The 71887-nt window shown below is 44.0% G+C and overlaps 4 protein-coding genes across 5 annotated transcripts in view; all 4 read right to left on the bottom strand.

The window, feature by feature from the left end:
• LOC120023763 (zinc finger protein 271-like) overlaps window positions 1-4012 on the bottom strand; it is a 9030-nt gene extending 5018 nt beyond the window's left edge. For both annotated transcript variants that reach the window (XM_038967859.1, XM_038967861.1), the window contains exon 1: window positions 3988-4012. The gene's annotated coding sequence lies outside the window, so the exon portion shown is untranslated. The remainder of the gene's footprint in view (window positions 1-3987) is intronic.
• An 8910-nt stretch (window positions 4013-12922) lies between these two features.
• On the bottom strand, window positions 12923-16226 carry LOC120023485 (gastrula zinc finger protein XlCGF7.1-like). The gene is made up of 4 exons (XM_038967511.1): window positions 16083-16226; window positions 15412-15643; window positions 14548-14670; window positions 12923-14177 (listed from the first exon to the last, which is right to left on the bottom strand). Exons 2-4 carry the CDS (start codon window positions 15509-15511, stop codon window positions 13402-13404), a joined length of 999 nt encoding a protein of 332 aa, XP_038823439.1. The 5' UTR covers window positions 15512-15643; window positions 16083-16226; the 3' UTR covers window positions 12923-13401.
• A 17544-nt stretch (window positions 16227-33770) lies between these two features.
• Window positions 33771-43727, bottom strand: LOC120022986 (protein FAM186A-like). Its single transcript, XM_038966937.1, has 5 exons — window positions 43465-43727; window positions 42985-43187; window positions 39620-39676; window positions 37713-38117; window positions 33771-34930 (listed from the first exon to the last, which is right to left on the bottom strand). Exons 2-5 carry the CDS (start codon window positions 43184-43186, stop codon window positions 33771-33773), a joined length of 1824 nt encoding a protein of 607 aa, XP_038822865.1. The 5' UTR covers window position 43187; window positions 43465-43727.
• A 20527-nt stretch (window positions 43728-64254) lies between these two features.
• On the bottom strand, window positions 64255-69641 carry LOC120023787 (gastrula zinc finger protein XlCGF71.1-like). Its single transcript, XM_038967889.1, has 3 exons — window positions 69451-69641; window positions 67543-67599; window positions 64255-65453 (listed from the first exon to the last, which is right to left on the bottom strand). The coding sequence occupies exons 1-3, from the start codon at window positions 69551-69553 to the stop codon at window positions 64873-64875; spliced, it is 741 nt and encodes a 246-aa protein (XP_038823817.1). The 5' UTR covers window positions 69554-69641; the 3' UTR covers window positions 64255-64872.
• Window positions 69642-71887: the final 2246 nt, after the last annotated feature.

The following is a 71887-nucleotide window of genomic DNA, read 5'->3' as shown; positions in this document are numbered from 1 at the left end:
CCAACAACGCATTACACCTCACACAATTCTGCCCCAAAACAATGAGAACGTTCCAGTGGCATATGCACTATTTCAAAATTTTTAAAAAGGCACTCGAACATCTGAGCTATCTTTTTTGCAGGTAATTGGCAACAGTCGGATAAGATGAGGAAAAAGAAGAAGGAACCCGCACACCGTTCTTGATCGTATCACTGATCTTTAATAAGCTTTACGTATCGGCCTCACGGCCTTCGTCAGAGCTTTACGTGTCGGCCTCACGGCCTTCGTCAGAGCTTTACGTGTCGGCCTCACGGCCTTCGTCAGAGCTTTACGTGTCGGCCTCACGGCCTTCGTCAGAGCTTTACGTGTCGGCCTCACGGCCTTCGTCAGAGCTTTACGTGTCGGCCTCACGGCCTTCGTCAGAGCTTTACGTGTCGGCCTCACGGCCTTCGTCAGAGCTTTACGTGTCGGCCTCACGGCCTTCGTCAGAGCTTTACGTGTCGGCCTCACGGCCTTCGTCAGAGCTTTACGTGTCGGCCTCACGGCCTTCGTCAGAGCTTTACGTGTCGGCCTCACGGCCTTCGTCAGAGCTTTACGTGTCGGCCTCACGGCCTTCGTCAGAGCTTTACGTGTCGGCCTCACGGCCTTCGTCAGAGCTTTACGTGTCGGCCTCACAGCCTTCGTCAGAGCTTTAGGTGCCGGCCTCACGGCCTTCGTCAGAGCTTTACGTATCGGCCTCACGGCTTTCGTCAGAGCTTTACGTATCGGCCTCACGGCCTTCCTCAGAGCTTTGGGGTTGGAGTTGAGGGAAAACAAATAAGTGCTACCAAATATAACAATATGCATTTCATAAATATTTGAATAAAGTGTGTACATAAAATGTATTAAACACGTCTGTAAAACCACAATGAGGACATCGACCTAGCAAGCAAGTTTTCCTAAATCATTGGGTACAGTGTAAGAAAAACGTCAGAGTCATCTGAAATGGGGGCATAATTCATGTTCACATTTACAACATAACATACATAGTCATTTCATCGTGAAGACCTTTAGGAAATAATGTCTGGAGGGTGAAAATACAAAAACATTTATTTTGCTCAGAGTATTATTTATATCACATCCCCTGTCTGATATCTTAACTTTCTCTATTCCACAAAATCTAAAAAAGGTAGAAATGTCATGTTTTAGGTCATTAAAATGAACTGCGACTGGATAATCCTTTGTCGTTTCTCCTAATTAAACTTTTACGTTCAAAGATTCTCTGTTTGAGAGAACGAGAGGTTTTACCTACATAGCACAGCCCACATGGACATTTAATCATGTAGATAACATGGGGGTGGGGGGGGCACGTAATAATGTCACTCATTTGGAACTGTTTTCCAGTATGTGGGTGGCAGAAATATTCACACTTGATCATATTGTTGCACTGTGCGCAACCTCTGCATCTAAAGCTACCATTCGGAAGAGGGCGTAAAAGAGCTTAGCTGATTTTCTTTTGTGGCTGGCAGTTGGCATGGACCAATTTATCGCGTAAATTGCGAACTCTCCTGTATACAATAAGTGGTGGATTCTTACATTCAGCTGGCAAAGCTGGGTCCGATGAGAAAACATGCCAGTGTTTCTTGACAGCATCTCCCACTTTTCGAGAGTTCAAAGTATAAGTGATGGTGAACATTGTTCTTTAGCTCTAGTGGGTGTTTTTGTAGCAGTTCATCTCGTGTTTTCCCCAATGACAAATTAAGAGTTTCATCCACACATTATGGAGAGTAGCCTCTTCTTAGAAACCTATTGTTCATCTCCGCTGCTTTTTCTAGATATGTCACTCCACAGAGGACTGACTATACGCCGCAGTCTGAAAAACGGGCTTCTTGGAAGTCCTCTTTTTAATGGCTCAGGGTGGAAGCTGTCCCCTTGTAATACAGTACTTCTGTTCGTTTCTATACAGAGTTGTAAACAGGGTTCCATTTGATTTCTCAATCCACATGTGGAGGTAATGTACACGTTTAGTGTCACATTCAACAGTGAATTTGAGATTGGGGTCAATGTCATTGAGTAGTGCCATAAAGTCTGACAGCTCTTCTCCCGCCCTCCCCCCCATATGCGAAACATGCTGGTATATAGACTCTCGACGTCTAATGTGACCAAAATAAGCACTATTTAGCAGTGCCCACTGCCAAAGTCAGGAGTGCAAAATATTGATCTTGTCCGTGCCCAGCGCGCCTCTCCAGGGTGCTTTCGGAGAGACGCCGCGCTCCACGACCACTCAAGTAATCTAATATAAAATAATGTAGCCTATAGTAGAAAGAGTAGGAAGCCTGTGGTCTTTCTATAGGCTACAGACTGGAGACCATATACATGACAATGTTATGTGACACTGTTTTTCTACATCATGCACGTGTCGCTGATCAAATAGCCTAAATGGTGCCGTATCAAATAAAAATATGCTTCAATTTGAATATGACTTAGCATGTTAACAAACACCATATACTAAATAAAAGGTCAGGTCAAAATGAAACAGACAATATGGAATGAAATTAGGCTATTGACCGGGAGTTTCACTCCTTGGGCTAAATTATAATAAATCTGTGATTTTAAATTGTAGGCCTATTCGTAGTTTTTTTTACGAGCTAGTCATAGCAAAAACATTAAATACTGTGCTTTTCCTGCTGTGTAAACACAATGATTCTCATTGCAAATTGCAAATGAGCTCAAAATAACTCCCAATAAACTTGGGTAGCTGACATGCTGATCAGATAGCCACAATTATTAGTCTTAAACTTTGGTCAGGAATCAGGACTGGGCTAATAATGCCAACACAGCTGCCTGTTTTAGAAACGGTATGGCATGGATAGGCCTTCACAAAACTACATTGCGGCCGACACTATTATATTTGCGGAGACAGGAGGGCGGCAATTTTTGGTGCTTGCCTAGGGGCGGCAGAATGGCGAGGACCGGTGTTGTGCCGAGAATCCCCCCCCCCCCCCCCCCCCCCACCCTCTTTCTAATTTTCTTAATTTTTGTGGCTAGAGTCAAATACTTTCTATAGAACAAACTTCACGTCAGGATAGGCAACCGAAAATAATAAATGTGTGTTATATTAAAGATAACAATGTTGGCAAGCAATAAACATTTCAGAATGGCTGAATTGTTATCCTTACAATTACTAAACATACTAGTCGAATAAGAAATGGGAGAGATTACGAATTTTGGCAAAGAGATTTATTTATAGACTAATACAAAATCAGTAGCCGATTTCAGTACGGGCGACATGGGCATCTTGTCCGGGGGGGGACGCCGGGCGGCCGGTTCGCCCAGGGCGCCGTACAAGCTACAGCCACATGCACTTGAAACAAATAGCCAAACCGAAAAATGCTTTATGCTACTAAGATCAGTGAAATGTAGGCTAAACTGGGGGGGGTTCGGCACAACACCGGGCCCGACTGCAGGGTTGTGTCAACCAACACCACATCAATTCAGTCGCCGCATCAAACACTAGGCCATTTAACTAAATGCAACACACCTGGTCTCCCAGGCCTAAAGCATATAGGTTACCAAGTGAACGGACAAACAAGAGGCCCCTGTGGCATTCAGGACCAGTGTTCCCTGCTCTGTTTTGAGCCACATACTAACGTTAGCGTGCCAGTGTATACATCGAGGTAACACGACCAAAACGATGAAGTATCTATGATTATTTCACTCACCAGCTTGACGATTTGAGAAGGTGTGAAACTACCATACAGAGATGTTAAGTATTTGCTATCATGTTTTCGGCCTCAATTGCCCGTATAGCCAGCTAGCTGTTAGCAATACTAGCTAGGTAGGTGAGATATCTAACCTGCTAGAGTCGAACAATGAACATGTTTTGAACACGTGCAAGCGGTCTATATTGGTAGGTTACTTTCAGGACTGTAAATATAATGGACTTGTCCTTGCAAGGCAACATTTAGCAATGTATTTAAAAAGTGAACAAATTAAGCTATGAATCAAAGTCGGACCTTTTTTACTTACCTTTTCCCATCAGCGTCTCCTCAGCAACACTAAAAGAAAAATACTTCCGGGTCACGGAATTTTGGAAGTTTGCAAAATAAAAGTCCCTCATGTAATAGAAAACTGTCATTAACCTGTATTTATTAATCGTCTAAACATTAACAGTAACTCATATTTGTTCATATTTAAGTGGCATTTGCATTACATTTTGATTTTTAAAATATGTCCAAGGTCAAGATGCCTGGACACTATATGGTACAAATATATAGCAGTGTACAGGAAAAACAATTCTTTGTGCAGGCGTAAAAATGGTGTAGGGTCTGTAGAATCTATATATGGTGTAATTACATGGGGCGTTGAATCATGGAGTGTTGCTGGCCTTATACTGTGGTCAAACAGCTTAAAATGGGTTGCCTGGATACTATATGGTACATATAGCACTATACAGGAAACACTATATAGATTGTGTCCATAAAGCCAGGGTTCTGTCTACTTACTCGTGTTCCTAGAATACAAAGCAGGTGAGTTTGAACACAAAGCTAGGTCATGAGAAGCGTTATGTTGATATTTGAAGACACACACATATCAGCACCATGCCCAGAAACACTTTCTACTCCACCCACTCCATTGGTTCCAACGCAAAACACTACAGGCCTATAAATTACATATTGGCTTGCTGTTTGCTAGTATTGCTATTATCCTCAGAAGTTTTACATCCAGATTGTTAGACCCCGATGGCTTGTCATTGTTGATAGACAATTTTCTCACCTCTTCCACACTGACATTACGGAATTCAAAAGTACAATTCTTGTCTTTAATAATTTGGTCCGATATACTTGGATGTGTAGTGTCAGCTTTTGTTTCTGGCATGTCATCCCTAAGTTTCTTTATCTTGCCAATGAAAAGGTAATTAAAGTAGTTGGCAATATCAGTGGGTTTTGTGATAAATGAGCCATCTAATTCAGCTCGATGGCTTTTTTCCCCCAAAATTTCATTTAAGTTGTCCCAAAGCTTTTTACTATCATTCTTTATATAATTTATTTGTTTTAGTGTAGTCATTTCTTCTTTTTATTTAGTTAAGTCACATGATTTTTTATTTTTTTTTGTACATTTGCCAATCAGTTGTGCTACCAGACTTATTTGCCATAGCTTTTGCCTCGTCCCTCTCAACCATACCATTTTTCCAATTCCTCAATCTACGGGGATTTAACAGTTTTTAGTAATTTTCTTAATGGGTGTATGCAAATTAGTAACTGGAATATCAATGTCATTAATGTGTCAAGTGCAGTGTCTGGTTGATCTAATTGCACACCACAGACCAGCAAATATTGATATTTACATCATCACATCAGTAGCTGTAACAAGGAAGTAAAACCATTGAACATTGTTATGTAATATGACTTCATCTTTTCTGTTCAAAGACCAACATCTTCCACTGTGATGTTGACTCTGCTCCAGCAGCACAGTTACCCTCTTAAGAGTTGGCCAAGATGCCATCTCTGGAGCCTGCTGTACACTTTGGGCTCTACTGTTACAACAAGGACCCAGTAGGCTGTCTCAGTTTGGAGGGACAGCGGCAGGCTAAGCAGGTCCTCGATCTCCTAAAATAAACACACACACAAAAGGAAATCAATATGCCCCACCAATGGGTTTCCCACTAGAGTTTACAAGGTTGAATCATTTCTCATTCCCAACATCTCCTCCTCAGTCCATTTACAAGTGGATGTTCTAGGCTTCTGAAGTTGTGCTCACCTTTCTAATCTCCTGTCAGTTTATGACAGTTTAAAGTCTTTATGACAGATTACTCACCCCTCTCACTCTGCTGTGGTATGAGTCACTGTGGAGTTGACTTTGCCTCCAGCCTGTTGCTGCAAAACCAAGCCCCTCCCTCCTCATTCTGTATTCCTTAGATGTCTTCCTTCGGTCGGTGTAACCGAGACATTCCCTGGTCAGTTGGTTCCAGTAAATCAACATTTTCACAATATTTGTATTTTACCCAATGAGCGTTGACTCTTTCACTTCAGATCCATTTATTCCACAACGTTCAAACAGGTAAAGTAAATTGTCCTCAGGTAAAGTCCATAAACTCAGTTCGATGTCATCCAACAACGTTTCCCTATCTCGATTTCATGTTTCCTACTCATGTTGTAAATATGTGCCAGTGCTCACATGAAGATCGATCCAAGTGGTGCTTCCAGCATTGAAGGAGAGGAGCAGGTTGAGGTCCTTGCTGTCTTCAATGTAAGCCTACTCTATGAACTTAGAAGGTAGACGGTACACTCAAACACACCAGCAGCATATAAGCACGAGGTAACAGTCTCTTTACCACTTCAATGGAGGACACAGTAACTTTTGGGTTAAAGGTATATTCTAATATGCATACCATCAAATGCATGTGGTAAAACAATGCACGGAATAGAAATGCATCTCCCATGACTACAACATTTGAACAATAGGCATATGTTACAATTTGAAGCTACATAATTTTGTTAACAAAACAAACATTTCTTTACATTTATACAAATATCTATAATTAAGCAAGTCCCATGTCATTTTGATCACAAGAAATGCTAACGTTACCTAGGTTCTCTGGCTATCTAACTAGCTAGAGTGCATCAAATTAATATCGAATTAATACATTTCAAGCAAAGTTTTGCACAAGACTTTAGATCGCTAGGTAAATAACTCACCATTTAAACATTTTGAGCATGTATAAAGCTTTACCAGTAGTGCAAATGCCCCCATTTTTGTGTTCATGGTTGGACCCAAAGATGGTGGACGGCATCAGTGTCTCATCAGCAACAATATAGTACTTCCGGTCACAGAAATTAGGAAAAGTCCACAATAAAAGCCAGGAGTCAGTATTCACGTCATGAAGTAGTCCTCTAAATCCCGCCCACCAATTTAAAATGAGATAAATGGTAAAGCCTTTACTAGTGTTGTCTTATCCAATTGTTACATACCCCAAAAAATATAGACATCAAATTCTTCAACCTGATAAAATCCTTTAGATACAAATACTTCATTTTATATGAGAGGACAAATATACAAAAGGTGCAGCTCTATCTGGAGAAACTTACTTATTGGATTTTACTTTCATAAGAAATGTATTGACTTAGTCATTGTCGTACTTTATAATGCATTATCACGTTTGATTCAGGTTATTATTAGTTATTATACATTCACAGTCATTTAGCTCTTATCAAGAGCGACTTCTTACAGCAGCGAGTGCATACATTTTGGTACTGATCCAACGTGGGAATCGAACCCACAACTCTGGCGTTGCAAGCACCGTGGTCTACCAACTGAGCCACACTGTGTTTATGAAAGTGTTACAGGTTTGACCAAACTTCAGAGTTCCATATAGCAAATATCTATTAACACGTATGTATTATTTTACACACATTACAAAAATAACTCACATACCCCTCAAAAAAAAAAATCTTTGAAGTTTTTCTATTTGGGGTTTATCACCTTAAACAATCGATGGAGATTACCACAAGCACCACTGGTGAGGTTTTAAATTGCCCAGAGAAAATAAACTCTACCCACAATCAGGGCAAAAGTATGTGTTCGCAGGTGATATTTTAAGTTAGTCAGGCTTCTCGCCTGTGTGCACTCCCTGGTGACTAATTCATTCAGATAATAAGAAAATTAGCTATAAATAATACGATTTAAAAAAATATATATGTACATAGTATATACACTGTTTACATATGTGCATAGTGAGTGGGACAACCAAATAAAGTACAGTAGCAGCATAGAATTATAGAGTAAGAATGATGAGTATGTACAGGAGTTATGTAAATAGGCTAAGTATATGAATCCTCAGTAGTGCAGTAGGGTCCATCAGTAGTGCAGTAGGGTCCATCAGTAGTGCAGTAGGGTGCATTAGTAGTGCAGTAAGGTGCATTAGTAGTGCAGTAAGGTGCATTAGTAGTGCAGTAAGGTGCATTAGTAGTGCAGTAAGGTGCATTAGTAGTGCAGTAAGGTGCGGCAGTAGTGCAGTAGGGTCCATCAGTAGTGCAGTAAGGTGCATCAGTAGTGCAGTAAGTAGACATAACTATTGTATTGGTCTGGTAGACTAAAGAATTCCAGTGTGTAAAGAATATCAAAAAATGGTAAGTGTGTGGTAGCATTTTGCTACACCTGCAATAATATCTGCTCAACACATATGTAAACAACCAGCTGATGAGAACTCTCTTGGTAGATAGTGTGGTCTACAGCTTATCATGAGGTACTCTACCTCAGGCGAGCAATAACTCGAGACTTCTTTAATATTAGACATCTGCTAAACACATATGTAAACATGTGTACTGCACTACTGATGAACGACGACACGGATAATATAGAGCTGGCGGGATTTTCCATGTATCAGCAGGACAGAGAAGCTACGTCTGGTAAGACGTGTGTCTATTTGTCAATGATAACGCTCACTACATCAGGAGTGCAGTACACATGTTTACATACGTGTTTAGCAGATGTCTAATATTAAAGAAGTCTCGAGTTATTGCTCGCCTGAGGTAGAGTACCTCATGATAAGCTGTTGACCACACTATCTACCAAGAGAGTTCTCATCAGCTGGTTGACCAAAAATGCTCATCCAGAAGGGCGCTCCTGGTGGCCGGGACTTTAATGCAGGCAAACTTAAATCCGTTTCACCTCATTTCTACCAGCATGTCACATGTGTAACCAGAGGGGGGAAAAAAACTCTAGACCACCTTTACTCTACACACAGAGATGCGTACAAAGCTCTCCCCCGCCCTCCATTTGGCAAATCAGACCATAATTCTATCCTCCCGATTCCTGCTTACAAGCAAAAACTAAAGCAGGAAGTACCAGTGACTCGCACAATATGGAAGTGGTCAGATGACACGGATGCTACACTACAGGACTGTTTTGCTAGCACAGACTGGAATATGTTCCGGGATTCATCCAATGTTATTGAGGAGTATACCACCTCAGTCACCGGCTTCATTAATAAGTGCATTGACGACGTCGTCCCCACAGTGACTGTATGTACATATCCAAACCAGAAGCCATGGATTACAGGCAACATCCGCATCGAGCTAAAGGCTAGAGCTGCTACTTTCACGGAGCGGGACACTAATCCGGACTCTTATAAGAAATCCCCTAATGCTTTCAGATGAACCATCAAACAGACAAAGCGTCAAAACAGAATTAAGATTGAATCCTACTACCCCGGCTTTGATGGTCGTCGGATATAGCAGGGTTTAAAAACTATTATGGACTACATAGGGAAACACAGCCGCGAGCTGCCCAGTGACGCGAGCCTACCAGACAAGCTAAATGCCTTCTATGCTCGATTCGAGGCAAGCAACACTGAAGCAAGCATGACAGCCCCAGCTGTTTAGGACGACTGTGTGATAACGCTCTCGGTAGCCGATGTGAGCAAGACCTTAAAACAGGTCAACATTCACAAAGTCGTGGGGCCAGACAGATTACCAGGACGTGTACTCAAAGCATGCGCAGACCAACTGGCAAGTGTCTTCACTGACATGTTCAACCTCTCCCTGACCGAGTCTAATACCTACATGTTTCAAGCAGACCACCATAGTCCCTGTGCCCAAGGAAGCAAAGGTAACCTGCCTAAATGATTACCGCCCGTAGCACTCACGTCGGTAGCTATGAAGTGCTTTGAAAGGCTGGTCATGTTCTCACATCAACAGCATCATCCCGGATACCCTAGACTCACTCCAATTCACATACCGCCCCAACAGATCCACAGATGACACAATCTCAATCGCACTCCACACTGCCCTTACCCACCTGGACAAAAGGAACACCTATGTGAGAATGCTGTTCATTGCCTACAGCTCAGTGTTCAACACCATAGTGCCCACAAAGCTCATCACTAAGCTAAGGACCCTGGGACAAAACACATCCCTCTACAACTGGATCCTGGACTTCCTGGCGGGCTGCCCCCAGGTGGTAAGGGTAGGCAACAACACATCTACCAGGCTGATCCTAAACACTAGGGCCCCTCAGGGGTGCATGCTTAGTCCCCTCCTGTACTCCCTGTTCACCCATAACTGCGTGGCCAAACATGACTCCAACACCAAGTTTGCTGACGACACAACAGTGGTAGACCTGATTACCGACAACAATGAGACAGTCTATAGGGAGGAGGTCAGAGACTGGTGCAACAACCTCTCCCTCAATGTGAGCAAGACAAAGGAGCTGATTGTTGACCACAGGAAAAGGCAGGCCGAACAAGCTCCCATTAACATTGACGGGGCTGTAGTGGAGCGGGTCAAGAGCTTCAAGTTCCTTGGTGTCAATATCACAGACTAACTATCATTGTCCAGACACACCAATATAGTCGTGAAGAGGGCACGACAACACCTTTCCCCCTCGGGAGACTGAAAAGATTTGGCATGTGTCTCCTGATCCTCAAAAGGTTCTACATCTGCACCATCGAGAGCATCCTGACCGGTTTCATCACCACCTGCTATGACAACTGCCCGGCATCTGACCGTAAGGCGCTACAGAGGGTAATGTGTAAAGCCCAGTACACCACTGGGGCCAAGCTTCCTGCCATCCAGGACCTATATACTAGGCAGTGTCAGAGGAAAGACCCATAAATTGTCAAAGACTCCAGTCACCCAAGTCATAGACTGTTCTCTCTGCTAACGTACGGCAAGCGGTACCGTTGGGTAATGCCTACTATGTGACGTGCAATTACTCAATTAGCCTTTGCCCTTCTAAACAACACCATTTTTAAAAAACTTTGGCAAAGGGTAAAGTCTACAAAAATTAGTCCACTCTGTTCATAACATGTTCTAGTTTTGGGAACAGAAAACTGTATTGAGATCAAATGTTTAATCGATTAGTCAATTATCAGAATGTCGGACAAAATCCATCTCATTCCATCTTCTCCCACTGCTGGCCACTGAGCTTCCTTGCACTACCACATTTGGTAGCGAGTGGAAACGCCAACTGGATGCTTCACATTTATATATACGGTGAAATATCTGTCTCGTTATTCCATCTGTAGTGCAGTAGTCGGCTGGTGGTTCAATCATTCTTCTGATTTCTAGCTGCACCAATCAAAGCAGTGTGGGTGGTGAAAACCATTCAGCTTGGGGCGGCAGAGGAGCGGGGTTCCAAAATGCAATCATATCATACACAATTTTGCTATTTATGTATTTTTTTGTATATAGACTAGTCTAAAAATAAGTGCAACTTGACAAAGTATCTAATAGACTGTGATCAGTTGCTGGTAAAAAAAAGTGGAAGTTTGCTACTTTAATTGTCTCCATTGCTCAGACAGCCAGGTGTTGTCTACAGCGAAAATCTGTAGCCAGAGACTGGAGAGAAAGCGAGACACCCCACTCGCAGATTTTTTCTGGTTCAATTAAAGTCAATGACCAGTAGACCAGACCCAGCTGCTACTGCATTTGGGTCTATGGGAGACTCAATATGGACAAAAATTTGACAAAATGATAGGTTTTAAGTTGCACTCCTGGAAAATTGACAGGTTATTTTCAGCTATAAAACTGGTACTAATAAAATGAAATGCTTTGCAAGGCAGAACACATAAGCATAGTTTGGGGCGGCAGGTAACCTAGCCTTTGAGAGCGTTGGACAAGTAACCAAAAGGTCGTTGGTTCGAATCCCCTAGGGGACAAATCGGTCCATGTGCTCTTGAGCAAGGCACTTAACCCTAATTGTTCTAGATAAGAGCATCTGCTAAATGACTCAAATTAGAAAAATTTGCAACTTCGTATTCATTCTCTCCAGCACATCAACATATGGGTAAAAGATAAGCGTTTCCAATGACATCATCAGTGTGCATCATGTGCTTAACCAATTATGAGTAGGCATTGTCTAATTGAATGATGTCATTGGAAACACTTATCTTCTATCTTTTTTATGACAAAACATAAAACTGTTGGTGTGTGTAGCTTTAAGTGAATGTGCATACAATGTTGCTGTGGCATATGCAGTGGAGGGCAAAAGAAAAAGCCATAACAAATCATATTTTGTGTAATATTTTGTTTAGACTTAATAACTTGAAATAAGACTTAATAACTTGAAAAGACCCAACCGCTCTGGATAAAACCTGCTCTTACCATGATCAAATCGTCCAATCCTTGCATCCTCTTCATCAGAATCACCTTCACAGTGGTACCGAAATAGGACTTCCATAATGTTCTCTTGTAACACAGCATCTTCTTTCAACATTCTCAAGTCGGAGGTTTACCGACTGAGCAAAACTGTCCTTTTGATCAGCACTCCTGTAATTGTCCAATACATCAATGTTCCTCAGCATGACAGCTGAATCAATGACGTGTTTTTTTTTTTCTTCATGATGGGCTGAGGTTTAAGGTTCTATCCCTGGATCCTGCTGTACACCTGAGGATCTGCTGGCTATAGCTAGTTTACAAGGTATGGACTTCTAGAAAGAATACATCCTAAACAGTGGTCAGAGTTCAACCTCCTGTTCCTCCTTTGCGTGCCACACCCTCTCCCATTTATACTGTATGTATGAGCAGATTTCAAACAAATGGCATCAGTAAGTGTTGTGGTGCTTATAAACACGAAAGGGAAGGTTTTGGTAGATGAAAAAATATATATTAGATGGGAGCACTCGCAGATGAGTTCACAGCTCTTTCATACGGACTCTTTATTTATTTTATTTGGCAAGTCAGTTAAGAACAAATTCTTATTTTCAATGACGGCCTAGGAACAGTGGGTTAACGGCCTTGTTCAGGGGCAGAACGACAGATTTTTACCTTGTCAGCTCGGGGATTTGATCTTGCAACCTTTCGGATACTAGTCCAACGCTCTAACCACTAGGCTACGCCTCTGAAATATCTATTTACATAAACAAACGGGTCATTGATTTACTACTAGCTTCAGTGCAACTTTAATAAGAGTATTTTTCTGTTGTTGAAATGTATCCTAAATCAAAGAGGGAAAAACATCTGAATTCAGGGTAAAGACTTTATTATCAGTATAACTCATAGCCAATACAGTTAGGCCTACATAACAAAAATATATAATTTAACAAACTTTAAAGAGTTCCATATAGCATCTAATAGCTTTTAATTCAAATATGTATCAATCCTTTAATGCATTATTTGACTATTTCCCTTTTACACACCTTTAGCAACATTACAGAGTTAACCCCTAGATGTTTCTCTCTACTTTCCTTTTGATTCAATGTCCTTAAGTCAGGTTAAGCCATTGGAGATCACCACAAGCATTTTAGAATGTCCCCCACTTCTTCTATGAATACCATTATGGGGGTAACTAATCTCTGCAGGTCCTAGCATTACTGATATGGCTTCTCTCCTGTGTGCCCACTGATCCACTTAAGGAATTAATTGAATATGTGCATCAGTCATATGTAAAAGCTTCCCTACTGGTGATGTCTGACTTAAGTTAGTATGTTAAGAACAAGGGTCTCTACAGTGAGATCAATGGTAAGGCTTCTCTCCTGTGTGTTCGCTGGTGTGATTTCAAGTTACTTTGTTGAGAGAAAAAGTCCCCACATTCAGAGCAGCAGAAAGGTTTCTCTCCCGTGTGCACCCTCTGGTGAACCTTTAGCTGGTTTGATGAGGTGAAGCGCTTCTCACAGTCATGACAGGAGTATGGCTTCTCTCCTGTATGTATTCTCTGGTGATGTTTGAAGCTACCTACATAAGAGAAACTCTCCCCACATTCAGAACAATTATAAGGCTTTTCTCCAGTGTGCACTCTCTTATGAACAGTTAGATGGCTTGGTGAGGTGAAACCCTTCCCACAGTCAGAGCAGGAGTAAGGCTTTTCTCCTGTGTGAATCAGCTGATGACGTTGCAAGTCTCGCAGATAGGAGAAACTTTTGCTGCAGGTAGAGCAGTGGTGAGGCTTCTCTCCAGTGTGTGTTCGTTGGTGACCTTTCAAGCCACTCAGTTGAGAGAAACTCATCCCACAGTCAGAGCAGTGGTAAGGCTTCTCTCCTGTGTGCACTCGTTGATGAACTGTTAGATGATGTGATGCAGGAAAGCGCTTCCCACAGACAGAGCAGGCGTAAGGCTTCTCTCCAGAATGTTTTCGAAGGTGTCTTTCAAGATATGATGGGAATGGGAAGCTCTCCTCACAGTGAGGGCAGTGGTGAGACCCTTTAGCTTTGCTCCCTTCCTGATGTTTCTTCCCTGATGCAGGAAATGTCTCGACTTGGTCAGAGGAGTTAGAGGTCTCTCCTGGGTGAATGACAACATAAAAACAGGTGAGCAGGTGCAGCACACTTTATTTCATTTTTATTTAACCTTTATTTAACCTGGCAAGTCAGTTAAGAACAAATTCTTATTTACAATGACAGTCTACCCCGGCCAAACCCGGACGACGCTGGGCCGGTGTCTCTAGCACTGAGATGCAGTACCTTAGACCGCTGCGCCATTCGGGAGCCTACATCCATAATCATTGGATCAAATTAAAAATGTGTCCAATAAAGCAGTAGTGAAAATGGGTATAGAGAACTAACCTTCTAGTGTATGGCGAGTACTATTGAAGTGGGGCTAAGTAGGTTTCTCTGGTTGAAACTAGAATGCTACATTTCCTTTCACTTCTTACCGTGATCAGATTCCCCAATGTCGTCTTCCTCCTCTTCTTCTTCTTCTTCTTTTATGATGACATTCAGGCCCAGTGTTTGACTGCTGTTTGACGGCCCCACCGATGCCGTCTCTGGACTCGCTCCTGTGTGAATGAGCACATAATAAATTATGTCAAAACGGTGTAACTACATCATCTTGCATTGACTCGAGGGAATAAAAACAAATACTAAAACCATGTAACAAAGTGGTTGGCGGACATCTAAATAACCAAAGTATGTACTTTAAATCTGCCTCGCTCCATCAACAACAGCCTAAAAATAGTGTCCTAAAAATACTGAAATTAATCTGACTCTTGACTAAAAGGAAAGTATGAAAGCCAGCTGGCCTTGAGGACCAGAACACCACTGGGAAAGGGGGATATCTAGTCAGTTGTCCAACTGAATGTTTTCAACTGAAACATGTCTTCCGCATTTAACCCAACCCCTCTATCAGAGGTGTGGGGGAGCTGCCATAATCGACATCCACGTCTTCGGCACCCAGGGAACAGTGGGTTCATCGCTTTGTTCAGTGGCAGAACGACAGATTTTTACCTTGTCAGCTCGGGGATTCGATCCAGCAACCTTCCGGTTACAGGCCCAACGCTCTAACCACTAGGCTACCTGCTGGTTACTGGCCCAACGCTCTAACCACTAGGCTACCTGCTGGTTACTGGCCCAACGCTCTAACCACTAGGCTACCTGCTGGTTACTGGCGCAACGCTCTAACCACTAGGCTACCTGCTGGTTACTGGCCCAACGCTCTAACCACTAGGCTACCTGCTGGTTACTGGCCCAACGCTCTAACCACTAGGTCCAACCGCTGTTGATAAAACCTGCTCTCTTACCTGGGTAATCATCACATTCCCAAATCTTCACTTCCTCCTCTTCATCTTTCGTGATGATATTCAGCAGGAGTGTTTGACTGCTGTCTTCCACTGATGCCATTTCTCCTGCGGTGCCCAGGGATGTTGTCAGTCAGGACCCAGTCAGTATAGTCTTTGACTCAGTGTGGAGAAGCGGTAGAAAGCTCCAGGATGGTTATCCTCACTGTTCCAAAATGAAGTCCAAACTAACAACCTGGAAAATAAGTCTGTATGAGATGCACGACAGTTATGTAATTTGATGGCTTGCTTGCTATATAGCTAGTTAGCACACAACACATCCCATATTTTCTGATTTATTCAATGTTGCAACGCAAACTTAGTTCCCTGTCCCGGGCCTTGGTTGGCTAAGCAACGAAATAAAATCTACATGCGCAAGGTAGCTGGCTAACGTTAGCTATTTTGGTTTTGGGTTTTAGCCAACATATTTCGCTAGCTAGCTAGGTTAGCAGCTACATAATATTTGGTTTAGCTAGCTAACGTTACATATTTCCCTATGTTGCTTACTTGCGGGGGAAAAAACGTTATGTGGCGACATTGTTTGTTAGCTTTAGCTAATAGTTGAGTCTCAAACGTTAGCGAGGCCTTCCCTGGCCATTTGCCCTGCAACAGATCCGCAAGCGGCGGGTTCTTACCTGAGGCCTTGTTTCGCAAAAATAGAATCAGAAAATATTTTTTGTTGACTGGTTGAAGTTATTGTTAATTGTTTAAATTATATTTATGACCTAACAGCTCCTCTAAAATAAGAACCAGAACAAACGCAATTGCAACTTCCTCGTTTTCTATCTCGAAATAGTAGGCGTTCTGCCAAACTACACTTAATGTAGACACACGCCACCTGTTGTCCGGGAGTGTATTTTTCTTCTTCGGCGATGTTAAATGGTGGTTGGCATCCAATAAATGTTGCATTACCACCTACAACTAGATTGAGCTATACATCCATTGCAGCGGGAAGTAGGGGTGCTGCACTGGGCCTTTAATAGTCTTGTATTAGAGGACCTGCAGTGCGTTGAAGAAAAATCAAAACACACCCAACCCCAAACTACTTTCGCAACAATGTATAAATCCCTTATGAAAACGTAAATAAACAAATACCCTACCATCTAAACCTACACTCATTAAAAACCCACCACCCTATTCCACTATTTAAACCTATCTAGTCCTACCTCAGGCCAAGGCCTGGAAGGACGGGACACCACCACTCAACACAACCTGTAACTCTTCTGACATCAAATCTCGTGCACCCAAATACTTCTCAGCAGCTGCCACAAGAACCTCTATTTTCTGTGACCTGCGGTACGGTTTATAACCATTGCTATGAACGCTAAAAAGTAAATCTTACTGTAGCATATATCACTCGTTGGCCTATCGCTCTGTACTGGCACAGATCTACTACTCACATGAACCCTCTCAGGATCTCTCCCCCTTGACCCATCTTCCTTTACTTTTTTCACTGCCTCAGCATACAACACCGTCTGCACTATTCTAACCCTGGCAACCTCAACCTGCCGTTCTCGCACCAGACATTTCTGATCCCCGGCCCCATGGGCACCCCTACAATGAACACATACCGCTTCATTCTCCAATACTATACATTCCATTGTCTCATGTCCTTCTGCACACTTCTCACACCTCACTCCTACACACTGGTGCCACATGCCCATAATCTTGACACCTGTAACAACATAATGGATTCGGCACAAAAGCTCATAGGGGATAACTGAAATATCCTAAGTTCACTTTGTCGGGCAAAGACTCAACATCAAAACTCAAAAGAACAGACAATTAATTACTTCTGTTTTACCACTCATGCCACCCTGTCTGCATCGCACCAAACAAAGAGCATCACAAACACTGGGAATCTTCTCCTTCAGTTGGTCCACTGTCACATTTACCGCTACCCCAGTAATCAACGGCATCTCTTTTCCCCATTTGTTTGGCGTGGAGCGCCTTCTCCCTCTGACCGGCAGAAGCACAACCTATTATCACAAGATCACTTCGGGTTACCTTCACCGATCCCACAGCACCAAACTCCATTTTCACCCACTCTGAAACCACATATGGATCAGCCAAAAGGCATGAGGTCAATTTTCTCAAAACAATGTGGACTTATATTTATCCTGACCATCGGTGCCTCAGGCTCCGAGAACGTCACCACACCTGCTAACGTCGATAATTCACCCTCACTCACTTCCATTTTGCCTCCAGACCTTGATATGGCTGCGTATGGCTCACTCTGCTTACACTTTCCACCATTCTTCCACCATTCTTCCTCGACAAACCATCTCCCGCCATCTTCTACTGATTTCAAGCTCACCCTCTTCGACCTCCTCTGCCACTCTTTTTCCCTCCATTCCTCATCCGTATTCTAAATATAAGTCTCCTTATGATACTATTGCACTTTTCCTAACATCTCGTTCTTGCCCCATCTCAAGGAACTGCATTTTCCTTCCCCTACCACGAGTCAAAGTTCAGCGTGCGGGAGTGTGAATCACATGCATACTATAAAGAATTACTCAGATTTTAAGTAATTTTATTTGTAACATGAATGTGATATTACACTCTTCTCATTCGAAAGTGAGGTCCGTGTGGAAAGAAGATTTTGCACACACACACACACACACACACACACACACACACACACACACACACACACACACACACACACACACACACACACACACACACACACAATGACCCAGCAGCTAGTTTAGCCAGAGCCTTATTGACCACCAAGTTCTAAATGATGAAGTAATGTAGACATCATGTAGGGACTTGTTGTCCAAGGGCCAATAGATGGCAGTCATTGTTCTGTAAATCGACTCACTCTTGATGAATGTTGATTTAAAGATTGGTCTACAATTGCACGGTGAACGACCTTATTCCTGATGGATATAATCGAGGCGTCCTGTGAATTGTGCCCGATTGACTTGAATGGTTTGCTTTTCTTCTGTTAAACTAAGACATACATCCAGGTCAGCTATGATTACCATCTGTGTGGTGATTGTATTTGGTTCAGAGACTCTGTTGGGTGTAGGTGGGTCGTTCCACAAAAAGAGTGCCTTTGGTATTTTAAGTAGAAATTGTGCACCAATATTGAGTTTTAAAAGTCTGTTATATTAAATGAAGTGCTCTGTAATATAGACCACATGGAGAATTCAAATCAATCAAGACTTGCTAAAGTGCCAAAATTCAGCATTTTGACATGTACATCCGTTAATATACATTACCGGTCAAAAGTTTAGACACACCTACTCATTCCAGGGTTTTTCTTTATTTCTTTACTATTTTCTACATTGTAGAATAATAGTTTAGACATCAAAGCTATGAAATAACACATATGTAACCATGCAGTAACCAAAAACAGTGTATAACAAATCTAAATATTTTAGATTCTTCAAAGTAGCCACACTTTGCCTTGATGACAGCTTTGCACACTCTTGGCATTCTCTCAACCAGCTTCATGAGGTAGTCACCTGGAATGCTTTTCCAACAGTCTTGAAGGAGCTCACACATATGTTGAGCACTTGTTGGCTGCTTTTCCTTCACTCTGCTGTCCAACTCATTCCAAACCATCTCAATTGGCTTGAGGTAGGGTGATTGTAGAGGCCAGGTCATCTGATGCAGCACTCCATCACTCTCCTTCTTGGTCAAAAATCAATTTCACAGGCTGGAGGTGTGTTTTGGGTCATTGTCCTGTTGAAAAACAAATGATAGTCCCACTAAGCTCAAACCAGATTGGTTTGCTTGTGTATATATATATATATATATATATATATATATATATATATATATATATATATATATATATATATAAATACCTACATACTGGGCTTATAGAAGCAGGTACCCACGTGCCATCTCCTCATTGGTTATACCCACGTGGGTGATAGAAAGACAAACTGTTTTGCCGGTAGTCGTGGTAATACAATGAAAGTTTAGATGCGATCACCATATAATTTAAACGATGACTGGAAACGATTCGGTTGGCCGTTTTATGTGTGGATTAATTGTCGGAGTAGAGATCCTTGTGCATTTCAGGTAAAATAACAACTCAATGTTTATATCCCAGGACAAATTAGCTAGCAACAGCAAGCTAGCTAAATGGGACAAATTAACGTTAGCTAGCAAGTGCAAGCTAACTAGCTAAATTACCATACATGTTTAATGTTTTTTGACCTATCCCCAAATTAATGTCATTGGTTCAGAGTTTGTTTTGATATTTTAACCTGCATGTCATGATCATGTTTGGTGTGGGGTGCAAAATAAATTTATGCACGATAGCGCACGATGGCGCACGCGTGCAGCCGGTTTGGGCAAGGTGTTATATTTTAGCCATTGGCAACGACGCTTGTTGACACTCACGAGCAGTGTGGGTGCAATAATTGAGTAACATAGATTTCTAAATGTATTTTGCGACGCGAGCGGTGTGGTCAGCCTATTAGAGGGATATCGCGACGGAAGAAGTCTGTTGTAGCCCGCTCGTGCTGTTACGTCGGCAGACGAGTCGTCATGGATCAGCAGGGCTCCGTGTGGTAAAATAGTCCAGGCCAATTGGCAAAATAGGTATAGTGGCCAAAGAATTTGTCCGATGGGCCTCTTCCGCTAATAGTCCGATATGCTCTAGCCGGCTAGCAGAGGGGCATTCAGGGGACGTCGCGACGGCTAGCCTGCCTAAGTATGCTGCAGAGCTGTCTACAAAATACATTTGATTAGTTCTTCAAAGTAGATAAGGCTCACTAACTCTATCCCGCTCTCTCGTCGTTGTGTTGTGCGGTTTATGTCAAAGTTGGTCCGTGCAATACGGGGTCCTTGGGACGTCCCGCCCCCCATTGAAGTTGTCATTTTAAATCGTAATGTTAAGGTTAGGCAAGGGTTATGCTTATGGTTTGAGGGTAGGGACGTCTCAGTGATCCCGTTAGCACTGTCAGGAGACACGTCATACTCATCGTCTACATCTCTAATGCCGCGTTCAAAACAACTGGGAATTGCGAACTGGGAAATTGCCGGCGTCCGAGAGTTCAAAACAACTGGGAACTCGGAAAAAGACGAGCTCCGACTGGGAACCGTTATTTGATTTGAACCGTTATCCAAATCGGGAATCTGGACCTCTTTCTATAGCTCCGACCTGAAGATCACTTACGTTATGATTTGACCTAGTATTTTTTGTTTTGAACGAGGAATAAAGCACAGATACTGGGCAATTCTGGGAAACATTAAAGTTGTACCTTTGCATGCTGGAATCGCCCTTATTAATCAATGTTGTTACGCTAATTTAGTACCATGACCCGGGCCTTGGCTGGCTAAACTACGAAATAAATGGCAAGGTAGCGAATGTTAGTTCGACGGGTGTTTAGCTACAAAAAAATATATATTGAAAATATCACCACATACTATTTTTGTTTTGCTCACAAGTAAGCAAAATATGGAAATGTGTAGCTAGCTAAACTAAGTAAAAAAAAAGTCTAGTCCCGATGTTATCCCTTGCCTGGATAGCATCGCCAAATCGGGACTAGACTTTTTTTACTTAGTTTAGCTAGCTACACATTTCCATATTTTGCTTACTTGTGAGCAAAACAAAAATAGTATGTGGTGATATTTTCAATATATATTTTTTTGTTAACGTTAGCTCGCTATCTAGGCCTTGCCTGGCCATTTGGACTGCAGCACTCTTCGAGAGGGGGTTCTTATCCGAGGCCTTGCTGCGCTAAAACGGAACCAGAAATGCTTTTTGTAGACTGGGTGAAGTTATTTGTTCATTGTTTAATGGGTACAGTGTCATTTATGACTTGGCATCTCTTTTAAAATAAATATCCATAACAAACGTGATGGCAACTTCCGCATTGTTTTTTTCGACAACACTCCTGTTGTGCAGGAGTGTGAATCACGTGGGATGATTGAATTACTCAGGTTGCAATCATTTTATTTAACATTGGATTCTTCATTCCTGTGAGGTCCGCTAACAGAACAAGATTTTGCACATACAAAGAGCCTGCAGTATTTTCTACACAATGAGTACTTTTAGTAGTTCCTTAGGACAGGTCTCACCTCTTATCTTTGAACTATTATTTATTTATTTATTAGTGACAGACACCGTTATTCAAATATCTATGATTAACTCTACTGCCTAAATCTTATAGCCCAAAAAAACACCATCTAATAATATAAAGAAAGTCGTAGCAGTTTTAGTTAAAAGCCCATCTTTTATTTAAGCAGACTTTAACACCTCTACACTACCAGGGGTCGGGAGGGAGAACCCGGAGGGGGCGGATAGGTCAGGTAGGTTCTACCCGTCCTGTCTAACGCCTCCTGCGGCCTCCTCTCCTGCGACGACGTCGGGACACCCTGGGGCGGCGGCGTCTGCGGACAGGTCGTCTGGAGGAACTGCGTCTTCTGGGCATTGTGATTGATGGATAAGACTTGTAGACGGGCCGTGTTCCCTTTTATAGGGCTCGAGTGACGTCATTATGGGATAAATGATGATGCAATAATGATGCAATAGCCAACTTCTACCGAAACAGTACAACGGAACAATTTGATTAGTGTAGTATTAGCTAGCTACATAGTTGTCTTTGCTGTCTTTGTATCTAAGATAATTGTGTAGTTTAGAGTAATTATCTAGCCAGTTATCGAGGTTACCTAGCCAGCTCCACTTTCAAACAAAGTCAGCTAGCCAGCTATTTTCGCCGTCCTAACGTTGTCAACACTGCTAGCTAGCCAACTTCTACCGAAACATTACAACGGAACGATTTGATTAGTGTAGTGTTAGCTAGCTACATAGTTGTCTTTGCTGTCTTTGTATCTAAGATAATTGTGTAGTTTAAAGTAATTATCTAGCCAGTTATCGAGGTTACCTAGCCAGTTATCGAGGCTACCTAGCCAGCAACACGTTCAAACTAAGTCAACAACGCAGCCACTGCTAGCTAGCCTACTTCACCAGCCAGCAGTACTGTATCATTTTAATCATTTTAGTCAATAAGATTTTTGCAACGTAAGCTTAACTTTCTGAACATTCGAGACGTGTAGTCCACTTGTCATTCCAATCTCTTTTGCATTAGCGTAGCCTCTTCTGTAGCCTGTCAACTATGTGTCTGTCTATCCCTGTTCTCTCCTCTCTGCACAGACCATACAAACGCTTCACACCGCGTGGCCGCTGCCACTCTAACCTGGTGGTCCCAGCGCGCACGACCCACGTGGAGTTCCAGGTCTCCGGCAGCCTCTGGAACTGCCGATCTGCGGCCAACAAGGCAGAGTTCATCCCAGCCTATGCTTCCCTCCAGTCCCTCGACTTCTTGGCACTGACGGAAACATGGATTACCACAGATAACACTGCTACTCCTACTGCTCTCTCCTCGTCTGCCCACGTGTTCTCGCACACCCCGAGAGCTTCTGGTCAGCGGGGTGGTGGCACTGGGATCCTCATCTCTCCCAAGTGGACATTCTCTCTTTCTCCCCTGACCCATCTGTCTATCGCCTCCTTTGAATTCCATGCTGTCACAGTTACCAGCCCTTTCAAGCTTAACATCCTTATCATTTATCGCCCTCCAGGTTCCCTTGGAGAGTTCATCAATGAGCTTGACGCCTTGATAAGTTCCTTTCCTGAGGATGGCTCACCTCTCACAGTTCTGGGTGACTTTAACCTCCCCACGTCTACCTTTGACTCATTCCTCTCTGCCTCCTTCTTTCCACTCCTCTCCTCTTTTGACCTCACCCTCTCACCTTCCCCCCCTACTCACAAGGCAGGCAATACGCTTGACCTCATCTTTACTAGATGCTGTTCTTCCACTAATCTCATTGCAACTCCCCTCCAAGTCTCCGACCACTACCTTGTATCCTTTTCCCTCTCGCTCTCATCCAACACTTCCCACTCTGCCCCTACTCGGATGGTATCGCGCCGTCCCAACCTTCGCTCTCTCTCCCCCGCTACTCTCTCCTCTTCCATCCTATCATCTCTTCCCTCTGCTCAAACCTTCTCCAACCTATCTCCTGATTCTGCCTCCTCAACCCTCCTCTCCTCCCTTTCTGCATCCTTTGACTCTCTATGTCCCCTATCCTCCAGGCCGGCTCGGTCCTCCCCTCCTGCTCCGTGGCTCGACGACTCATTGCGAACTCACAGAACAGGGCTCCGGGCAGCCGAGCGGAAATGGAGGAGAACTCGCCTCCCTGCGGACCTGGCATCCTTTCACTCCCTCCTCTCTACATTTTCCTCTTCTGTCTCTGCTGCTAAAGCCACTTTCTACCACTCCAAATTCCAAGCATCTGCCTCTAACCCTAGGAAGCTCTTTGCCACCTTCTCCTCCCTCCTGAATCCTCCTCCCCCTCCCCCCCCCCCTCCTCCCTCTCTGCGGATGACTTCGTCAACCATTTTGAAAAGAAGGTCGACGACATCCGATCCTCGTTTGCTAAGTCAAACGACACCGCTGGTTCTGCTCACACTGCCCTACCCTGTGCTTTGACCTCTTTCTCCCCTCTCTCTCCAGATGAAATCTCGCGTCTTGTGACGGCCGGCCGCCCAACAACCTGCCCGCTTGACCCTATACCCTCCTCTCTTCTCCAGACCATTTCCGGAGACCTTCTCCCTTACCTCACCTCGCTCATCAACTCATCCTTGACCGCTGGCTACGTCCCTTCCGTCTTCAAGAGAGCGAGAGTTGCTCCCCTTCTGAAAAAACCTACACTCGATCCCTCCGATGTCAACAACTACAGACCAGTATCCCTTCTTTCTTTTCTCTCCAAAACTCTTGAACGTGCCGTCCTTGGCCAGCTCTCCTGCTATCTCTCTCAGAATGACCTTCTTCATCCAAATCAGTCAGGTTTCAAGACTAGTCATTCAACTGAGACTGCTCTTCTCTGTGTCACGGAGGCGCTCCGCACTGCTAAAGCTAACTCTCTCTCCTCTGCTCTCATCCTTCTAGACCTATCGGCTGCCTTTGATACTGTGAACCATCAGATCCTCCTCTCCACCCTCTCCGAGTTGGGCATCTCCGGCGCGGCCCACGCTTGGATTGCGTCCTACCTGACAGGTCGCTCCTACCAGGTGGCGTGGCGAGAATCTGTCTCCGCACCACGTGCTCTCACCACTGGTGTCCCCCAGGGCTCTGTTCTAGGCCCTCTCCTATTCTCGCTATACACCAAGTCACTTGGCTCTGTCATATCCTCACATGGTCTCTCCTATCATTGCTATGCAGACGACACACAATTAATCTTCTCCTTTCCCCCTTCTGATAACCAGGTGGCGAATCGCATCTCTGCATGTCTGGCAGACATATCAGTGTGGATGACGGATCACCACCTCAAGCTGAACCTCGGCAAGACGGAGCTGCTCTTCCTCCCGGGGAAGGACTGCCCGTTCCATGATCTCGCCATCACGGTTGACAACTCCATTGTGTCCTCCTCCCAGAGCGCTAAGAACCTTGGCGTGATCCTGGACAACACCCTGTCGTTCTCAACTAACATCAAGGCGGTGGCCCGTTCCTGTAGGTTCATGCTCTACAACATTCGCAGAGTACGACCCTGCCTCACACAGGAAGCGGCGCAGGTCCTAATCCAGGCACTTGTCATCTCCCGTCTGGATTACTGCAACTCGCTGTTGGCTGGGCTCCCTGCCTGTGCCATTAAACCCCTACAACTCATCCAGAACGCCGCAGCCCGTCTGGTGTTCAACCTTCCCATGTTCTCTCACGTCACCCCGCTCCTCCGCTCTCTCCACTGGCTTCCAGTTGAAGCTCGCATCCGCTACAAGACCATGGTGCTTGCCTACGGAGCTGTGAGGGGAACGGCACCTCCGTACCTTCAGGCTCTGATCAGGCCCTACACCCAAACAAGGGCACTGCGTTCATCCACCTCTGGCCTGCTCGCCTCCCTACCTCTGAGGAAGTACAGTTCCCGCTCAGCCCAGTCAAAACTGTTCGCTGCTCTGGCACCCCAATGGTGGAACAAACTCCCTCACGACGCCAGGTCAGCGGAGTCAATCACCACCTTCCGGAGACACCTGAAACCCCACCTCTTTAAGGAATACCTAGGATAGGACAAAGTAATCCTTCTAACCCCCCCCCCCCCCCTTAAAAGATTTAGATGCACTATTGTAAAGTGGTTGTTCCACTGGATATCATAAGGTGAATGCACCAATTTGTAAGTCGCTCTGGATAAGAGCGTCTGCTAAATGACTTAAATGTAATGTAAATGTAACTATCTGTCTGGCGTTGCTCTCTGGACATTTCAACGTCAACCTCAAGTTCAGGTCCTTCTTTGTAAATGATAATAGAAAAACAAGTCAATATTTGCACCTAATATATTGTACAGTAGGGTTTGCAATACGCATAAGATAAGCATTGCTACTCTTGGGACACTTTATGAATACAGGCCCTGGTACTAAACGGAAATGGAGCTGTGGGTGTGTAACGGATGTGAAATGGCTAGCTAGTTAGCGGGTACGCGCTACTAGCGTTTCAATCAGTTACGTCACTTGCTCTGAAACCTACAAGTAGTGTTGCACCTTGCTCTGCAAGGGCCGTGGCTTTTGTGGAGCGATGGGTAACGACGATTCGTGGGTGACTGTTGTTGGTGTGTGCAGAGGGTCCCTGGTTCGCGCCCGTGTCGGGGCGAGGGGACCGTTTAAAGTTATACTGTTACAGGTGCTCGTTTTCTAGAAATCAGACATTCAACCAGATATTTATTTGTACCTGGTGCATGTTTGGAGGGATGCAGCTCATTCAAATAGACATGTAGCTTGTACATAGAACAGAGTGTCGTCTCATATTCTTCATGACGAGACATTTATATCTGCAATGTCTAGAATGTTGTAGCATCCTGAACCCACATGCACGCACCCTCCAGCCATAAGGAGAAAGGATAACCAGCAGGGGTGAATCTCATAAGTCTTACCACAGGAAATCAAGGACAGATACTAGATACAGTGGGGTACGGAATAGATGACACATCAGATGAGCAAAAAATCCTAAAATTATACAAATACTGAGCGATATTGTTTAGTTCAAACATTTTGAAAATTATATTATTTTATATTATTCTAATACAATTGATCAGAGAAAGATGGTTTAACAAGTAATAATTCATTTTTTTGAAAAGACAGCGGTCAAATTATTGGCACCCCTGTTTTCAATACCCCTTGCGAGGATAACGACACTGAGCCTTTTGGTATAATGTTTTATGAGATTGAAGAGCACATTGGGAGGGATCTTAGACCATCCCCTCAATACAGAATTTTCCCAGATCCTTAACATCTTTCGTCTGTGCTCATGGACTGCCCTCTTCATTTCAATGGGATTTAAGTGTACAAACTTTCACTCTTATCCCATTTGAGTGAAATCCCCTCCCACAGATTTTTTCCCGTGTGAACTCCCTGTTGAATGGTTAGACTATTTTTGTGACTCACTTCCCACAGTCATAAGGGCTCAGTCCTTCCCACAGTCAGAACATTCATAAGTGTTCAGTCCTCTGTGTGTGTGTTTTTTCTGTTGACGTTTTAGGCTGTACAGTTTAGATAAACACTTCCCACAGTCAGAGCAGGAGTAAGGATTTTCCCCTGTGTGCACTCTTATGACCGGTTAGCTGACTAGATGTAGCAAAGCACTTTACACAGTCAGAGCAGGAGTAAGGTTTCTCTCCGAGTGTGTTCGCTGGTGTAATTTTAGGCTGTTCAGTCAACTCTTTCCACAGTCAGAGCAGGACTAAGGATTCTCCCGTGTGCACTCTTTTATGAAGTGTTAGCTTATGTAACAGTATAACTTTAAACCGTCCCCTCGCCCCGACACGGGCGCGAACCAGGGACCCTCTGCATACATCAACAACTGTCGCCCACGAAGCGTCGTTACCCATCGCTCCACAAAAGCCGCGGCCCTTGCAGAGCAAGGGGCAACACTACTTAAGTCTCAGAGCAAGTGACGTAACTGATTGAAATGCTACTAGCGCGTACCCGCTAACTAGCTAGCCATTTCACATCCGTTACACTCACCCCCCTTTCAACCTTCTCCTTTTTCCGCAGCAACCAGGGATCCGGGTCAACAGCATCAATGTAACAGTATAACTTTACGGCCATCCCTTCGCCCCGACCCGGGCGCGAACCAGGGACCTTCTGCACACATCAACAACAGTCACCCACGAAGCGTCGTTACCCATCGCTCCACAAAAGCCGCGGCCCTTGCAGAGCAAGGGGCAACACTACTTAAGTCTCAGAGCAAGTGACGTAACTGATTGAAATGCTACTAGCGCGTACCCGCTAACTAGCTAGCCATTTCACATCCGTTACACTTACGCGATGAAGCACTTTACGCAGTCAGAGCAGGAGTACGATTTCTCCCCTGTGTGCACTCTTATGCACTGTTAGGTTACTAGATTTAGCGAAGCACTTTTCTACAGTCAGAGCAGGAGAATGATTTATCTCACTGGTGTAACATTAGGAAGTTCAGTCTTGAGAAACTCTTGCCACAGTCAGAGCAGGAATACGATCTCTTCTGTGTGAACTCCGAGAGATTAGTTGACTTGATGTTCGGAAGCACTTGCCATAGTCGGAGCAGGAGTAAGATTTCTTCACCGTGTGCACTCCCTGGTGAGTGGTTAAATGAGTTGACGTTCTGAAGCGCTTCCCACTGTCAGGGCAGGAGTAAGGCTTCTCTCCTGTATGTTTCTGCAGGTGTCTTTTAAGATATGATGGGAATGGGAAACTCTTCTCATAGTGAGGACAGTGGTAAGACCTCTTATCTTTGAACTGTCGGGTGTTACTCTCCGGACATTTCAACGTCAACCTCAAGTTCAGCGGAGTCAGGTCCTTCTGTGTAAATGATAATAGGAAAAACAAGTCAATATTTGCAACAAGCTAGTTATTTGCCTGATTAATACAAAAAGTTATTGCACCTAATATATTACACAGTAGGGTTTACAACACTGCTCAGTCATAACAGGCATCTCTTGCTATGAAAATCTACAGCATAATGAGGCAGTAAACCCTCTACAGAATGAAAGTCTAGCTTCTATTAAGTCTGTATTTTTCACAGTAACTTTCTCAGAAATAATCCTGCAGCAACATGTTGAATAGACATTTCAACTTGTTGCTCCTTTGAGGGGTTGGTTCTGTTTCAGAGTTAAATGTCCGATACATTTCAGGCAACATTTCACTAGAGAGTTACAAGGGTTACGATAATAATAATAATACTAATAATAAACAATTTAGTTGCCGCTTTTTATCCAAAGCGACTTACAATCATGCATAAATGTTTTGTATGGGTGGCCCCAGCGTCTAACCGGTTTATCATAATGCAAAAAACAAGGTTGTAGGCTATTACTCCATTAATTGTTATTTTAAAAAGCATACCCTAGTAGTCTAGGCAACCTGGAAGTGGTTTTAAAAAGCATACCCTAGTAGTCTAGGCAACCTGGAAGTGGTTTTAAAAAGCATACCCTAGTAGTCTAGGCAACCTGGAAGTGGTTTTAAAAATGTGCTTGTTAAAAGGCTTCAGCCTCCCAAGCACCTCACGTATTACCTGCTTTACTTAACAAAAGGCACATCTCAATAAGTGGTTCAGGTGTCCTCATGACACGGCTCAAGTGGTGCTTATAAAAAACACTATTCTGTTTTTTGACCGTTAAAGCCAGACATTTTTCTGGTTAATACAGAGCATTCAGAAAGTATTCATACCCCTTAACTTATTCCACATTTTGTTGTGTTACAGCTTGAATTCTAAATTGATTAAATACATGTTTCTCTCACTGGCCCATCTACACACAATAACCCATAATAACAAGGTGAAAACATGTAAGATATTTTTGCATATTTATTGAAATACATAAATATCTAATTTACTTAAGTATTCACACCCCCGAGTCAACACGTTCACCCCCGAGTCAACACGTTCACCCCCGAGTCAACACGTTCACCCCCGAGTCAACACGTTCACCCCCGAGTCAACACGTTCACACCCGAGTCAACACGTTCACACCCGAGTCACCTTTGGCAGCGATTACAGCTGAGTCTTTCTGGGTAAGTCTCTAAGAGCTTTGCACACCTAGATTGTACATTATTATTTTAAACATTCTTCAATCTCTGTCAAGTTAGTTGTTGGTCATTGCTAGACAGCCATTCAAGTCTTGCCATAGATTTTATATTTTACAATTTTCTTTAGGAAGTAAAAAGGTAAAAGTTTTGTACTTTTTCCCTGATACCTAAATGTACTCGTTACATTTTAAATGCTTAGAAGGACAGGAAAATAGTCCAATGGACGCATTTATCAAGGGAACATCCCTGGTCATCCTTACTGCCTCTGATCTGTCAGACTCACTAAATACACATGCTTCATTTGTAAATGTCTGAGTGTGCCACAGGCTATCTGTAATAAAATAAAAATAGTGCCGTCTGGTTTGCTTAATATAAGCATTTTGAAATGATTTATACTTTTACTTTTGATACTTAAGTGGGGCGGCAGGTATCCTAGTGGTTAGAGCGTTGGGCCAGTAACCGAAAGGTTGCTGGATCGAATCCCCGAGGTGACAAGGTAAAAATCTGTCGTTCTACCCCTGAACAAGGCAGTTAACCCACTGTTCCCTGGTAGGCCGTCACTGTAAATAGGAATTTGTTCTTAACTGACTTGCCTAGTTAAATAAAGATTTAATTATGTATATTTTTACAAATGGAAAAATTTAAACGTCTTGAGTCAAATATTCAACCCCTTTGTTATGGCAAGTAAGTTGCATGGACTCACTACGCGTTTAATATTTTTTGAATGACTACCTAATTCATCTCTGTACCCCACACATACAGATAATTGTAAGGTCCCTCAGTCGAGCAATGAATTTCAAACACAGATTCAACCACAAAGACCAGGGAGGTTTTCCAAAGAAGGACACCTATTGGTAGATGGGTAAACATTTAAAAAGCAGACATTGAATATGCCTTTGAGCATATGCCTTTAATTACACCATGGATGGTGTATCAATACACCCAGTCACTACCAGTGGTGGAAAAAGTACCCAATTGTCATAATTGAGTAAAAGGAAAGATACCTTAAATAGAAAACAACTCAAGTAAATGTAGCCCAGTAAAAGTCTAAAAGTATTTGGTTTTAAATATACATAAAATGTATTGAACATTTATTAATTAGGCCAAGTTTCTCATAAGACAGAATGCATCAGTGTTTCTGTTCTGAGATCATATTGCTGGTGTCCTTTACAAAGGAGGGGTGCTGTTCTGAGACCATACTGCTGGTGTCCTTTAGGAGGGGAGCTGTTCTGAGATCATACTGCTGGTGTACTTTACAAAGGAGGGGGGCTGTTCTGAGATCATACTGCTGGTGTCCTTTAGGAGAGGAGCTGTTCTGAGACCATACTGCTGGTGTCCTTTACAAAGGAGGGGAGCTGTTCTGAGACCATACTGCTGGTGTCCTTTAGGAGGGGAGCTGTTCTGAGACCATACTGCTGGTGTCCTTTAGGAGGGGAGCTGTTCTGAGATTATACTGCTGGTGTCCTTTACAAAGGAGGGGAGCTGTTCTGAGATCATACTGCTGGTGTCCTTTACAAAGGAGGGGAGCTGTTCTGAGACCATACTGCTGGTGTCCTTTACAAAGGAGGGGTGCTGTTCTGAGACCATACTGCTGGTGTCCTTTAGGAGGGGAGCTGTTCTGAGACCATACTGCTGGTGTCCTTTAGGAGGGGAGCTGTTCTGAGATCATACTGCTGGTGTCCTTTAGGAGAGGAGCTGTTCTGAGACCATACTGCTGGTGTCCTTTAGGAGGGGAGCTGTTCTGAGATCATACTGCTGGTGTCCTTTAGGAGGAGAGCTGTTCTGAGACCATACTGCTGGTGTCCTTTAGGAGGAGAGCTGTTCTGAGGTCATACTGCTGGTGTCCTTTACAAAGGAGGGGAGCTGTTCTGAGATCATACTGCTGGTGTCCTTTACAAAGGAGGGGAGCTGTTCTGAGATCATACTGCTGGTGTCCTTTAGGAGGGGAGCTGTTCTGAGATCATACTGCTGGTGTCCTTTACAAAGGAGGGGAGCTGTTCTGAGATCATACTGCTGGTGTCCTTTACGAAGGAGGGGAGCTGTTCTGAGATCATACAGCTGGTGTCCTTTAGGAAGGAGGGGAGCTGTTCTGAGATCATACTGCTGGTGTCCTTTAGGAGGGGAGCTGTTCTGAGACCATACTGCTGGTGTCCTTTAGGAGGGGAGCTGTTCTGAGACCATACTGCTGGTGTCCTTTAGGAGGGGAGCTGTTCTGAGACCATACTGCTGGTGTCCTTTAGGAGGGGAGCTGTTCTGAGACCATACTGCTGGTGTCCTTTACAAAGGAGGGGAGCTGTTCTGAGATCATACTGCTGGTGTCCTTTACAAAGGAGGGGAGCTGTTCTGCGAATGGTATAATAAGAAAAGTCAACAAAAGTTGATAAAGTGGCTGTTACGGCACCAATGTCCGCTACAATAGGGCGCCCTGGAGGTTTTGTAACATTCTCGTGTAATTTCGGCAAAGTATAGAAAATGGCAATTTTAGGGTGTTGAATATCCAAAAAGTCGTATTCTTTTTTTGGTGATCTGACCAGAACTTAAATACCCACCTAGGACAGTAAAGATAGCGTTCTGAAATTGGGAAATGGGGTCACCTTATGAGTTTCTAATTAATGAAAATAATAACGGAAATATTACATTTTATATAACTATTCATACCCTTTACTCAGTACTTTGTTGAAGCACCTTTGGCAGCGATTACAGCCTTGAATCTTTTTGGGTATGACGCTACAAGCTTGGCACACCTGTATTTGGGGAGGTCCTCCATTATTCTCTGCAGATCCCCTCAAGCTCTGTCAGGTTGGGTGTGGGGTGTCGCTGCACAGCTATTTTCAGGTCTTTCCATAGATGTTTGATCAGGTTCATGTCCGGACACTGGCTGGCTGGAATCTTGGTTTCTTCAGACCAGAGAATCTAGTTTCTCATGGTCTGAGAGTCCTTTAGGTGCCGTTTGGCAAACTCCAAGCGGGCTGTCATGTGCCTTTTACTGAGGATTGGCTTCCATCTGGCCACTACCATAAAGGCCTGATTAGTGGAGTGTTACAGAGATGGGAGAACCTTCAAGAAGGACAACCATCTCCACGGAGGAACTCTGGAGCTCTGTCAGTGACCATCGGGTTCTTGGTCACCTCCCTGACCAAGGCCCTTCTACCCCGATTTCTCAGTTTGGGCAGGCGGCCAGCTCTAGGAAGAGTCTTGGTGGTTGCAAACGTCTTCCATTTAAGAATGACGGAGGCAGTGCTCTTGGGGACCTTCAATGCTGCATAAATGTGTTGGTACCCTTCCCCAGATCTGTTCCGACACAATCCTGTCTCAGAGCTCTAAGGACAATTCCTTCGACCGCATGTCTTGGTTTTTGCTCTGACATCCACTGTGGGACCTTGTAAAGACCGGTGTGTGCCTTTCCAAATCATGTCCAATCAATTGAATTTACCACAGGTGGACTTGATCCTTGATGTTTCTAGAAATTGATGAGTCTCATAGCAAAGGATCTGAAGACTTATGAAGTTATTACAGATTCATTTTTTATAAATTAGCAACAATCTGTTTTCGCTTTGTCATTATAGGGTATTGTGTGTAGATTGAGGGGAAAACAATATTTAATCCATTTTAGAATAAGGCTGTAACATAACATGTAGGAAGAGTCCAGGGATCTGAATATTGTGTGTATAAAAAAAAATGACACGGCCTGTTTTTTTAATTTTTGCACAATTTTTCTGTTGTCAATCATTTATATTGAGCATTTAGCTGACCAGTGGGCAACGGCCAGACCCCCTACCAAGCTGGAACAGCCCGCTTTTCTGGTTGGATGAGCTGGCGCAAATTCACATTCAAAGTCAGAGTGAGACCCGCTCTGACTGTTCGGCTCAGGCGCAAAGTGTTAGGCCACCCAAGCTCACAAACTGAGACCACCAATGCAATCTTCGCTCTCTCCCACTACTCTTCTATCCCATCCTCTTCCTTCTGTTAAATCCTCCCTTCTGTCTGCCTTTTCAACCCTACTCTCCTCCCTTCCTTTGACTCCAACTGTCCCCTTTCCTCCCGGGCAGCCCGATCCTCCTCTCCCGCTCCATGGCTGAGTGACTCACTACGTGCTAACACAACAGGGTTGCTAACACAACAGGGTTGCTAACACAACAGGGTTGCTAACACAACAGTTATACAGAACTGGAAGAAAACTAAACTTCCGGAGGACCTATCATCCTTCCACTCCCTCTCCGTAGCAAGTACGCAAGACTACATGTGAGTAATGTGTAGTAAGTGTGAAGAGGCTGTAAGAAAAGATAAACACTTGTATTTTATTACATTTTGTTTATTGATGTTTTTTATTCTTAGCAGTGGGTGCAGGCCAAGGCCGGACTGTCTCCTGAACTCGCCGTTTAACAGATCCAGAGGTTGGAGGGATGAGAGAGTGGGCAGAAACGGTTAAGGTGGGGGAGGTTGGGGCAGGGCTGGTTAAGGTGGGGGAGGTTGGGGCAGGGCTGGTTTGTGATGGCTGGGTGGAATGGGTTGTGATTACCGGTAATGGGAAAGGGGAAAATAAGAAGTCAAAGTGTGGTGCAGTAGGTGATATTAATGTGAGGGGACTGGACACGGAGGCTGATGGTGTTCCCAGAGGAAGGGTGGGGGAGGCACTGCCTGTTCTTGAACTCACAGGCGTCTGGTGTTCTAGGGCGACTGACCCGGAGACAGAGAGCTGCCGAAGCACCTCCCCTTCCCCCAGGCGATCCTTCTCCAGCTGGAGGCGCTCCCTCTCCACCTGCAGGCGCTCTGTCTCCACCCTCAAGCGCTCTCCATCCAGCTGGAGCCGATTCTTCTCCACATCCAGGTGTGCCTTCTGTGTTTCATGTGCTTTTTCTAGTAAATCATAAAGAGCTTGGTGGATGTGTTGGGCGGTCTGTGTAACATGGATTTGTTGTGTTTGTGTGTCCAGGATTTGTTGGAGCAGATTGGCTTGGGGGCCCTGTGGTGTCCAGCCAGACGTGATGGGTTGGGGTATAGAGCCAGAGTGGATGGAGTGAGCTGGTGCAGGACAGGAGGTGATGGGTTGGGGAGAAAAGCCAGAGTGGATGGAGTGAGATGGTGCAGGACAGGAGGTGATGGGTTGGGGTGCAGTGCCAGAGAGTGCATCTGCATTGCTTGTTATTTGGGGTTTTAGGCTGGGTATCTGTAAAGCACTTTGTGACATCTGCTGATGTAAAAAGGGCTTTATAAAATAAATTTGATTCATTGATTGAGAGTGGATTGAGTGAGCTGGTGCAGGACGGGAGGTGATGGGTTGGGGTGCGGTGCCAGAGTGAGATGGTGCAGGATGGGAGATGATGGGCTGGGGTGGCACTGTTGGTGCTGGCCAAGGTGTTGATGGTGAGGTGGAGGGTAGCTCCTCCATGGTGACAGAGGGTAAAGCTGACTCCACAGTTCCCTCTGCTGCTGGTGGGGGACCAGAGCTGGACATTTCTCCCAGAGAGAGACCTGGACAAGAGGATTATGTCAAAATTATTTCAGATATTTTATTAATCACTTCTTGTTGAAATTACTCCCTTTAAAATGTCATGTTTTCTGTTGGTAAACCATTATGGCATTATGCTTTTTAATTCAAATAAAGAATACACAAATTATTCCTGGAGTGTGTTCTGTTCTTTCCATTCATCAGGTACTCATTTAACACTGGTGCTGATTTAATACAGTCTGTATGGAATTTAATAAAGTTTGTGTGGCTCAGTGAAATGTAAACTTTGCCTTGCCTCATAGGCTACTCATGAGAGACCACACCCACACGTCTAAAGGGATAAAAACTGTTTCTGCCAGTCTTCGGTTTAAACACTCCTTCAAGGCTTGGTTAATGTTGCGATAGCCTCCTAGCCTTCGGTTTAAACACTCCTTCAAGGCTTGGTTAATGTTGAGATAGCCTCCTAGCCTTCGGTTTAAACACTCCTTCAAGGCTTGGTTAATGTTGAGATAGCCTCCTAGCCTTCGGTTTAAACACTCCTTCAAGGCTTGGTTAATGTTGAGATAGCCTCCTAGCCTTCGGTTTAAACACTCCTTCAAGGCTTGGTTAATGTTGCGATAGCCTCCTAGCCTTCGGTTTAAACACTCCTTCAAGGCTTGGTTAATGTTGAGATAGCCTCCTAGCCTTCGGTTTAAACACTCCTTCAAGGCTTGGTTAATGTTGAGATAGCCTCCTAGCCTTCGGTTTAAACACTCCTTCAAGGCTTGGTTAATGTTGAGATAGCCTCCTAGCCTTCGGTTTAAACACTCCTTCAAGGCTTGGTTAATGTTGAGATAGCCTCCTAGCCTTCGGTTTAACCAAGCCTTGAAGGAGTGTTTAAACCGAAGGCTAGGAGGCTATCGCAACATTAACCAAGCCTTGAAGGAGTGTTTAATGTTGCGATAGCCTCCTAGCCAAGTGTAAAGTCACTGAGCTAGTGGACTGATTCATTAGATGTGTAGATTAGCTTTTTGTTGTATAAATGTAAATATGTGGACATTGTGTGTGCTTCAGTGTACGGCACAGAGCCCATGACTCTCGTTTTGCCCTGCAGCCACTGGCCTGCCATTAGAGGTCCACAATGGAAAGAAGTCTGACTTCCTGTGTGTATAATCCTGTATAATGTGTGTATAATCCAATAATAATTGGCTGCCTGGGTGTGGCTTCTCCATGCATTTCAAAATGGTCAAATAAAATGAGCAATAACTATACTTGCATTTATGGATGAATCTGTTTGAATGCAACAAAAATATCACAACATCCTGGTTTGTTCTGAAATGTAATACACAAAAATGTCTGTTGGGGGAAGGATGTTGGGTAGATATCAATATGTACGTAAAAACATTATTGAAAAAATGATTCATTTAAGTGGGGATGTGGCTGACATTTTGGGCTTGCCCAGGCCTCCTCTAGGCCTCCTCTAAGACACTATCATCTTCAGTCTGTAGATGCTACCAAGCAGGAAATTATGTCATTTGAAGCTGTACTGCATGCTCTGTATGAGTAATATTTAGATTAATAACAATTGTTTGAGTAATATTGAACATTGTAAACATGATAAATTCAACAAAAAAAAAACTCAGATTTGGCACATTTGTGGATACACACTCATCAATTTTAAGGGGGGTTGTTTTTTTGTAGACACTGGCCTACACGGCAGGTAGCCTAGTGGTTAGGGCGTTGGACTAATAATGGCAAGACTAAATAAGATCAGGAGTAAAAATACGCTTAACAATTCACATGGACTCACTGTGTGCAATGGTGTTTAACAATGTTTTATGACTACCTCATATCTGTACCCCACACATACAATTATCTCTAAGGGAACCTATTAGTAGAGGAGTTAAAACTTTTTTTTTTTAAAGAACAGACATTGAATATCCCTTTGAGCATGGTAAAGTTATTACACTTTGGATGGTGTATCAATTCACCCAGTCACAACAAAGATACAAAGTGTCCTTCCTAACTCAGTTGCCGGAGAGGAAGGAAACTGATCAGGGAATTACCCATGAGGCTAATGGTGACTTTAAAAAGCATTTATGAGCATTTCCAACAGTGAGCAGCAGGTAAGCTAGCGGTTAAGAGCTTAGGGGCAGTAACTGAAAGGTCGCTGTTTCGAATAGGTGAAAAATCAGTTGATGTGCCCTTGAGCAAGGCACTTGGCACTAATTGCTCCAGTGAGCCTCTCTGGATAAGAACGTTTGCTAAATGACAAAAGTTTTATGTGAAAATTGAATACAAATGATCTCCCTTTGCTGGTGAATTGCTGTATGTGCAATAATACCATGAGTTACATTGTCTAATTATGCCAGTTTCTCTGTATTGAATGGGTCGCAGACTTAAACTAGCAGAGTTCCCTCTCTGGAACTTTGATGCATCTTGTGCAGTAGGCCTACATTCTGTCAAACAATTTATGTACAGCAAATCAACATTAAACCCCAATCATAAGCAGTGTTTTTGGAAATATACATTTTTATATTTCTCAATAATTCATGTAATTGATCTGAATATACACTTGCTTTGTAGCACATATGATAGGGCCAGTCTACAAGAAGGCCTGGTTAAGGCCAAAACATCAAACAAACTTCTATTCATTATTTTAGATTACTTAAATGTCAAATTTAAACCAAACAATAGATAGTGAAATATACAATATTGAATTATGAAATATATCGTATATAGTCCCAATGTATAATATATTATTACTATGATGTAATTATAATAATTTAATATAACATTAGATGTAATTACAAGATTAGCACTCACCAAATCCCAAATCAACAGGCCCTACACCAGCTTCGGTCTCTGCCATTCGGGAGAAAAGTTGCTGCTCCAGGTCGGTCAGCGCAGGCACGGTGTTGGCCCCCCCACCAGTCTGGGTGGACAATGTCCGGATAGAAAAAACCTTTTGCTTGACTTGGCTCCTTATGAGATTGAACTTCTTCCTGACATCGTCACCACATCTCGCCACAGCCGAGGTCAAGGTCCCAGCGATGGTGTTCCAGGTTGCCGTCTTTGACCCCCGGGGGCGAATGTGGGCCTGGGCACCGAAGAGGTCCTCCCAGTGCCCAAGTACCCCGGAAATAATGAGATCCTCATCTCCAGGGGTGAATCGATGCCTCTTTTTTTCAGTTTCCTTCTCCATTCCTTTCGGTTTTCTTTTTCCTTTATCTACATGTGATATGGATAGAAATCAGCATCAGGTTGTAGTATATGATTCATTCCTAGGAAACAGCCTAAACTTTGTATTAACTTACTAGTGTTCTCCCTTGTTGGTCACATTAACACAGTTGCAACTGTGTTGTATTTAAACCATGAGGCCTAACGGGGTGTGGTATATGTATTTAACCTTTATTGAATTAGACAAGGCAGTTAAGAACAAATTCTTATTTACAATGACGGCCTACCAAAACGCAAAAAAGCCTCTGGCCATTATAAACCGATAGTTTGGGTCCTGAATGCTAATTAATAAATTAAGTTAATGCACCTAATCTATTGCACAGTAGGGTTTACAACACTGCTCAGTCATAACTGGCATCTCTTGCTATGAAAGTATACGTCAAAATGAGCCAGTAAACCCTCTCCAGAATGATAAATTCTGACTAAATAGAAGCTAGACTTTCACAGTAACTTCCTCAGAAATAATCCTGCTGCAACATGTTGAATAGACATTTCAACTTGTTGCTCCTTTGAGGGGTTAGTTCTGTTTCAGAGTTAAATGTCCGATACATTTCAGACAACATTTCACTGGAGTTTTTTGGGCTCCCGAGTGGCGCAGCGGTCTAAGGCACTGGACCTCAGTGCTAGAGGTGTCACTACAGACCATGGTTCGAATCCAGGATGTATCCGCACAATTGGCCCAGCGTCGTCCGGGTTAGGCCGTCGTTGTAAATAAGAATTTGTTCTCGACTGACTTGCCTAGATACATAAAACATGTTCATCCAATGGTTCCATTGATTCTTGTGGAATCTAACAAGTGCATTTCAATTTATCATGGACCTACATAACACAAGGTTGTACGCTACTACTCAATTATGTTTTTTGTGCTGGGATTTCCACACTCAACAGTTGACACCTTGTAGAGTCCACGCTCCGATGAGTTAAAGCTGTTCTCAGGGCAAAACGCAATATTAGTTAGGTGTTCCTAATGTTTTGTACACTCAGTGTATCTCTTGGACTGAGACCAGCATGCAGGTTAATGCCATTAGCCAGATGGGTGTACATGCATCATAAAATCATGTGTTCTTTTTCATAACATTGCTAGAATCAAGGTATTGTTTGTCATTGAGTGTTGTTCAGCCCCCTGAAACAAGGCAGGCTGGAGCTAACATTCTCAAATTAAATTGTGTTGTTCAGCCCCCTGAAACAAGGCAGGCTGGCGCTAACATTCTCAAATTAAATTGTGTTGTTCAGCCCCCTGAAACAAGGCAGGCTGGCGCTAACATTCTCAAATTAAATTGTGTTGTTCAGCCCCCTGAAACAAGGCAGGCTGGCGCTAAAATTCTCAAATTAAATTGTGTTGTTCAGCCCCCTGAAACAAGGCAGGCTGGAGATAACATTCTCAAATTAAATTGCTAAGTGATGTCGGGTATCTACGTCGGTTTGAATTCTGTCCAGATTCTGAACTGTGGCTTAAAAATGTTTCTATGTGTCAGAAGATAGAAAACACATACCTTTGAGTAGTGAGACTTTGTGTTCTTCCGTTTTTTCTTTGAGCTCTCCAGCCGGCCCTAAGTTGAAGACAAATATAACATGTTGATGGCAAATCAGGTGAGTAGGTTACCCTTTTCATGACTCCAATTACATTACAGTGGAGCCATTCCACGTCCCATTCTGCCCAGTGGGGGAAATGGCCCGACTCTCCAACGCTGCCCTGTGTTAACCAAATGCTCTGTCTAAACACTAAATAATCCTCACTTGCGATGTACGGGTTTGGAAACATTTGGAGCTTAACAATTTTTCTCAAATTACAAAATATATACTTACAGTACGCAGTCTAGCAAAACTGCAGCTGGCTTTATTATGAGAAATACATACGATCCAGACGGATATGTGGAATGGAAAGGGTAGTAGCAAAGGGTGTGTGATAACAGCCAGATACAATTTTACTAAACCATGCATAGTATGTATCTTTTCTATTTCAAAAGGTTATTTATATGACAGTTACGTTAAAAGGTTTCCAAAAGCGTATTGCTATAGGATTAAAACAGGAGAATTAGCCTAATCAATTTACCTTAAAGACTAGGTGTGCTGATTTCCCAGCTAGCGTATAACGTTCTGAGAACCATATTTCTTAGAGCTTGGTGAGTTGTTTTTCATACAACCTCCCCAAAATGTTCTGGGAATGCTGCAGGATACCCATGTAGCACATAACGTTGTGAGAACCATATGTTTCTTAGGTGGGAATTTCAGTACTTCAGCATAACGTTTCCTACAGTTTTCCTCATGGTTGTATTTAAAGCAAATGTGTCAAATTCATTCCACAGAGGGCCAAGTATCAGCAGGTTCACTCCTGCCTTGTACTCGATTGACGAATTAAGGTCAGCAATCAGTAAGGAACTCTCCTCACCTGGTTGTCTAAGTCTTAATTGAAAAGAAAAAAACAAAAACCAGCAGACACTAGGTCCTCTGAGGAATGAGTTTAACAGACCTGATTTAAAGTAACATTCTCAAATTGTTCAGAGAACGTTAAGAGACTACATTCTTCTGTGGGAATTTCAGTACTTATGCAGGTTTCCTCATCATTCTGTTGAAATTCATGTTCTTAGAACATTAAAAAAACGTTCCATAAAAACCACAAGAAAACAGTAACGTTCAAAGAACATTCTAAGAAGGCTATTTAAAAAAAAAAACATTACGTTCTCGGCATCAAAACTAATTATTCTGAGTTTAACGGCAGATGGCATCCAATGTTGCATTACAGCCCCCAACTGGACTATAATATAAATCCATTATACTTTGTGATACATAATGGGAAAAAAAAGAAAAAAAATACACAAAAAAACACCCTGCCAACTAACCCTACACCCTACATTAAAAACCCACTAGCCCATTCTACTACTTTGACCCCATCTGCTCTTGCACCATGCCAATGGCCTCGGAGGACGGGACACCACCACTTAACACACCCTGGAAATCGACTGAAGTCAAATAGCCAAATACTTCTCCGCAGCTGCCACCACATCCATTTTCTGTGATTTACATTCCATTTCTGTGGTACAGTTGATAACTATTGCTCTGAACGCTAAGAAGCCAACCTTTCTGAAGCATATATCACTAATTGGCCTATCCCTCTGTGCTGGCACAGATCTACTACTCACAGGGATCCTCTCAGGATCCTTGACCCATCCTCCTCTACTTTCTTCAGGTGTAAATGTTACACCTGAAACAGGGCAATGGATTCAGCACAAAAGCTCTAAAGGATAACTGATATATATCCTAACATGACTTTGTCAGGTAGAGACTCTGACTCAGAGACTGACAGTCTCCTGTTTCACCACCGGGATCTGCGTCGCACCAAACGGCGGGCGTCACAAACACCAGGAATTTAAACTTCAATTGCGCCACCTCCACACTTAAAACTAACCCAGAAAATCACTACTTTCAATGGTGCCTCGTTCCTGAGAGCAAAGCAAGAAACAGATCTTGACCCAAGTTGCATGACACGGACCGCCTGCTCCCTCTGGTCAGAAGAAACAAACATCACAAGTCCACTACAGGTTACCTTCACTGCATCCAACTCCTTTCCCACCCACCCTGAAACCACAAATGGTTCTGCCAAAAGGCAAGGATGCACTTTCTCCCCAAAAAGTCCCTCCTACTGGACAAGACTCTTCTTTATCATGTCTATTGATGCCAGGCTCGGTTTCCAAGCTCTTCACAACACCTCATTAACTTCCATTTCACCTCCAGAGCTCGGTCTGGTGTACGGCTCACTCTGTTTGCACTTGACACCAATCCTCTTTGACACCCCATCTCCACCTTCCTCAAATTCAACCTCTGCTATCCTCATTCTCTTCGACCTCTTATTCCTCCATCCTTCCATTCCTCCATCCCTCTTCAGAAATCCACCTTTGCGTCCCTGTCCCAATAGTCCTCTTCTCCCGACTTGACTTGCGTCCTAGTGGCATTCAGACGTAACGCCATCTCATAACCTCCAGGGGGGCAACATTTTGGGAACATGAGCAGTGACCACACACTGAAAAAAAACAACCCCCAGACTCAACTCTTCTCGGAAAACCATCAGCTCTCCGCTTCTTTCGTCTCTCTGACCGCGGGACTTCATTCAACACACTTTCCGAATCTCCCATCAACAAAACTCTATCCTATCTTGTTAAGTGTGTTCAGGTGGGTTTGCCGCACCCACTAATTGGACACACCTGATATTAATGAGTGATTATTTACTTTGAAATGGAGTCTGTTTGAATAGACTAAAATGAACAGAGCAGTGGACTAATTCCAGGAATAGAGAGCAGAAGATCATAGGTTAGAATCGCATTGATGCGGTGCCACAATAAAAAAAAAGTGTGTTTGCATGATTAATACCTAAGCAAATGAATATCCATGTGTCCTATCTGTGTTTGGAGTTCACAACAGGTAACCCAAACTAAGCTAGCAGTGATAAGTCTTATTGAAATAAGTTCTCAGAACGTCATTTAATTACCTTTAAATAACATTCTGAGAATGGAAATTATAGGTTAATAAAACATGCCATAAAAACATTCTGGGAACCATAGTAAAACGTTCTCAGAACATCCCTGCAATCTAGAAAAGGTGGAATGTTCACTTCCATTCTCAGAACGTTAAAAAAAAAACGTTCCGTTTTACCAGTCAGGAAACGTTTGGCTTTGTTCCCAGAACCAATGGGAAACCAAAAACGTACGTTTCCACAACTTCCAAGGAACCAAATGTGCTAGCTGGTTTAAGAGCAGGTCCCTGCTGTTCATATAATCTTATTCATTATGATCTTAAAGGCAAAACTGATCCTACAAATGGTCCTACTAGCAGACTGTGAAAACAGGCGGTGCTCTGCTTTTACCATGAAACACAAATGTTTCAATCTCTTCCTCCTTTACTTCATCTTTAATGTTGACATTCAGCCCCAGTGTTTGACTGCAGTCTTCCTGCTTCACTGATGCCATCTCTGGAGCCTGCCGTTCACTCTGTGCTCCACTCTTACAATCAGGACCCTCAGATTTAGGTGCGGTAAAGGAGAGTGGCAGGCTGGGTTTGATCACCATCCTAAAATAAAAGATCAGACACGCATCCCAAGTAAAAATATGAAATGACTACTATGTAATACAAATAGCTGCTATTAACTGGTATGTTGGATTTGAGAGGACATTTCTCTGGTAATCTCTGATTATAAACATAAGATCAGGAAAAAAGTGTGAACACTGAAAATATTCGTATGCCTTCTATTTTAGGCATACTGTACATAACCCATACAACATGTAAATTGATCAATACATGATTTTCTTTACAGCCGTGCAATGGGCTGTGGATAGCCTGCACTCACCATGATATGAGCAAGCCTTAGCGACTGACGTCAAGAAAGCCTCCTGTGTTGCTAGCTAACGTTAACTAGCTACAGTAGCTAGTCGACAGAGACGCTGTATACTAAATTAGCTCATATGCGTTCAATCAACACAGAATCATAAAATTGCATTTAGCTCGTTATTCGTAAGCGAAATAAAAGGTTTCTGAAGTATCGAAACGTCAAAAAAAACTGCGCATGAAGATCCAAAACAAAGAAACGCGGCAAAACTTCCTCATATGTCTTCTTTGGTCTTCATTAGTGACGTTTGGTGACCAACTGCAAGTGTTTACTGCCACCTAACGTCCGGGAGTGTAATGTGGGTAAATTACCAGTTCCAAATCATACCAACAGGGCAATATTGATTTACACCTTATTACAACAAATCACATTTTATGTCACATACGCCGAACAGGTAGCCCTTACCGTGAAATGCTTACTTACAATCCCTTAACCAACAATGCAGTTTAAAGAAAAATAAGAGTTATGAAAAATATTTACTAAATAAACCAAAGTAAAAAAATAAGAGCAACAATAACGAGGCTGTATACAGGGGGTACCGGTACCGAGTCAATGTGCGGGGGTACAGGGTAGTCGAGGCAATTGCGGTAACATGTACATGTAGGTAGGGGTTACGTGACTATCCATAAATAATAGATAAGCCATTTGATTAGCTGTTTAGCAGTCTTATGGCTTGGGGGTAGAATCTGTTAAGAAGCCTTTTGGACCAAGTCTTGGTGCTCTGGTACCACTTGCCTTACAGTAACAGAGAGAATAGTCTATGACTAGGGAGGCTGGAGTATTTGGACATTTTTAGGGCCTTGCTCTGACACTGCCTGGTATAGAGGTCCTGGATGGCAGGAAGCTTGGCCCCAGTGATGTACTGTGCCCTTACGCACTACCCTCTGTAGCGCCTATCAGTCGCCATACCAGGCAGTGATTGCTGTCTTGGAGGACCTACAGCACCCGATGTCACAGGAAGGCCAAAAAGATCATCAAGGACAACAACCACCCGAACCACAGCCTGTTCACCCCGCTATCATCCAGAAGGCGAGGTCAGAACAGGTGCATCAAAGCTGGGACCGAGAGACTGAAAAACAGCTTCTATCACGAGCCAGCTACCACCCGGTTACTCAACCCTGCACCTTAGAGGCTGCTGCCCTATATACATAGACATGGAACACTGGTCACTTTAATGTTTACATATTTTGAATTACTCATCTCATATGTATATACTGTATTCTATTCTACTGTATTTTAGTTTATGCCGCTCTCTCGTCCAACCACCCACCGCTATTTTGTAAACAAATGATAGCTTTAATACCCGTTAAATGGAAGGGTATTACTTGATAGCTACAGATGGTAGAAATCATGCAGATGTATATGGGGAATTAGCATGGGATTTAATTTGTATTTTATTTAACTAGGCAAGTCAGTTAAATGTTTTATTTATTTATTTACAATGATGGCCTACACCGGCCAAACCCGGACGACGCTGGGCCAATTGTGTGCCGCCCTATGGGACTCCCAATCACGTCCGGTTGTGATACAGTCTGGATTTGAACCAGGGTTTCTGAAGTGACGCCTCTAGCACGGAGATGCAGTGTCTTAGACCACTGCCCAGATGTTTTTGCTCCATTGTTCACATTTTTATAGGTGGCCCACTGAGAATATGCTCGAAGTGTGGCTTTAGAGCAGCCTTAGATAAAAGTCAAAATAGAGTTGAATTGAAAAGTTATAAGAGCCAGTGTCTTTAATACCAGTCTCCAATTATATAGTTACTAGTTTGTTCATACAACCATCTGGGAAGAAGTTCTGATAGTAATGCTTTTCGTTTACAGAAGACAAATATTAACCAAAGCAAAAGGTACAGAACATGTTCTTAAGCTCAGTTCATGTCAAACATTGAAAACTATCAAATGTGCACCATTTCCCTAATTAGTTCACTCAACACTTTTTCTATGAATTGTGCCTGTATTGTGTTGCCTGGCTACACAAACTCCTTGCTCCGACCAAACGCTACGCCACGCTCATGGACGTTAGTTTCTTCTCTGCAATGAGTCTTGGTCAGACCTAGGAGTACCTCCTGACGATTTCTAGGCCGTCTGATACTGATCGGTTAGAGATGAGCCAATCACTGATGACGTTGTTTTGTCCAACACCCCTCATTTTGACGTCACCACAAACAACTTAAATGATGTCAGTCTCAGACTGAAGTACGTAGCGAACGACAGAGCAGCAGAATAATTCAGTCATCAGACAATGTGTTGTGTGTATCGGTGCACACTCCCTCACTCCTATCCCATTTGAACAGGGTTTAGGGGGCAAGAGGGAAGAAGGGTCCAGCAAAAGCAGAGGAACATTTGACCTGGCCTGAGTAAGAAAACAAGATAATACTTGCTGTATTTTTTGACATTGTCTCCTGCCTTTTCGACCCCACCCCTCTTTTCTATCCTATCCTCTTCCTAATGCTAAATCCTTCTCTCCTCACTTTCCACATCCTTTGATTTCAACTGTCCCCTTTCTTCCCAGGCGGCCCGATCCTCCTCTCCTGCTCGTTGGCTGAGTGACTCACTACGTGCTTTATTTATTTATTATTTCACCTTTATTTAACCAGGTAGGCCAGTTGAGAATAAGTTCTCATTTACAATTGCGATCTGGCCAAGATAGAGCAAATCAGTGCGACACAAACAGAGTTACACATGGGATAAACAAACATACAGTCAATAATACAATAGAAAAAGTCTATATACAGTGTGTGCAAATTAAGTAAGATTAGGGAGGTAAGGCAATAAATAGGCGATAGTGGCGAAATAATTACAATTTAGCAATTAAACACTGGAGTGATAGATGTGCAGAAGATGAATGTGCAAGTAGAGATACTGGGGTTCAAAGGAGCAAAAAAAACTATATGGGGATGAGGTAGTTGGGTGGGCTATTTACAGATGGGCTATGTACAGGTGCAATGACAGCTGATGCTTAAAGTTAGTGAGGTAGATATAAGACTCCAGCTTCAGTGATTTTTGCAATTCGTTCCAGTTATTGGCAGCAGAGAACTGGAAGGAAAGGAGGCCAAATGAGGTGTTGGCTTTGGGGGTGACCAGTGAAATATACCTGCTGGAGCGTGTGCTACGGGTGGGTGCTGCTATGGTGACCAGTGAGCTGAGATAAGGCGGGGCTTTACTTAGCAAAGACTTATAGATGACCTGTAGAGCCAGAGTGGATGGAGTGAGCTGGTGCAGGACAGGAGGTGATGGGTTGGGGAGAAGAGCCAGAGTGGATGGAGTGAGATGGTGCAGGACAGGAGGTGATGGGTTGGGTAGAAGAACCAGAGTGGATGGAGTGAGATGGTGCAGGATGGGAGGTGATGGGTTGGGGTGGCACTGTTGGTGCTGGCCAAGGTGTTGATGGTGAGGTGGAGGGTAGCTCCTCCATGGTGACAGAGGGTAAAGTTGACTCCACAGTTCCCTCTGCTGCTGGTGGGGGACCAGAGCTGGAGATTTCTCCCTGAGAGAGACCTGGACAAGAGGATTAGGTCAATATTATTTCAAATTATTTATATTATTTATCACTTCTTGTTGAAATTACTTCCTTTAAAATGTCATGTTCTGTTGTTATGGCATTATGCCTTTTCATTCAAATAAAGAACACACACAGGCTACTCATTAGAGACCATACACACGTCTGCAGCGATAGGCAGCTAACAATGACTATACTTGCATTTATGGACAGATCTGTTTGACTAACAAAAAAATATCACAACATCCTGGTTTGTTCTGAAATGTAATACACAAACAATGTCTGTTGGGGGAAGGATGTTTGGTATATTGGATTTTGTATGTAAAAACATTGTTCAATTATTAATAAAAGTGTGGATGTGGCTGACATTTTGGGCTTACCCAGGCCTCCTCTACAATCTTCGGTCTGTAGATGCTACCAAGCAGGAAATGATGTAATTTGAAGCTTTACTGCATGCTCTGTAATATGAGTAATATTTAGATTTCAAAAACAACTGTTTGATGAATAACATTGTAAACATGATGATCAAGATGGTTAAGAAGCTAAAATGTAAAGTTGTATTTTTCTACAGAAAGAGATGGTGCCTTTCTCGAAGCAGTAGGAAGCAGATTATTCAGTCAACCTTTTAATCTGCTCTTTATTATGGTGATATTATTTATCAGGGTGCTGCTGCTGCTACTCTTGGACGCCATCTCCCATAGTGCCCTTCGTTTTGTTACACGTGACAGTTTTGATACTCATTCCTGCATCCTGTATCAAAAGGTTGGCTGGGATTGGCTAAAGACCCATAGATCTCTACAAATCAAATATTATTGGTCACATGCGCCGAATACAACAGGTGTAGACCTTACCCTGAAATGCTTACTTACAAGCCCTTAACCAACAGTTCAAGAAGAGTTAAGAAAATATTTATTAAATAGTAAAACATTTAATAATGAGGCTATATACAGGGGGTACCGGCACCGAGCCAATGTGCGGTGGTAGAGGTTAGTCCAGGTAATTTGTCAACGTAGGTAGGGGTACAGTGACTATGCATAGATAGTAAACAGCAAGTAGCAGCAGTGTAAAATCAAATGTAAATAGTCCGGGTGGCCATTGGATTAATTGTTCAGCAGTCTTATGGCTTGGTGGTAGAAGCTGTTAAGTAGCCTTTTGGAACTAGACTTGGCGCTCCGCTACCACTTGCCATGCGGTAGTAGAGAGAACAGTCTGACTATGGTGACTGGAGTCTGAACATTTTTAGGGTCTTCCTCTGACACCGCCTAGTATATAAGTCCTGGATGGCAGGAAGCTTAGCCCCAGTGATGTACTGGGCCGTACGCACTACCCTCTGTAGCGCCTTACGGTCAGATGCCAAGCAGTTTCCATACCAGGTGGTGATGCAACCGATCAGGATGCGCTTGATGGTGCAGCTGTAGAACTTTGAGGATATGGGGACCCATGACAAATCTTTTCAGTCTCCTCAGGGGCGCTCTCTTCACAACTGTCTTGGTGTGTTTGGACCATGATAGTTTGTTGGTGATGTGGACCCGCTCCACTACAGCCCCGTTGATGTTAATAGGGGCCTGTTAGGCTCGCCTTGTCCTGTTGTCCACGATCATCTCTTTTGACTTGTTCACGTTGAGGGAGAGGTTGTCCTGGCACCACACTGCCCAGGTCTCTGACCTCCTCCCTATAGGCTGTCTCATCATTGTCAGTGATTAGGCCTCCCACCGTTGTGTCGTCAGCAAACTTAATGATGGTATTAGAGTCGTGCTTGGCTATGCAGTCGTGGGCTGAACAGGGAGTACAAGAAGGGACTAAGCACGCACCCCTGAGGGGCCCCCGTGTTGAGGATCAGCGTATGTGTTGAGATTGCGTCACCTGTGGATCTGTTGGGGCGGTATGCGAATTGGACTGGGTCTAGGGTTTCCGGGAGGATGGTGGTTGTGAGCCATGACCAGCCTTTCAAAACACTTCATGGCTACTGACATGAGTGCTATGGGGCGGTACGCATTTAGGCAGGTTACCTTCACTTTCTTGGGCACAGGGACTATGGTGGTCTGCTTGAAACATGTAGGTATTACAGACTCGGTCAGGGAGAGGTTGAAAATGTCAGTGAAGACACTTGCCAGTTGGTCCGTGCATGCTCTGAGTACACGTCCTGGTAATTCATTTGGCCCCGCGGCCTTGTGAATGTTGACCTGTTTACTCGCCTTTTTGTTTACAAGGCCCTACTTCATAAACTTCCGACTTATCTAACTTTGCTGTTGAAGTATTGATACCCGAGTTGCCTAACCCGTTCACAGGATTGGTTAACTCAAGGTTCCTAGGTTCTCCACTGAGCTAGGCAAATCTTAACAAAAAAAACTCCACATCTGGCTTCTTCACCTGTGGGATTGTCTGAGAGGGGAAGCTGAGGAGTATTTCTGTCTGTAATAAAGCCCCTTTGTTGGGAAAAACTCATTCTGATTGGCTGGGCCTATGCCCTACAAGGCCCACCCATGGCTGCACCCCTGCCTATTCATGTGAAATCCATAGATCAGGGCCTAATGAATTTATTTAAATTGACTGATTTCCTAATATGAACTGTAACTCAGTAAAATCGTTGCATGTTGCACTTTTATTTTTTCTCAGTTTATACCATTACTATAATGTAAATATAATATAACATTAAAGTGGAACTGACAGTGTTTTAATGACTTTGCAGATATGAAAACAGACAATCATAATATGTAAAAATGCATATACAATTCCCAGTTTGATTAAACACCAACTTTCTAAGAGGTTTTAAAATAGGTTCTATTTGTCTCAGCGTTCCATGACACTAAGACGTTGTTGTCAGAATAGATGGATGCAGTTCAATGCGTGATTCATATAGTTCACCAGTACATTTCTTGAAGGGTCCCAAATATAATGCCATCAGGTTGTATGTCACAGCGGGTACATTGTTTGCTGCCTCCACCCAGTCGAGATACACTGTTTCAATGACTCAATATTTTGAACAAAGACCGGTGTAACTAAGGCTAGGAATGTCTATACAATCAAACTAGCAAGGGCCATGCTCACAAGTTAGTCTAAACGTGGCTAATAGTCTAGCGCACGTGTCAAACAAAAGGCCCGCGGGCCAAATAGGACACACAAGTGAATATAAATGAGTCAACAGCTAAGTCATCTACCTCCGTGAATTCAACTTCAATTATACTGCTTCGTGTGCCCCGTTTACACCGTGCAGCTTAGGGAATGTGTACAGACACATGCCGTAGTCCTAGCTAGGCTACTAAAATGTTGCAGTCTGGCTTCGGTCTTTAAAGCTTGACAATGAATAACCAAATAAAACGAAACCTGCAACAAAATACCAGGCAAAGAAGAAACATGTAGGTCAGTTACAGCAACATTTGAGCAGTAGCTTAGGCTGGCTACACAACTATAATACATTTTGATTGCACCGACACAGCAATGCTGTATAAAACCGCACCAGCGATCCATGCAGTGGAAAAACATCTTAAAACTTGTTTTAAGTTTAAATGTTCAAAACAGCATACAACGTTTTTGTTATTTGGAGTTAAATACTCTTTGATTAGGGTCGCAGCATATTATGCACATCTGCAAGCATAGCAGCAAAGGCTGGACAAATATTATGTATCTCTTTTGTTTTAGTATGTTAAAATGCTATGTATGTACAGCATCCTATGTACATAAGTGGACATTATAAATCAAATACAACAATGGCCAGTTTGGTTTGCAGTGATGATGCAGAGACAGCAGGCTAAAAGCCTGATATGGACAGTGATGATGCAGAGACATCAGGCTAAAAGCCTGATATGGACAGTGATGATGCAGAGGCAGCAGGCTAAAAGCCTGATATGGACAGTGATGATGCAGAGGCAGCAGGCTAAAAGCCTGATATGGACAGTGATGATGCAGAGACAGCAGGCTAAAAGCCTGATATGGACAGTGATGATGCAGAGACGGCAGGCTAAAAGCCTGATATGGACAGTGATGATGCAGAGACGGCAGGCTAAAAGCCTGATATGGACAGTGATGATGCAGAGGCAGCAGGCTAAAAGCCTGATATGGACAGTGATGATGCAGAGACAGCAGGCTAAAAGCCTGATATGGACAGTGATGGTACAGAGACAGCAGGCTAAAAGCCTGATATGGACAGTGATGATGCAGAGGCAGCAGGCTAAAAGCCTGATATGGACAGTGATGGTACAGAGGCAGCAGGCTAAAAGCCTGATATGGACAGTGATGGTACAGAGGCAGCAGGCTAAAAGCCTGATATGGACAGTGATGATGTAGAGACAGCAGGCTAAAAGCCTGATATGGACAGTGATGATGCAGAGGCAGCAGGCTAAAAGCCTGATATGGACAGTGATGATGCAGAGGCAGCAGGCTAAAAGCCTGATATGGACAGTGATGATGCAGAGACGGCAGGCCAAAAGCCTGATATGGACAGTGATGGTACAGAGACAGCAGGCTAAAAGCCTGATATGGACAGTGATGATGCAGAGACAGCAGGCTAAAAGCCTGATATGGACAGTGATGGTGTAGAGATGACAGGAGCAGTGGAATAGAGATACTAAGGGCAGGCATATGTTTCAAGTACAGAGGAAAGTCGGGGTGAGGAGGACGGCAGGAAGGGACAGAGGAGAAGAGGCTATTTTTACAAGATGAAGGGTGGGACACAGCCGGTAGATTAAGGGTGGGACACAGCCGGTAGATTAAGGGTGGGACACAGCCGGTAGATTAAGGGTGGGACACAGCCGGTTCAAAGCGAATGATGGCAGGCCCAACTGCCTGTAAACACACAGTCCAGTTCAAAGTGAATGATGACAGGCCCTACTGCTGTTTCCTGAAGTCCACAATCATCTCCTTTGTTTTGTTGACGTTGAGTGTGAGGTTATTTTCCTGACACCACACTCCGAGGGCCCTCACCTCCTCCCTGTAGGCCGTCTCGTCGTTGTTGGTAATCAAGCCTACCACTGTAGTGTCGTCCGCAAACTTGATGATTGAGTTGGAGGCGTGCATGGCCACGCAGTCGTGGGTGAACAGGGAGTACAGGAGAGGGCTCAGAACGCACCCTTGTGGGGCCCCAGTGTTGAGGATCAGCGGGGTGGAGAAATTGTTACCTACCCTCACCACCTGGGGGCGGCCCGTCAGGAAGTCCAGTACCCAGTTGCACAGGGCGGGGTCGAGACCCAGGGTCTCGAGCTTGATGACGAGTTTGGAGGGTACTATGGTGTTAAATGCTGAGCTGTAATCGATGAACAGCATTCTCGCATAAGTATTCCTCTTGTCCAGATGGGTTAGGGCAGTGTGCAGTGTGGTTGCGATTGCATTGTCTGTTTACATATTGGGGCGGTAAGCAAAGATAAAAAGGTCCAGAGTTGATTTCAAGTGTTGCATTTGCATTTTGGAATCTGTTGCTGTTAGCCCTCAATATGAAGTCCAAAGAGCCGTCACTGCCAGTGAAACAAGCCATCATTAGGCTGAAAGAATCAAAACAAACCCAACAGAGAGATAGCAAAAACATTAGGTGTGGCCAAAATCAACTATTTGGTACGTTCTTAAAAAGAAAGAACACACTGGTGAGCTCAGGAACACCAAAAGGCCCAGAAAGACCACGGAAAACAACTGTGGTGGATGACTGAATAATTATTTCCCCGGTGAAGAAAAACCCCTTAACAACAGTTGACCAGATCAAAACACCCTCCAGGAGGTCGGCGTATCTGTGTCAAAGACAACAATCAAGAGAAGACTTCACCAGAGTAAATACAGAGGGTTTACCACAAGATGTAAACCATTGGGAAGCCTCAAAAACAGGAAGACCAGAAGACTGTACAGTTCTTGAACAACATCCTATGGACAGATGAGACAAATATCAACTTCTACCAGAATGATCTGAAGAGTATGGAAGGAACTGTTCATGATATGAAGCATACCACCTCATCTGTGAAACATGTTGGAGGTAGTGTTATGGCATGGTCATGTATAGCTACCAATGGAACTGGTTCCCTTGTATTTATTGATGATGTGACTGCTGACAAAAGTAGCAGGATGAATTCTGAAGTGTTTAGGGCTATATTACCTGCTCAGATTCAGCCAAATGCTTCAAAACTCATTGGACGGCGCTTCATAGTGCAGCTGGACAATGACCCAAAGCGTACTGCGAAAGCAACCCAAAACTTTAAGGCAAAGAAGTGGAATGTTCTGCAATGGCCAAGTCAATCACCTGAACTGAATCCAATTGAGCATGCATTTCACATGCTGAAGACAAAATGCCCCAAGAACAAACAGGGACTGAAGACAGCTGCAGTAAAGGCCAGGCAGAGCATCACTAGGGAAGAAATCCAGCATCTGGTGATGTCTTTGGGTTCCAGACTTCAGGCAGTCATTGAGTGAAAAGGATTTACAACCAAGTATTAAAACTTACAATTTAAATTTATGATTGTTAGTTTGTCTAATTACTTTTGAGCCCTTAAAATTGGGGGGGGGGGGGGGGGGGGGGGGGCAATGTATAAAAATGGTTGTAATTCCTACACGGTTCATACAATCATTTTGACAAAACCCTTAAATTAAAGATTAAAGTCTACACTTAAAGTACACCTTGATTGTTTCCTTTCAAATCCATTGTGACGGCGTACAGAGCCAAAATTATGCAAATTGTGTCACTGTCCAAATATTTCTGGACCTGACTGTATATGCCTTTTAGCAGATGTTTTTATCCAAAGCGACTGACGTAAAGTTTATGCACACATGACTGTATGGGTGGTCCCGGGAATTGAACCTACTACCATGGCATTACAAGCACCATGCTCTACCAACCGGGCTACCAAGGACGGGTGTGGTTTCATTGCATCCAATGGCAGTGTCCACGATAGCCTAACCAAGGAGCTGCTTGTGGATTTGACAGCTCTAACGCAGTTCCACCTGGAACACCAAAACAACAGCTATGAACGTGTCGGCTGGCGCGGATTTGATTGAGTCTGGGCCTTAGAGAAGCACTTACCACATTCAGAGCAGCAGTAAGGTTTCTCCCCTGTGTGCACTCTCTTATGACGTGTTAGATGACTTGATTTGGAGAAGCACTAACCACAGTCAGAGCAGCAGTAAGGTTTCTCCCCTGTGTGCACTCTCTTATGACGTGTTAGATGATGGGATAAGGCAAAGCTCTTACCGCAGTAGTAAAATGGATTAAATACATTTCTCCATCAACACACAATACCCCATAATGATGAAGCATTTTATTTTTGCTAATTTATACATTCTTAAAAAAGCAGTAATAACATATTCATATAAATATTCAGACCCTTTTCTATGAGACTGGAAATTGAGCTCAGATGCATCCTGTTTCCATTGATCATCCTTGCAATGTTTCTACAACTTGAAGTCCACCTGTGGTAAATTCAATTGATTGGACATGATTTGGAAAAGCACACACCTGTCTATATAAGGTCCCACAGTTGACAGTGCATGTCGGAGAAAAAAACCAAGCCATGTGGTCGAAGGAATTGTCCGTAGAGCTCCGAGACAGGATTGTGTCGAGGAACAAATCTGGGGAAGGGTACCAAAACATTCCTCTGTGGAGATGGGAGAACCTTCCAGAAGGACAACCATCTCTGCAGCACTCCAATCAGGCCTTTATGGTAGAGTGGCCAGACGGAATCCACTCCTCAGTAAAAAAGGCACAGTTACCGACTTGGAATTCCGAGTTTAATGACTGTAAAAAACGTTTTTTTCTCACTGAATTCGGATATTTGCGATTTTCCAGTTGTTTTGAACGCAGCAATAATCCCACTGAAAGTATACCTAGTTACTAAATCAAGTAAAGTGACCAAATGTTTTTATTACCTTTCAAAGTCGGGACTGTCGATGTCCATAGATGCCTCTCCTACAAATAAAGGGCTTATTTCAGTGGTTGATAATACCTTGTGTAAGAAAGCCGAGTTAGGAAAAGTCAAGTCAATGTAACTGTTAGCAAGAAAGCTAACTTAATTAGCTAGCTAGTTTATAAGAAAGCTAGAGTATATAGCTAGCTGTCGGAAAAATATGAGGCTTTTCTGTCAATCGACGCGTTCAGTTTCTCATTATAAATCGAATTGTTGTTGTGGCTGTTCAAAGATAGTTAGTCTAGCCAAGACAACAATAACGTGGCTAAATGAACCTAATGTTAGCTAACTACTAGGAATTTCAATAATAAAATAAATATAATAACGTCTAAACTCATGTGTACATAAAATACACTGCTCAAAAAAATAAAGGGAACACTAAAATAACACATCCTAGATCTGAATGAATGAAATATTCTTATTAAATACTTTTTTCTTTACATAGTTGAATGTGCTGACAACAAAATCACACAAAAATGATCAATGGAAATCAAATTTATCAACCCATGGAGGTCTGGATTTGGAGTCACACTCAAAATTAAAGTGGAAAACCACACTACAGGCTGATCCAACTTTGATGTAATGTCCTTAAAACAAGTCAAAATGAGGCTCAGTAGTGTGTGTGGCCTCCACGTGCCTGTATGACCTCCCTACAATGCCTGGGCATGCTCCTGATGAGGTGGCGGATGGTCTCCTGAGGGATCTCCTCCCAGACCTGGACTAAAGCATCCGCCAACTCCTGGACAGTCTGTGGTGCAACGTGGCGTTGGTGGATGGAGCGAGACATGATGTCCCAGATGTGCACAATTGGATTCAGGTCTGGGGAACGGGCGGGCCAGTCCATAGCATCAATGCCTTCCTCTTGCAGGAACTGCTGACACACTCCAGCCACATGAGGTCTTGCATTGTCTTGCATTAGGAGGAACCCAGGGCCAACCGCACCAGCATATGGTCTCACAAGGGGTCTGAGGATCTCATCTCGGTAGCTAATGGCAGTCAGGCTACCTCTGGCGAGCACATGGAGGGCTGTGCGGCCCCCCAAAGAAATGCCACCCCACACCATGACTGACCCACCGCCAAACCGGTCATGCTGGAGGATGTTGCAGGCAGCAGAACGTTCTCCACGGCGTCTCCAGACTCTGTCACGTCTGTCACGTGCTCAGTGTGAACCTGCTTTCATCTGTGAAGAGCACAGGGCGCCAGTGGCGAATTTGCCAATCTTGGTGTTCTCTGGCAAATGCCAAACGTCCTGCACGGTGTTGGGCTGTAAGCACAACCCCCACCTGTGGACGTCGGGCCCTCATACCACCCTCATGGAGTCTGTTTCTGACCGTTTGAGCAGACACATGCACATTTGTGGCCTGCTGGAGGTCATTTTGCAGGGCTCTGGCAGTGCTCCTCCTGCTCCTCCTTGCACAAAGGCGGAGGTAGCGGTCCTGCTGCTGGGTTGTTGCCCTCCTACGGCCTCCTCCACGTCTCCTGATGTACTGGCCTGTCTCCTGGTAGCGCATCCATGCTCTGGACACTACGCTGACAGACACAGCAAACCTTCTTGCCACAGCTCGCATTGATGTGCCATGCTGGATGAGCTGCACTACCTGAGCCACTTGTGTGGGTTGTAGACTCCGTCTCATGCTACCACTAGAGTGTAAGCACCGCCAGCATTCAAAAGTGACCAAAACATCAGCCAGGAAGCATAGGAACTGAGAAGTGGTCTGTGGTCACCACCTGCAGAACCACTCCTTTATTGGGGGTGTCTTGCTAATTGCCTATAATTTCCACCTGTTGTCTATTCCATTTGCACAACAGCATGTGAAATTTATTGTCAATCAGTGTTGCTTCCTAAGTGGACAGTTTGATTTCACAGAAGTGTGATTGACTTGGAGTTACATTGTGTTGTTTAAGTGTTCCCTTTATTTTTTTGAGCAGTGTATATTGACTACATTGAAGTCTAACTAAATGGCTAACAATTTCATTCAGCTACCTGATATGAAATGAGCACTGCAAAAACGGGCATTCTGAATGAGGTCCCCAGTCCAGTCACTTATTTTAAGTGTTTGCAGCCTCATATGTCGGCGGTTGGCTTTAAAACCAAATCAAATCAAATGTTATTTGTCACATACACATGGTTAGCAGATGTTAATGCGAGTGTAGCGAAATGCTTGTGCTTCTAGTTCCGACAATGCAGTAATAACCAACAAGTAATCTAACCTAACAATTCCACAACTACTACCTTATACACACACAAGTGTAAAGGGATAAAGAATATGTACATAAAGATATATGAATGAGTGATGGTACAGAACGGCATAGGCAAGATGCAGTAGATGGTATAGAGTACAGTATATACATATGAGATGAGTAATGTAGGGTATGTAAACATAAAGTGGCATAGTTTAAAGTGGCTAGTGATACATGTATTACATAAAGATGGCAAGATGCAGTAGATGATATAGAGTACAGTATATACATATACATATGAGATGAGTAATGTAGGGTATGTAAACATTATATTAAGTGGCATTGTTTAAAGTGGCTAGTGGTACATTTTTACATAATTTCCATCAATTCCCATTATTAAAGTGGCTGGAGTTGAGTCAGTATGTTGGCAGCGGCCACTAAATGTTAGTGGTGGCTGTTTAACAGTCTGATGGCCTTGAGATAGAAGCTGTTTTTCAGTCTCTCGGTCCCTGCTTTGATGCACCTGTACTGACCTCGCCTTCTGGATGATAGCGGGGTGAACAGGCAGTGGCTTGGGTGGTTGTTGTCCTTGATGATCTTTATGGCCTTCCTGTGACATCGGGTGGTGTAGGTGTCCTGGAGGGCAGGTAGTTTGCCCCCGGTGATGCGTTGTGCAGACCTCACTACCCTCTGGAGAGCCTTACGGTTGTGGGCGGAGCAGTTGCCGTACCAGGCGGTGATACAGCCCGACAGGATGCTCTCGATTGTGCATCTGTAAAAGTTTGTGAGTGCTTTTGGTGACAAGCCGAATTTCTTCAGCCTCCTGAGGTTGAAGAGGCGCTGTTGCGCCTTCTTCACAACGCTGTCTGTGTGGGTGGACCAATTCAGTTTGTCCGTGATGTGTACACCGAGGAACTTAAAACCTTCCACCTTCTCCACTACTGTCCGAGTGCTAGTTGAAGGTATGCGGTAAAAATGAAGATCCTGTCTAGTGGTTTTCCAGTTCTGGCACCCCGCTGCACAACACATTTGTTGGTAGCTACGTGAACAACAATCTACCTGAATGTTCTTCCTGGCCCTGACTGATAGGCGACGTCCTGTAACCAAAAATCGCACGCATCTGTCAGTGTTTGTCCTGTAGTGTCATCCAGTGCTGGGGAGTGTTGCCGTGTTCACATACCAGTCGAAACTCGGAAATGTTCGACTTGCTATATTCGTTGAACGCGGCACGTGTACAACTACAGCCAGTTAGTTAGCAAGTCGTACATTTCAGATTTTTCTAATTCTGACTAGCACTTGAACGCGCCACGTAATGTGGGTAAATTACCAGATCTAAATCATTTCACCAGAGGGAAATATTGCTTTAAACCTGATTACAACAGTCCCATTTCCTGCATAAAAAAAACATGTCATAAGAGTTATTACAAGCATTGTCATCAAAGCTTCTCCCTTATTTTCTGTGTATAATAAATTCGAATTCAAGGAATATTTTTTTCTAGACATGAAAGTGTAGGTTAGAAGTATTTTACAATATTTGTGAGAGGTGAAAATTAGTTTTTTAAATTAAATGTAAATGAATGTGCTTCTGTTTAACAAATAAACAGACACCTAATATGAGAATACAGCTGTTGTTTCACGACTCACCATAACATAAACTCCTGCGAGGTTCAAACAAAGATGGAATGAAACTCAAATCCACTGCACTTGAAAATTGCTGGCTAGAAGTTCTTTGGCGTGGAATTCAATTCAATTCAATTCAAGGGGCTTTATTGGCATGGGAAACATATATTAACATTGCCACACCAAGTGAGGTAGATAATATACAACAGTGAAATAAACTAAAATGAACAGTAAACATTACACTCACAGAAGTTCCAAAGTCTCTAGATATGAGAATCCCAGTTCTAGTGGTCTGAGTTCAACCTCCTGTGTATGCCACACCCCTCTCCCATTGTACTGTATGTACCGTGGGGTCCAAATTGATTGGATCCCCTGATGAAGATGAGCAAAAAAAATACTTTAAAATAGATCATACAAATACAGAGGTATATTGTATGCTGTTTAACAAGTAATACAACAAATACATCTAAAACAGATAAGAGTCAACATTATCGAATCCCCTGTTTTCAATACTCCAGCACCCTCCTCACCTTTCCGACGACAACGACGCTGAGCCTTCTTCTAAAATATTTTAGGAGATTGGAGAACAACATTAGTAGGAATCTTAAGACCGTTCCTCCATACAGAATCTTTACAGATCCTTGATATCCTTCATCTGAGCTTATAGACTCTGCCTTCAAACCACAGGTTTTCAATGGAGTCCAGAGACCGAGATAGCCATGACAAAATGTTGATTTTTCAAGTTTTATTTGTCACATGCACAAATACAGTGAAATGATTAACATGAACTTGCAAGCCCTTCCCAATAGTGCAGTACTCAAAATCAAAATACTATAACAAAAAACAGACACAAAAAAAGTCAAAAGTATTTGGACGCCATTCAAATGAGTGGATTCAGCTATTTCAGCCACACCCATTACTTACAGGTGTATAAAATCTAGCACACAGCCATGCAACCTCCATAGACAAACATTGGCAGTATAATGGCCTTACTGAAAAGATCAGTGACTTTCAACATGGCACTGTCATAGGATGCCACCTTTCCAACAAGTCAGTTTGTCAAATTTCTGCCCTGCTAGAGCTGCCCCGGTCAACTGTAAGTGCTGTTATTGTGAAGTGGAAACATGTTGGAGCAACAACGGCTCAGCAGCGAAGTGGTAGGCCACACAAGCTCACAGAACGGGACTGCTGAAGCACATAGCGTGTAAAAATCGCCTGTCCTCGGGTTGCAACACTCATTACAGAGTTCCAAACTGCCTCGGGAAGCAACGTCAGCACAATAACTGTTTGTCGTGCGCTTCATGAGACGCACACAAGCCTAAGATCACCATGCACAATGCCAAGTGTTGGCTGGAGTGGTGTAAAGCTCACCACCATTGGACTCTGGGGCAGTAGAAATGTTCTCTGGTGTGATGAATAACACTTCACCATCTGGCAGTCCGACGGACAAATCTGGATTTGGCGGATGGCAGGAGAACGTTACCTGCCCCAATGCAGTGCCAACTGTAAAGTTTGGTGGAGGAGGAATGGTCTGGGGTTGTTTTTTATGGTTCAGGCCCCTTAGTTCGGGTGAAGGGAAATCTTAACTCTACAGCGTACATCGATATTGTAGACGATTCTGTGCTTCCAGCGTTGTGGCAACAGTTTGGGGAAGGCCCTTTTCCTGTTTCAGAATGACAAAGCGAAGTCCATACAGAAATGGTTTGTTGAGAACAGTGTGGAAGAACTTGACTGGCCTGCACAGAACCCTGACCTCAACCCTATCGAACACCTTTGAGATGAATTGGAACGCCGACTGCGAGCCAGGCCTAATCGCCCAACATCAGTGCCTGACCTCACTAATGCTCTTGTGGCTGAATGGAAGCAAGTCCCCACAGAAATGTTCCAACATCTAATAGAATGCCTTTCCAGAAGAGTGGAGGCTGTTATAGCAGCAAAGGGGGGGACCAACTCCATATTAACGCCCATGATTTTGGAATGAGATGTTCGACGAGCAGGTGTCCACATACTTTTGGCCACGTAGTGTATATACAGGATCAGTAAATGGCTCGTCAAGAGCAACAGAATAGGAACTATCAGTCTCAGGAGAAATTAAAGACCTTTCCCGTGTGGTTTACTGCTGCTCTCTCCACTCCCTGTCAGGCTGGGCCATTCCTCATGTCCCTGATACATGCTGGTCCTCCCTGTTAGGCCATCCCTCCTGACCCTGATACATGCTGGTCCTCCCTGTTAGGAAATCCCTCCTGACCCTGATACATGCTGGTCCTCCCTGTTAGGCCATCCCTCCTGACCCTGATACATGCTGGTCCTCCCTGTTAGGCCATCCCTCCTGACCCTGATACATGCTGGTCCTCCCTGTTAGGCCATCCCTCCTGACCCTGATACATGCTGGTCCTCCCTGTTAGGCCATCCCTCCTGACCCTGATACATGCTGGTCCTCCCTGTTAGGCCATCCCTCCTGACCCTGATACATGCTGGTCCTCCCTGTTAGGCCATCCCTCCTGACCCTGATACATGCTGGTCCTCCCTGTTAGGCCATCCCTCCTGACCCTGATGCATGCTGGTCCTCCCTGTTAGGCCATCCCTCCTGACCCTGATACATGCTGGTCCTCCCTGTTAGGCCATCCCTCCTGACCCTGATGCATGCTGGTCCTCCCTGTTAGGCCATCCCTCCTGACCCTGATACATGCTGGTCCTCCCTGTTAGGCCATCCCTCCTGACCCTGATACATGCTGGTCCTCCCTGTTAGGCCATCCCTCCTGACCCTGATACATGCTGGTCCTCCCTGTTAGGCCATCCCTCCTGACCCTGATACATGCTGGTCCTCCCTGTTAGGCCATCCCTCCTGACCCTGATACATGCTGGTCCTCCCTGTTAGGCCATCCCTCCTGACCCTGATGCATGCTGGTCCTCCCTGTTAGGCCATCCCTCCTGACCCTGATACATGCTGGTCCTCCCTGTTAGGCCATCCCTCCTGACCCTGATGCATGCTGGTCCTCCCTGTTAGGCCATCCCTCCTGACCCTGATACATGCTGGTCCTCCCTGTTAGGCCATCCCTCCTGACCCTGATACATGCTGGTCCTCCCTGTTAGGCCATCCCTCCTGACCCTGATACATGCTGGTCCTCCCTGTTAGGCCATCCCTCCTGACCCTGATACATGCTGGTCCTCCCTGTTAGGCCATCCCTCCTGACCCTGATACATGCTGGTCCTCCCTGTTAGGCCATCCCTCCTGACCCTGATGCATGCTGGTCCTCCCTGTTTGGCCATCCCTCCTGACCCTGATACATGCTGGTCCTCCCTGTTAGGCCATCCCTCCTGACCCTGATGCATGCTGGTCCTCCCTGTTAGGCCATCCCTCCTGACCCTGATACATGCTGGTCCTCCCTGTTAGGCCATCCCTCCTGACCCTGATACATGCTGGTCCTCCCTGTTAGGCCATCCCTCCTGACCCTGATGCATGCTGGTCCTCCCTGTTAGGCCATCCCTCCTGACCCTGATACATGCTGGTCCTCCCTGTTAGGCCATCCCTCCTGACCCTGATGCATGCTGGTCCTCCCTGTTAGGCCATCCCTCCTGACCCTGATACATGCTGGTCCTCCCTGTTAGGCCATCCCTCCTGACCCTGATGCATGCTGGTCCTCCCTGTTAGGCCATCCCTCCTGACCCTCATACATGCTGGTCCTCCCTGTTAGGCCATCCCTCCTGACCCTGATACATGCTGGTCCTCCCTGTTAGGCCATCCCTCCTGACCCTGATGCATGCTGGTCCTCCCTGTTAGGCCATCCCTCCTGACCCTGATACATGCTGGTCCTCCCTGTTAGGCCATCCCTCCTGACCCTGATGCATGCTGGTTGGGCTCCTCGTCCTCGGTGTGTAGCGCTCCACAACAGCTTGGAGGGACGCCATCCTCGGCAGACAGGGTCAATGTTGGGACTGTGTAGGTACCTCTCCATGTCTTCAACAGTGTGAGAGAGGAGCTTCCTGTCCCACATTATCACATGGACTAGAAAGTTCTGTGTACTTTTTACGACAAGCTTCTTCCGGACCTCAGTGTAAGCTTTCCTCTGCATGGTATGGAGACTGTAATCCACATAGAAAGTGATGTCCTTGCCCTCATAGACGATGGTAGCTGGGCATCTGGCCTCAGTATAGCCATTCAGTGCTTCCAAGATCAGAGTGGATGGATTGCTCAATGAGCCTTTCTCCATACATGGAAGCCTGTTTTTTGGGGGGGAAATCACAATTTTCAGGTTCACGAGGCTGCTGTTTGGCCTCCTAGCCCTGACCTCTTAAACGGATAACTTGAGTGTCAGCTTCTCCATTTCGTCTTTGCATTCAGTCACTATCTTGGTGTTTTGCGCTAGGTCTGACTATACCTTCGTTGTTTGAGAGGAGATTTGGCCCAATTGTTGCTTATGCGAGGCATGATTTGTTTTGACTAGCTGGTGTCCAGTCTGAGTTGTTTTACTCCCTCTGAGTATTCCGCTTTCATTTCCTCCACTTCTTTTCGGAAATCGGTTTGTAGCGTGTTCATAAATGTTTTCATTTTATCTCGCTCAAGTCACCGGTCGATTCTCTGATGTCGGAGTTAGTATTCCGCTGTTGCACAGAGCGTAGCGTTGAATGTGGGTTCACCGTGGTCGATTAGAGTCTCAGTGGACAGTTTGCAGTTGAAAACACAATAATAAATAGTTGCTACATTTAGATTAAATAAATTGCAGCATGTTGTGTAAAGCCGCCATTGCACCTCCCAATCACCTGGAAGCAGAACTTGTACCTTTTTCTGACTATGAATTCTGCTTGTGTTGTGTACCGGTGTACACACTATCATTATTAACCCATTAGAGTGAATCGCAATCAGAGCAGCAGGAAGATTTCTCCCCTGTGTGCACTTTCTGACGTAGAGTTAGTTCAGATTAGAGGTCTTCAAGGGTCCAAAAAGTTGTACCCATTCCTAAAAGGACCTGAGGCTTTCCCACCCAGATCCGACATGCATAAATCTAATTTTCAAATATAGAAACCCGTTCCGAACAGACACGAGGACAACTAGGCCCATACCGTATAGACCTGGTCGGATCCAGACCCGTCTGATCTGATCAGAACGATGGAAGCAGCAGAAAATAAATGTTTTAAGCTACTTTATTAACCGGAGCTGATAAAGCGTGAGAGGAGGGAGAGAGGTGCCGCTCTAGCAGGCGGAAGTACTGTCAGCGAGGGTCATGGGGAGGAGGGAGAGAGAGGTGCCGCTCTAGCAGGCGGAAGTACTGTCAGCGAGGGTCATGGGGAGCATGAGACAAGAGACAGCAACCAACCAACATGCCGACTTGCACTATATTAGACTAATAGCTGCTGGTTATTTATCATCAAATATGATTACGTAGTACCCGTCTTGACTCCATCAAACGTGGGAGAAGCTAGTTAAGCTAGCTAACGTTAGCTAGCTAGGCATTTTTTAATTTAAATTTAACCTTTATTTAACTAGGTAAGTCAGTTAAGAACAAATTCTTATTTACAACGACAGCCTAGGAACACTGCCTTGTTCAGGGGCAGAACGACAGATTTGTAGCTCGGGGATTCGATCTAGCAACCTTTCGGGTTACTGGCCCAACGCTCTAACCACTAGGATACCTGCCGCCCCACATGAGGCTGAAGTACATGCGTTTTCTCATCCTACAGTTACAAATAACACCTTCATATTCTGAATGAAGTAGCAGCCTACCTGTTGGCTCCTGGTCGTTGTTGCCTATAGTTAGAATTAAAATAATGTAAATAAAAGTTTATCTTCCATTCATTAGATATCTTCTGCCTTTTGCCACACATGGAGGCTGTATGACTGCATCCTATTGCCGCTTTGATGACTTATGATTGGCCAACAAAAAGCTGCACGCTCCACTCTCGTGAAAAGGAGCAGCAACATAAATCATAACATGTCTCTCTCTCTACTGCAGCAGTTGAGTTCGGATCTGTACGGGCCCTTCCGGACAAGTCAGTTAAATTACACATACCCGAGACCCATGACAATCAAATCAGATCCGACCCAGACCTGTAACATTATTTAGAATTCTGGATCCAGATCCGCTCATGTCCCGGATCGGTTGTCGGGTATTCGGGTACAGGTGGATTCGTAAAGACCTCTAGTTCAGATTATGTTTTGAAGCACTTCATACAGTCAAGCATGAATATGGCTTCTGTCCTAGGTATGTATTCTCTGGTGGCGTATTAAGTTACTCAGGCTAAAGTAATTCTGCCCACAGACAGAACAGTGGAAAGGTTTCTCTCCTGTGTGCACTCTCTGGTGACTGATTAATTCAGCTGTTGTAATAAAACTCTTCCCACAATCAGAGCAGGAGTAAGGCTTCTCTCCCGAATGTCTTTTCTGGTGACGACGCATGTTACCATGTTGAGAGAAACTCTCCCCACAATCAGAGCAGGAGTAAGGCTTCTCTCCAGAATGTGTTCGCTGATGTTGTTTAAAGTTACTTATAAGAGAGAAACATTTCCCACAGTCAGAGCAGGAGTAAGGTCTCTCCCCTGTGTGAACTCCCTGGTGAGTGGTTAAATGAGTTGACGTTCTGAAGCACTTCCCACAGACAGAGCAGGAGTAAGGCTTCTCTCCAGTATGTTTCCGCAGGTGTCTTTCAAGATATGATGGGAATGGGAAACTCTTCTCACAGTGTGGGCAGTGGTGTGACCCCTTAGCTTTGCTTTCTTCATGGTGTTGCTCTCTGGACGTTTCAACTGCAACCTTAAGTTCAGCGTAGTCAGGTCCTTCTCCTGTGTAAATCACAACAGAAAAACAATACTGCTCAGTCATAACAGGCATCTCTTGCTATGAAAGTCTACAGCATAATGAGGCAGTAAACCCTCTCCAGAATGATAGTCTAGCTTCTATTTAGTCTGAATTTTTCACAGTAACTTCCTCAGAAATAATCCTGCAGCAACATGTTGAATAGACATTTCAACTTGTTGCTCCTTTAAGGGGTTGGTTCTGTTTGAGTTAAATGTCCGATACATTTCAGACAACATTTCACTGGAGACGAGTATGTCCAGCTCTCCTCAGATGGTTCCATTTAGTGCCGCCTCTTCCTATACGCAAACTACAAGCTGCGCGTAGGGCCCTGCAGCCGCCAGGGTTGCGTTTTTTATACGAACTCAGTCTGTTGAGATTTATAAAAGTAAAATATGCAAGGTGCAATTTCAAAATTTGGTAGTGCGTTGGCAATTTTCCACTTATGTAAGTCACTCAATTAGCCCATGTCAGCTAAAATGTTTTAGACTGCTAGGTAAGGTAGTCTAGCCAGATATCTGAACCTTGTAGTAATCATCACCAAATTACCCCCGGGCACGCAGGGCATGTGCTCAGGGGCCCTGACCTCCAGGGGGAACCACATCGCTTTTGTTAGTCACTCTCGCACAGATATCATATGAACACAGTCATAGAAAAATTGCAGGAAATTAGCTTTAAAACTCCTCCATTTTGGGCCTCCAGAGTGGTGGTCTAAGGTACTAGAGTCGTCAGTACAGACTCTGGTTCAATCCCGGGCTGTATCACAACCCAGCCGTGATCGGGAGTCCCATAGGGCAGTGTACAATTGGCCCAGCGTCGTCCGGGTTAGCGGAGGGTCTGGCCGGGATGCAACGTCAACAGTGAAGAGGCGACTCCGGGATGTTGGTCTGCTAGGCTGAGTTGCAAAGAAAAAGCCATATCTCAGACTGGCCAATAAAAAGAAAAGATTAAGATGGACAGAGGAACTCTGACTAGAAGGCCAGCATCCCGGAGTCGCCTCTTCACTGTTGACGTTGAGACTGGTGTTTTGCGGGTACAATTTAATGAAGCTGCCAGTTGAGGACTTGTGAGGCGCCTGTTTCTCAAACTAGACACTAATGTACTTGTCCTCTTGCTCAGTTGTGCACCGGAGCCTCCCACTCCTCTTTCTATTCTGGTTAGAGCCAGTTTGCGCTGTTCTGTGAAGGGAGTAGTACACAGCGTTGTACGAGATCTTCAGTTTCTTGGCAATTTATCGCATGGAATAGCCTTCATTTCTCAGAACAATAATAGACCGACGAGTTTCAGAAGAAAGTTATTTGTTTCTGACCACTTTGAGCTTTTAATTGAACCCACAAATACTGATGCTCCAGATACTCAACTAGTCTAAAGAAGGCCAGTTTTATTGCTTCTTTAAATCAGAACAACAGTTTTCAGCTGTGCTAACATAATTGCAAAAGGGTTTTCTAATGATAAATTAGCCTTTTAAAATGATAAACTTGGATTAGCTAACACAACGTGCCATTGGAACACAGGAGTGATGGTTGCTGATAATGGGCCTCTGTACGCCTATGTAGATATTCCATTTTAAAAAATCAGCCGTTTCCAGCTACAATAGTCATTTACAGCATTAACATTGTCTACACTGTATTTCAGATCAATTTGGTTGTTATTTTAAATGGACAACATGTTTTGCTTTCCTTTCAAAAACAAGGACATTTCTAAGTGACCCCAAACTTTTTAAACGGTAGTGTATGTTTTGCCCGCTTAGGGCCCCCAAAAGGCTAGACTGGTTCCCTTGATTCCTGAGGAATAAAAACAATGGGTTACGAGCTTAGCACAATTGTCCACCTCTATCATGGTCCTACGTAGCAGTAAAATAAGGTGCTAGGCCATTATTCAATTGTGTTTTTGTTGTAATTTTTGACAGGTGAATGCCATTAGCCTGATGGGTGTGCATGTGTCATACTCCCTGAAACAAGGCATTCTCAAATTAAATTGCTGAGTGATGTCGGGTATCCCCATTGGTTTGAATTCTGGCCAGACTCTGAACTGTGGCTTAAAAATGTTCCATGTGTCAGAAGATAGAAAACATACCTTTGAGTAGTAAGACTTTGTGTTCTTCTGTCTCTTCTTTGAGTTCTCCAGGCGGCCCTAAGTTCAAGAATAGGGATGTGACATTTATTATTATTATTTTTTTTTTTAAGGTTTAAACAGTATTTTTTTTTTAGGGTTTAAAAGATACGACAAAAATAATAAAATGGCATGTATTCATCAGGCAAAAGGGTCCTGCATATGAAAACTAGGGCAATGCAGTTCAGTCTACCGCAGTCACCGCTACTCCGTGCCCGGTGTTTTGCATTTCACCACCTTCTCCTTTAACTTCTCAAAGTATCGTCACCATACAGGACTTCGCTGCTGTCGCTTGCCTTTCTCTGACATTTTTCCAACTGTTAACAACGATGTCGTAGTGGTGGAGAGTCGACTACAAAAGAATAGATTCCCTTGCACGTCAACTCTCAGTGTCAACTCCCATTTCGGAGTGGCAAGATTCGAGTCAGCTAGAATCCAAAGCGAGTTAGCGAGGGACTGAGAGAGAGGATAGGGGCACAGTAAAGGCAGGTCAGCCACCAGGCAGATAAGAGTCAGAACTGTTCACTATCTATCGGTAATCAAGATCTGTCTCTCACAACTTCAGTAAAACAGGACCCTAACATCAATGAATACATTAGGATATTCTACACGCAACAGATCGAAGACTGAACACACACTCACATTAGCGAAGTGAAAGAGCAGGTGAGCCAGCGTGAGGGAGAGAGAGAAGGGAGAGAGAGAAGGGGGCAGGCAGGCCAGCGTGAGGGAGAGAGAGGAAAGGGCAGGCAGGCCAGCGTGAGGGAGAGAGAGGAGGGGGCAGGCAGGCCAGCATGAGGGAGAGAGAGGAGGGGGCAGGCAGGCCAGCGTGAGGGAGAGAGAGGAGGGGGCAGGTAGGCCAGCGTGAGGGAGAGAGAGGAGGGAGAGAGAGGAGGGGGCAGGCAGGCCAGCGTGAGGCAGAGAGAGGAGGGGGCAGGTAGGCCAGCGTGAGGGAGAGAGAGAGGAGGGGGAAGGCAGGCCAGCGTGAGGGAGGGAGAGAGAGGAGGGGGCAGGCAGGCCAGCGTGAGGGAGAGAGAGGAGGGAGAGAGGAGGGGGCAGGTAGGCCAGCGTGAGGGAGGGAGAGGAGGGAGAGAGAGGAGGGGGCAGGCAGGCCAGCGTAAGGGAGAGAGAGGAGGGAGAGAGAGGAGGGGGCAGGCAGGCCAGCGTGAGGGAGAGAGAGGAGGGAGAGAGAGGAGGGGGCAGGCAGGCCAGTGTGAGGGAGAGAGAGGAGGGGGCAGGCAGGCCAGCATGAGGGAGGGAGAGGAGGGAGAGAGAGGAGGGGGCAGGCAGGCCAGCGTGAGGGAGAAAGGAAGAGGTAGGCAGGCCAGCGTGAGGGAGAGAGAGGAGGGGGCAGGCAGAAAGAACTGCAAGTATAGGTATCTGTATCTCGCATATTCACCAAAGTAACTTAAAGTTTGCTTCTTACTCTCTATTTAAGTTACACAACTTTCCACAGGCTTTTATAGCCTATCATCTACTGTAGCTAGGCTAGAACACAGAAAATAATATGTTGTGTGATAACTGCACGGTGATCTAAATTTAGTGAGCGAAAAACAGTTTTTCGATTAGGGATTTTTTCTAAACGTTAACGATCCCGATGTTGTTTAAACGTTACACGTCTAGTGAAGAAGACAAAATGTTGATGGCAAATCAGGTGAGTAGCATGAGACACCATCTAGGTTACCTCTTTCAGTGAAACAGGAGCGTTAGCCTAGTCAGTTCACCTGGACCTAAAGTCACACAGATTAGATGTGCTGATCTAGGATCAGGTCTCCCCGTCCATATAATATTATTCAGTATGATCTAAAAGGCTAAACTGATCCTACATCAGCACTCCTACAGTCCTATTCTGAGAATGTGAAAACGTTTTTTTACCATGAAACACAAATGTTTCAATCTCTTCCTCCTTTACTTCATCTTTAATGTTGACATTCAGTCCCAGTGTTTGACTGCAGTCTTCCTGCTTCACTGATGCCATCTCTGGAGCCTGCCGTTCACTCTGTGCTCCACTCTTACAATCAGGACCCTCAGATTTAGGTTCAGTAAAGGAGAGCAGCAGGCTGGGTTTTTTCTCACCATCCTAAAATAAAGATCAGACATTAACTGGTAAATTGGACTTGAGAGGACATTTCTCTGGTAATCACTGATTATAAACATAAGATCAGAAAAGTGTGAACACTGAAAATATTGTAACAGCTTGTATTTCAGGGTTAGGGCTTCAGGCATACTGTACACAACCTCTCCAGAACCCAAGGGGGTTCAAGTTGGCTTACAGCTGGCCCTTGTCTTGGGTTCTCAGCAGATGTCATGGAGGACAGCTGGCTCCATATGAACTACAATCCCGACGATGTTTTAACATTTAGAAATGTTATTAATCCTCGCTAGCGATACGGTTTTGGAAATCTTTGGAACTTAACTGTAATAAATACAATTTCAAATACAAAAGACACACTTACTGTGCGCTGTTTAGCAAAGTTGTACCTGGCTTCGTGTTCGACACATCCTCTCACCTTGTGCTCGCATTTGGACCATTCCATTCCACATTTCCGTCTGGATTGCATGTGTTTTCAAAATAACACGAACCTAAACTGCATACAGGAAGTGTATTCTTTTGTATTTGAAAAATTATTTCTCGCTTATATTAAAGTTAAGTTCCAAATGTCTCCAAAACGAGCCGTATTTGCTTTTAGACAAAGCATTTTGCGCAGCATCGGGTCATTAGCCTCGTAAGGCTAAAGGGGACATATAGGTGTTTTTACATACACTAGAGTCACTGCCAATTGTATTGGTTTGCACAAAAACCGTCTGATTTGAACAAAAAGTTAAATACAATTATATTTCAAGTTACTGTGCTGGTCGGCAGGACGGTTGGTCATTATGACAGGGGGGAATTTCATACAAAATATCTAAAGGATCGTATTATTAAACAAAGTTTCCAAAGGTGGGTCTGTTTTAGACCCATTTCCTCTCTGCTTACCTCATATCAAAATAAAAGTCCTGCATGTGAGACACATTTGGACAAAAATAAAATGTACATGTGGGGACTTGTATCTCTGACATAAGGTAAGAAGCGATAAAGTGGTTCTACAACAGACCCATGTTTGGAAACTTAGTTTAATAATACGATCCTTTAGATATTTTGTAAGAAATTCCCCCCTGTCATACTGACCAACCGTCCTGCCCACCAGCACAGTAACTTGAAATGGAATTGTATCTCACTTCTGGCTTCCCACAGACGGTTTTTGTGCAAACCAATACAATTGAAAGCAACGCGTGTGTACTAATACACCCGCGTTACTAAACAGACCTAAGGGACGTCCAATGGCTCAATGTAAAGCTATGGAATTTGAGTCATGATTGAGGGTTAACTGTTCACAACCCATACAACATGTACATTGATTAATACATGATTTACTTTCCAGCACTGTAGTGGGTTATGGATAGCTGGTACTCACCATCATGATTTGAGCAAGCCGTCAGAGATTGACATCAATAAATGCTCCTGACTGTATTTGCTAGCTAGCTAGCTAGCTACCGTTAGTAGTTAACATAAATGATGTACACTAAATTAACTCATGTGTTCAATCAAAACAAAATCATAAAATTGCATGAAGTTGTGTTGCAGACTAGATGACGCTCGTTATTTGTACGCTAGCTAAAGGTTTCCGAAATACAAAAAATATGCACTTGAAGATACTAAACAAAGAAGCAAGGTAAAACCTCCTCATCTGTCTTCTTTGGTCTTCATTGAGGGCGTTTGGTGACCAACCGTAAGTGTTTACTGCCACCTATTGTCCGGGAGTGTAATGTGGGTAAATTACCAGTTCCAAATCATACCACCAGGGGGCAATATTGATTTACACCTTATTACGACTACAAACCAATTGTCTTTTGAGTTGTGTAAATTCTGCATCAAAAATGTTATAGAGTTATTTCAATAATTTCAAGCATTGTCATCTGTTCTTTGTATAATAAATTCGAATTTAAGATTTATTTTTTACTTGAAATTAAAGAGTAGGGGTTCCCGAGTGGCGCAGCGGTCTAGGGCACTGCATCTCAGTGCTAGAGATGTCATGACAGACACCTTGGTTCAAATCCAGGCTGTATCACAACCAGCTGTGATTGGGAGTCCCCCACCCCAACGCTGGTGCACAATTGGCCCAGTGTTGTCCGGGTTTGGCCGGTGTAGGCCGTCATTGTAAATAAGAATTTGTTCTTAACTGGCTTGCCTAGTTAATTAAAGGTTAAATAAAAAGGGTGACCTCATTTCTGCATACAATTACTGCTTTTTTTACTCAGTAAAAAAACAGTT

This window comes from Salvelinus namaycush, chromosome 28 (assembly GCF_016432855.1).
Source record: "Salvelinus namaycush isolate Seneca chromosome 28, SaNama_1.0, whole genome shotgun sequence".
Taxonomy (NCBI): Eukaryota; Metazoa; Chordata; class Actinopteri; order Salmoniformes; family Salmonidae; genus Salvelinus; species Salvelinus namaycush.
This window is presented reverse-complemented; position numbering and strand designations above follow the sequence as displayed.

Coding starts and splice junctions, on each gene's coding strand:
- LOC120023485 (XM_038967511.1), bottom strand. CDS start 15,511: ATGGCATCAGTGGAAGACAGCAGTCAAACACTCCTGCTGAATATCATC. Junction 14,671..15,411: donor GGAATGTGATGATTACCCAG/GTAAGAGAGCAG, acceptor TCATTCACACAG/GAGCGAGTCCAGAGACGGCA. Junction 14,178..14,547: donor CATTGGGGAATCTGATCACG/GTAAGAAGTGAA, acceptor TCATTCACCCAG/GAGAGACCTCTAACTCCTCT.
- LOC120022986 (XM_038966937.1), bottom strand. CDS start 43,186: ATGGTGATCAAACCCAGCCTGCCACTCTCCTTTACCGCACCTAAATCT. Junction 38,118..39,619: donor CAAAGTCTCACTACTCAAAG/GTATGTGTTTTC, acceptor TATCACATGTAG/ATAAAGGAAAAAGAAAACCG. Junction 34,931..37,712: donor GCCTGTTGATTTGGGATTTG/GTGAGTGCTAAT, acceptor CCTCTTGTCCAG/GTCTCTCTCTGGGAGAAATG.
- LOC120023787 (XM_038967889.1), bottom strand. CDS start 69,553: ATGGCATCAGTGAAGCAGGAAGACTGCAGTCAAACACTGGGACTGAAT. Junction 67,600..69,450: donor TGAAACATTTGTGTTTCATG/GTAAAAAAACGT, acceptor TCTTGAACTTAG/GGCCGCCTGGAGAACTCAAA. Junction 65,454..67,542: donor CAAAGTCTTACTACTCAAAG/GTATGTTTTCTA, acceptor TGATTTACACAG/GAGAAGGACCTGACTACGCT.